The 72089-nt window shown below is 32.8% G+C and overlaps 1 protein-coding gene across 4 annotated transcripts; it reads right to left on the reverse strand.

Moving 5' to 3' along the window:
* Positions 1-17741: 17741 nt before the first annotated feature.
* Positions 17742-44877, reverse strand: LOC118205368 (uncharacterized). 4 transcript variants are annotated; one of them, XM_085826537.1, is made up of 4 exons: positions 41505-44877; positions 26006-26087; positions 21553-25667; positions 17742-21071 (listed from the first exon to the last, which is right to left on the reverse strand). In XM_085826537.1, exons 3-4 carry the CDS (start codon positions 21703-21705, stop codon positions 20106-20108), a joined length of 1119 nt encoding a protein of 372 aa, XP_085682663.1. In that variant the 5' UTR covers positions 21706-25667; positions 26006-26087; positions 41505-44877; the 3' UTR covers positions 17742-20105. The 4 variants fall into 4 exon arrangements, 2 of the variants coding, with proteins under 2 accessions (XP_085682663.1, XP_085682664.1); XM_085826538.1 differs by lacking the exon at positions 17742-21071 and adding an exon at positions 27536-27681 and having other exon boundaries at positions 21705-25667; XR_015043891.1 differs by lacking the exons at positions 17742-21071; positions 21553-25667 and adding an exon at positions 27536-27681 and having other exon boundaries at positions 25906-26087.
* Positions 44878-72089: the final 27212 nt, after the last annotated feature.

Below are 72089 nucleotides of genomic sequence, written 5' to 3' on the forward strand. Positions count from 1 at the left end.
ATGTTAAATGTTGTAAATATCATTCTGGATATATTAAAACTTAAAATAGATGAGCACAAGTAAAATTAGTAAGTTGAAATAACTAAGTATTTTCTGATTATCTCTCCTATCTCAACATTCGGTAGAACTTGCTCTATTTTGGTGTATTTTCCAGTACATTCAATGGAGTATCACAGTTAGTTTCCCTTTTACCTCCACTGCAATTTTACCAACTATATGTATGACAAATCTACGCGTGCGGCAACAGCCTCGTTGGAGTTACTGCGAGCTGGTCGCTTGGTAAAATGTTCCTGGTCGATCGTGCGCCTAAGTAGGTTTTGAGTTTGGTTTTTGATTTTTGCATGTGTTTTCATGATGGACTTGCCTTTCCGTTAGGGACGGCATGTTTTTTGGGCTGTTGCAATGAATCCAAATTTAGCGTACATTCAGACCTTAAACTTAATTAATGATCAAAATGTTATTGAAAATCTTATTGAAAGTGGTTCAGAAGAGGAATTAGATGCTATATATACATATTTGCAAATTGAAAAAAATCTTATTGATAGTGGTCAAAAAATAGTTGATCCAGAAGTTGAAATATTGTTTCAGGTTATGGTAGCCAAACTGTTCAGTAAACGGCGATTAAAAAATATTAAATCTTCAAAGGAAATTGATGAGATTGTAGGAATTGGTCAGATTCTGACCCAACAAAACATGAATAATGTCAATGTGCAAGACAATAACTCTCTTAAGCAGGGCGAAACTTGGATTAAACCCAAAGAAACGCACAAGCGTACTTTAAGAGATAGCAGTAACTCATCTGTTACAACAATAAAAAAACACATATTCTACCCTCAGAATAGATGACGGCATGGAAGTCAATCAAACGCCCAACACAAAACCTCAGGATATGGACCAATCAGAAGAAGGCGAATTCATAGCCCCTAGAAAAACTGCAAACCGTGTACCGCCGATTATACACTGGTGTGCAAAAATTAAGGACGAGACGGTTTTTTCAATATAACTTTGTACAAAAGCTTTCCAAATCAACACATTTAATACACTAAGATCCCCAATACGTAAGGACATAAGTAATGTAAGCAACACTTACTAAAAGAGAAGTCAGAGGGATAAAAAGAAGCTTTATTGAAAAAGTAGCATGGAGCGCAATGCGACTGAAGGCCGAAACATCCCTGTGATGGGTGTCCAGCAAGAAACATCCGGTCTTTAATAGGGCATATGATCTCCCCTGACTGCTAGGCAGGTTTCACAGCGTCTGCCCATGCTGAGAATGAGGGTGTAAATGAGTTGTTGAGGCATTGCTGCCCATTCGTCTTGCAGCGCCAATCGAAGCTCCGGAATCGTTACTGGTGGTAAGGTACGAGCTGCCAAGCGTCTGCCTAGAAAATCCCATACATGCTCGATGGGATTGAGATCCGGAGATCGTGCCGGCCAATCCATACGTTCAATATCCTCACTCTCTAAGAGCTGTTCGGCAGCTACTGTGCGATGACATGGTGCATTGTCGTCCATTAAAGGAACTGCGGACCCATAGCACCTCTAAAAAGACGCACATATGGAAGAATAATCTCGTTACAATAACGGGTCCCGTTGGACGGAACGGAACCTGCGTCGAAGATGTGAAGGTCTGTACGACTACCAAGCATGATGCCTCCCCAAACGAGAACACCGCCACCTCCATACCTGTCCCTTTCAATGATGTTCCAGGGATGATTGCGGCTTCCCCGCTCTCTCCAGATGAGTATGCGATGAGAATCGCTACTCAGACTGAATCTGCTCTCATCTGTAAAGTGTACTCGTCCCCATTCATTGTCTCTCCAATTCCGGTGTTCCCGGCACCACAGAGAACGCCTTCTCCGATGGGCAGGCGTTAGAGGTACACACCGTACAGCGCGTCGTGCAAACAGACCACCACCGTGCAGTCTTCTGGCCACGGTAAAACGCGATACCGGTCGTCCAGTCGCCTGTCTCGTGTGTCTAGCGATTTCTCCCGCTGTCTGCCGCCTGTTTCTTCTGGCCTGTAAGGCAATATACCGGTCATCTGCGGGTGTGGTTTCTCGTGGACGACCACTACTAAACCCCCGGATAGCTGTTCCTATGTTTCCCCGGATAGCTGTTTCCTGTAGTTTGAAATTGTCTCCAAAGTCGTGAAACGATGCTGTGAGTAATTTCGAACTCTGCAGCCACACTTGTCCCACTGCGGCCTTCCTCCAACTTCCCAATGATTCGACCTCGGGTAAAAGCATCCAGATGTCGTCTAACAGATTGATTATTCGCCATTTCTCGCTGAAGCAGCAATTCGGTGTGATTTTAACTGCTATACGGCGTGCAATCTCTTTGCCAGCAGAAATACTGATCTTACACCGACAACATGCTTTATACTACTCAGACACTCCCCCATTACGTCTACCTGCATATCTGCGCATGTGCTACCATACACCACCTTACTTAATCTCCTAATTGGTCTTTCTGTCCGCTCTGTCTCTTCGTTCAGCTGATATGCTAATTTTTCGACTTCGTCCTTAATTTTTGCACACCAGTGTAATATCTGACGTTACGTCTTGGAAGCCTCTTAGAGATGAAATTAAAAAATTTACCACAGCTATGGAGTGCGTACAAAAAGGTGGAGACATCCACATAAAAGTCAAATCTGACGATGACTATCGCTCAGTCACAAAATTTTTGGATAATAAGAGAATACCTTATCACACTTTTCCCTTACCAAGGGATAAGCCCATTAGAGTAGTAATAAAGAAGCTTTCCGTGCATACTTAACCTGAAGAAATATTAGAAGAACTCCAACAATTAAAAATTCCAGTAAAAACGGTTAGACGGATAACCAAAAAGATTGACAATGAAATTGTCAAATTGCCAACTTTCCTTGTAGATGTCCCACTGACTGTTGAAGGAAAAAAGATATTTCAGGTAACACATATCTTGGACCTTGCGGTCAAAATTACCTCTTTTTAACCAACCCCAGGGCACAAACAGTGCCATAACTGTCAGAGATATGGACATAGTCGCTCCCACTGCAAACATAAACCAAGATGCTTAAAGTGCGGATTAAACCATATCACCACTAGCTGTACAACAGATAGAAATCTTCCAGGAAAGTTCCTACAGCGGTTGCGAAATGCACCCTGACAGTATTAAACGTAAGATTGCTGAAAAAGAAAATCAAAGAGATGCCTGGAGAAAGACAAGAACAAATACTCCAGAAAACAACTTGGAGAACTTCCCCCCCTCCATTACCGAGTAGGAGAAACACTAACGAAAATGTTAATGAAGCCAGTCCCTCATCAGCCAACCAGAATGAAGCTCACGAAAGAGAACAATCAGGCTCTGCCCCGGGATTTCCTGAAATGGATCAAAAATCTATTTACCCAAGGCAAAGCGCTATTTGAACGCTTTTTTAAAGCCAAGTCAATAATGGAAAAGCTCCAAATAGGGTTGGAAGCCTTTGAACTTTTAGCAAATTTAAACTATGAATGTTAATATTGTAAATAATTATGCAAGCATCCAACTTACCGCCAACAGCAGTTTAAATTTCGCCTTCTTTAATGCCAGCGGAGTTCGCGGCAAGAACACTGAGATCATAAACTTTCTTAATTGCCATGACATTGATATTTTCCTAATTAATGAAACACATCTTCGAGCTAGTGATAAATTTAACATCCAAGGTTATAGAACCTTTAGAAAAGACAGAGAAAATAACAGTTAAAAAATTGAGTTACAATTTTTTTATACCACAAGAGGATGCGAAGAAAACTGGTGATCAGCAATTGTTTCGATTATTTTTGATTTTAAAATTCTTCATTTCTTCTAATCAGAACTTGTTTCCCAAAATTCTATTTTGCATTCTTCATCCAAATTAAAAACGCATAACTTGACTTAAGAAATAATTTTGCCCAGTTTTTCATTCACCAAACAGTGTAAGTACCAAACAGTAAACAGTGTTGCTTCTCTTTCGTTATGTATATTAATAAATAAATTCTATTTCTTACATCTTATATATTTTTATACATATATATGCACAAAAATGAAAATTTAAAGAATTTTTTGGTTGTAGCCTTCATGAATGAATTCCACTCTCCGTAGAAGGTCGTGAGTTGTTCAGTTATTTTTTCGGAATCCAAACGTTTCATCGATATTGATATTTTGGTTCCAGAAGAAACCGTTCAAGCGTTTAAGCAATATAAATTCATATATCTTTTATAGTGAAAATAGCAGGCTGCGATGTTTGTAATTTTGAGGGTTTGAACGTCACTCGTCAGTTTTGGACAAGGAGGTTAGAACTCAAGGAGATGCCCTCTACGCAGTCCAAGTGAAGCCAAGAAAGGGGGGAAGCATGCCCTTAGTAGTCGTGGATTAGAAAGATTGACGTGCTCTAACCACACCCAATTTTGTTCCTGGTAGTCGTAAAGGATCGTATTTTCGTCATGTCCTCTTTTCCTTACTTTTCTCGCCATTTCATTTTATTTCTACATAATGTAATTGCAATAATTTCTACATTATGTAATTGCATCCTGTAATTAATGAATGCTAGCATTAAAAGTATTGTGAACACAGAAAAGTAACTATGTACTCAAACTATTATTTGATTATAATTTACTTATTCTATGTATATATAATTCTCAACTTTTTTCATGTTATAAATATTACTTATGTTTCGAAAAAACTTAATTTGAATAAACAATGATAGAAATATGTAAACTTTACGTTGTTATTTTAAAACTCACACAACAAATATGACTAAAAATCAAATCCAGTTATTATATATCTACTTGAGCACAAAATAAAATGTAGTTAAACACATAAAAGGTAATACACCTGTAATGTAATCATGATCAGACATTAAAGTAAACTGTTTTCTTTTCCATAGAGAGCTAGCCACTCCCCCTCCCCTCGTTTACTTATCGTTTTGCTATCACATATAAGTTAATTACGAATGTCATTTTTATTATTATTATGAAAAAGTAAATCTGAGAACTATATGTGTGTCTTCGTGTACTTTACACAAAGAAAATACTCAAACTCTTTCTTGAAAGCCATTGAAAGACACGTTTCGATTATTCTACTTTTTTATGCACGTTCTAAAACATTCTTTTACATGTACATGAAGTCGGAAATGTAGACATTATTTCGTTGTAACAATTCAGTGGCTCTTAGGCATTTCACATATACGCATACAAAATCAGAGTGAGAACGTGAAACCAGCTGGCGTTTTACCTCACTTCGCTTAGTAAGGTAATCGTTTTCTTGCCCTCACGTGGCGTGGCTTAATTCCGCCCCCCTGGCTTCACTTTCTTCGTACTGCAATAGTAGAGACGGCATCTCCATGTATTCTAACCTCCTTGGTTTTGGAATAGGCACAATTACTTTAAGTTTTGGGGCTTTCTGGATAATACCAATATAGTATATGACGTATGTATTAGAAGAAAAAATTGTAAATCCAGACTATGTATTGAAACCTCTGTTGCACACTGGCCTTGTTTGCCCATGTATCTCTTTGTTTTAAGACTCAGTAATTGCCGTCTGACCTGCCACCCCACCCCGGTTGTGGTGGAAAGGGCTTCCGGACGCAGAGGCTTTAATCCGTGTAATGCAGTCTGCTAGAAGGCAAGGCAACGGAGCCCCTGTTCTCTGTTGTGTAATAATAATACCAATATAGTAGTTGATTAGCAATTAACATTATTATGGAAATAATAATGCTGATTTCTAATGCGTACATAAAGTTAATTACCAATTCTCTTTTATATGAGAAAAACCAAATTTAGAGGGAACGTTTCTGATCATACTACTGAGTCTAGTCAAGGTGTATTTTTAGGCTTGTATTTAGCAATATAAGTGCTAATCTTAAAAAAAGTTACTTAGCCTTTCCCAAGGAGGTTAAAATTCATGGAGATGCCCTCCACGCAGTCCAAGTGAAGCCAAAAAAGGGGGAAAGCATGCCCTTAGTAGTCGTGGCTTAGAAAGATTGACGTGCTCTAACCACACCAAATTTTGTTCCTGGTAGTCGTAAAGGATCGCAAATTCTTCACGTCCTCTTTCCTTTATTTTTTTCCCCATTTCATTTTATTTCTACATTATGTAATTGCAATAACTTCTACATTACGTAATTGCAATAATTTCGACATTATGTAATTGCATCCTGTAATTAATGAAAGCTAGCATTGTATTCAAACTATTATTTAATTATAATTTACTTATTCTAAGTATATATAATTCTCAAATTTTTCCTGTTATAAATATTACTTATGTTTTGAAAAACATAATTTGAATAAACAATGATATAAATATGTAAACTTTAACAAATGTGACTAAAAATCAAATCCAGTTATTATAGATTTACTTGAGCACAAAATAAAATGTAGTTAAACACATAAAAGGTAATACACCTGTAATGTAATCATGATCAGACATTAAAGTAAACTGTTTTCTTTTCCATAGAGAGCTAGCCACTCCCCCTCCCCTCGTTTACTTATCGTTTTGCTATCACATATAAGTTAATTACGAATGTCATTTTTATTATTATTATGAAAAAGTAAATCTGAGAACTATATGTGTGTCTTCGTGTACTTTACACAAAGAAAATACTCAAACTCTTTCTTGAAAGCCATTGAAAGACACGTTTCGATTATTCTACTTTTTTATGCACGTTCTAAAACATTCTTTTACATGTACATGAAGTCGGAAATGTAGACATTATTTCGTTGTAACAATTCAGTGGCTCTTAGGCATTTCACATATACGCATACAAAATCAGAGTGAGAACGTGAAACCAGCTGGCGTTTTACCTCACTTCGCTTAGTAAGGTAATCGTTTTCTTGCCCTCACGTGGCGTGGCTTAATTCCGCCCCCCTGGCTTCACTTTCTTCGTACTGCAATAGCAGCGACGGCATCTCCATGTATTCTAACCTCCTTGGCCTTTACTAAAAGGAGGGCTTAACAAATTTTCAATATCTTGTGGGGAGGTATCAGCGTTGTTAGCGAAGATATCTTCGCTATGGGGTGTGAATTGGGTTGAGAGACTGTTAGCAATACGCTCAGCTTCCTCCGTATCTGTATGAGCTACCACTACGTCGACAAACAACGGAATGAGTGTTTTCTGTCTGTATAGTCTGGCGGAGGCACACTAAAGACTGGCGTCATTGGTCTTTAAGGACTTTATATGTTCTGATTATTACGTTTTTAAGAACTGCTCGCATAGGTGTTTGAACTCATTCTGGAAAACAAGACGCTAAATTTTAAAATTTTAATTCCTAACTTCTAGCCAAATTTTTCAAACTGTAGTTTTAAGGTACAAGTTAGGTGATCAACTGCGGAATTAATATTATTACTAGATATAATTTCCTGGGTGGAATATTTTTATCGTTACGTTTAAAACGATTGAAATGATTTTTGATTAAAAGCCTTAGATTTATGGGCGATGTGCTCAGGATTGTGATCTGAAGAGAAACAACTTTAATAGTCAAGTGATGACCAAATCTAATGTTCCGAAATATAGCTATATGGAATATTTAAGAATAGAGCCAGATCAATAAATGAGAGAGCTCTTTGTGCTCTATCAGGTGCGTATTCCGGCCCATTAAACTGATTTTGGTCGCTTTGTTCCCATTTTAGGAGGCCATGACGTTTTCGAACGCCTCTGATTTCGCAAAGCTTAGGCATGATGTCATTAGCACACCAGAAACAGTTTGATATAATTCAAGACCTTAAGAGTATTAAATTTTCATGTAGAGGGGGAATCAGAAAATTGGAATATAGCATAGCTCATAGATGAAGGTCCTCGATCATGACGTTAAGTATAGAGCTAATGACTTTATAAATGGAATTTTCCAGCTGCCGGAGAGATGCTAAAAAGTCATAGAACAAAATATTGCTTATGCCATTCAATGAAACTTATTTTTTGTTCTGCTTCCTTTATTACTTACCATCGAAACCCCATAGAGCTTTTCGAATGATAGAATATAAACCAAAAGGCGTTCAGAGCAATCATTCAAACGATTTTTTTTAATGCGTTTGCCGAATGGGAGACAGCTTCTGAATTTCTATTCAGGGGATATTAATGGAATGAAGAAATTAATTTCAGTAGCTAAAAGTAAAGGTTCACATTAAGGAAAATTATGCGTGCAAGTCCTTTCCTTTACAGATTTGTTATTTCGCGCTTTATCGGGTAAAACATATGGACATATATTAGTGTATCTTCGTGGAAACTCTGAGTATATAACTCTGAGTATACGTTTTATAAACTGTGACCATTATACACACTAGATCATTTATAACATTTTATATCCTAATGGAATCCTACACAAAATATTATTGATTGAATAGGTCTTATAAGGAGAATGCTTTGGCTAAGCGAAAGAATCGGTCCTGATTTTGTTTATTCTTTTTGTAGATATTTATGTTTCAAACGTTTATAAATTTGGATTCTCTTGGCTCTGATACATTGAGTCCAAACTTTGGAGACATCTGACAGTGATCATCACTAACTCTAAAATAACAAGGCAAATTTGAGAAGAGTGTAAAAAACCCTTAATTATAACTAAAATAAAACAGAAATGCACTCCTGGTGCTCACACCTCAGCCTTGTCAGTTAAAAATTTAAATAAAGTAGTAGTCCAAAGACTGCAGAGTTTAATTAATGCATGGCTGGCTTGCGATTCTAATTTGCTACAATATTTTAATATTTGTCGGCAGAAATTCAAATCCAAGTTTTCAGTATATCAGAGCTGGGAGAAGCGGAACGTGTACGCACACAGGTAAAAAAATGCTCTGTATGAAACTCCAGCCCTTTTCTAACTCTTTTACATTCTGGTAGGAGAATGGGAAAAGAGGTCACAGTAAAGGTTCCAAAAATAAAATAACTGGTTACCAAAAATAGTAGTAACCATACAAGTTATTCTTAGGCAATTTTGTTTAAAATTTGCTAAATGTTAGGAGCAAATCCGTGCTACTCAAAGCAATGAGCTGCTTGGAGATATCAAGTACATTAAATTAAAAATATATAATGAAACTATGTATTAATAAAGAAGGGCTTAATTATTCCTTGATGACATAATTATGTTTTCCTTATTATGTCGGCTTCCACATAATGCTTGCAGCAAATATTTACTTCCTGTGGTAATATTGAAAGGTAAAACCCATATCCAACTTGAAAAAATGTTCAAAGGAACCCGAAGGAAATCATATCTCACAACAGATGAAACAGATAGCTTAACAGATAAAACAAACTGCAGAAGCGCAGAATAGAAGTAAAACAATAGAAGCAATTTAGTGACGTAATTTCATTCGCTACACCAACATTTCTCAAAATCCGTGAACTTCAAGTAGTCCTCCTAGATTCTCAAAAATGTCCTGTGATTTATAAATGAAATTAATAATATCTTATTTAATTTCTTGCTGATGACATGTGACTGAGTACACGCGCATATCTTCCAGACGTAATCTCAAAACTAAACTAAATCTCTGCCTACGCAGAGATTGTCAACGCTCATGAGAAATTAAAGGTTTTTGAGTGTAAACTCAGTTTTTGGTTTAACGTTTTCTAGTTTAGTTAGTTTGTGAAGTAAAGAAACTTTTTACAATTGGAACTTTGGAATACTTTTAGTAGAAAATTATATTATTATTGGAGAAGGGTTATGGAATGGCGCATTTCAAAACTTTGGGGTCATAATTTGAAACTTCTTTTCCGAACGACAAATATATATAAATTTTTGCGTATTCTTAATTCTTTCCGTTATAATTTTGAAAGTAAACTCTCGTTGATTGAAGGAAAAGGTTTTTATCTCTCCGCTCCTCACTAAAACCCATTAACTGTGATCAAAATCATTTATTTATATATTCGAAAGTCCTTACATTATAAGCATTTTCCGTTACTTTTGATAAAATAAATTTATCAACCTATCATCGGTCCTGCATGCATTCAGTCTATTAAAAACCCGTACTCACCCAACGATGATTTAATGAAACTTATCCTCCCATTCTCAACCACAGTCGCTTCGAAGCTGTAAACATAAATTCGGAGTGTCTTCAAAGATACTAAATTTGAAGGAAATAATGCAACTAAAGCCTTGAGGAATGAACGCAACCTACCCGCATAAAAGCCGTAAATTTCAGATTAATTTCTTTGCAAATGGCTGCAAACATTTCAAAATAATTTATTTCTGTTTTAATTAAATAATGTCTGACAATAAGGTTTCTAAAGGCCGTCTGCATTATGAACCGAAATGTCACCATTGTTTTAGCTTTCCATCAGTTTATCCATGCCGTTTTAAAACTAATTAATAATACTTGGTTTTGTAAGAAATAGACGGGAATATCATCATTTTTCGATTAACCTTTTGAAGACGGGATGGCCATTATAGTGGCCATAGTCCTCTCTTTGAAAAGAAGGGGTAATCCAATTTAGTGGCCATGTCTTTTTCTCCCATTTTCCAGGCTGAAACGTGGGGTGAAATGTCAAATTTGACGTCCTTGGGGTTTTAACCATTTATCTCTTTCAAAGGTCTTCGTTTTGCCACATAGATGCACCCCTCTGAGAATCCATTTAACTACACACAAGAATCTTTGTTGCTAATAGGACGTGATTTCTTAAAGGGGGGAAAGCATTCGATTCAAGATTCCCCGTTCTTTACTGCTACCAAAGCCCTGGGTTCAAAAGGTTAAGGCTTTACGTGTTAGTCGGCAAGTTTTATTAAATAGGGCTGTACTCTGCTCAACTATTCTATTCGGATAGAAAGAAGATATTTAGTATGTATAAGTTTTGTCTTTCAGAGATGTCACAATTTTCTGTTAGGATAAAACTTGTTCTTTTAGTACGTTTCCTTGCAATAAAGCTTAAACTGTCAAACTTTTGCTTTTTTCAGTACAGCAAAACTTAAACAAAGCAAGAGACAGTAATTGAGGTTAAACAGTTAAATATAAACATTTAAATACAGAAAATTACATATTTTTAAAAATGTATTATAGAATTAATTTTTGAGAAAGCATTAGCACAAAATAAGCGACAAGTTATTAAGCGTAGACTAGAGGATGTTAGATTTAGTACCCAAGTCATTTGCAGCCTGCAAAACAGGCAATTCACTTTTAAAAATTTGCGTGACCTTGTGTAGGTTAGTTCCAAATGCTCTTTGAAATTCAGATACAAATTTCATTAGTTCCCATAATTCCGTCAGATTACTGTCGTTTGGCAAACTGCTGGATTACATGCCGTTTCTACCGTTGGTGACATTTGTAGAAAATTTTAAATCCATAGCAGCAGGTTCCGAAGAGGAATTGCATTTTGTTCTTCAGTACCTGATTTTAAAGTCTGAGCATAACTCACACCATTGAGGCCATCAGAAGAGGGCTTTTTAGGTCTCTTAAGGCTAGGAAATTTTTCACAACCCATATACGAGGCTGGGTGACCCTCTTTTCCGCAGTTGCAGCACTTAGGGACGTCTAAGGGTGCTTTACCGCAATCCTGAGTCTTATGATATCCAGCGCATTTCATGCACCGTGGGCAAACATGACAATTCTCCGAGGAGGTGGTGCCATTTCTGGCAGTTAAAGCACTGCGGAACTTGGAATTTCAAAACATAATTTTCCTCCGTCATAGAAAATAGACACAGGTCAGTTAGTTTATGGATTTGATAGATCACTTCATTTTTAAATAACTGTACTTGAAATAAGGGCATGGGGACCCGAGTCCTATTTTTTGTCAGCTGCATTATTTTGTGAACCTTGAATCCTTGCTTAACTAACTCATCTTTGATTTCAGAAACCTCCATATGAGAAAGTAGACCTCTCCATAGCAGCTTAACAGGCTTTTCATGTATAAAATTGACTATGATGATGCCTTTTTCGGCTAAGTCCTTAGCAAGCTAAGCGGCTAAGTCCTGTTTACCTCTGGCCTAAGCATTATGGAGGGAATTACACTTTGAACAAGTGTAGGGGCGTGCTGTTGAGAAGCACTTAGCTGTAGCATTTACATTTATATTACAAATATTATTAGATGAAATTTGCAGATACATTTCAGTTTGAATTAGCTACATCATTATTTTCAGGCTGAGAATTGCTATCACAGCCTGGAGTTATACTGTTCTCAACAATATTTGCATCACTTCAAATTTTTTAGATGTTAGTTGCACAGAATTTAATCTTAGCTTTGGGAGCTCTAGCAGTTTTATTAGGTTTCTTAAACATATCATTTTCGGAAAGATCAGAGTCACTTACATTACGGGTCCTGAACCACGTACAACAGAATTAGGCCTAACACTTACGTTACCATCATTACAAGTTAATTTGGAACGACTTGCTAGGTATAAATTGCACTTATCTTCTAATTCGGAGATTTGTCTGTCGACCAGCTTTATTCCGTAAAGAAATCCCATCATGAAATTGTCCGGCTCAGTACAGACACCTTTCTAACCTATGTCGAACTAGCACCGTTCATCAGTCTTACGCATTATGCCCACTAATGGGTTACGTTGGAAAGAAGCTATTGTTATTCCTTTTTTAAGACCTGTGGGCGACAGTGCGCTGGTTTCCAGTTACATACCAATGTCTTTAACGCAAATTCTAGCTAAAGTCATGGAAAGGATGATTCTCAATAGATTACTCCCGAGGATTCAGCAAAGTAAAAGGCTCTCAAATATGCATTACGGCTTTTTTTCGAATAGAAGTTGCCTGGTCCTGCTTAATAAATTGTTCAGTAGCATTCTGCACCACAGGAAGCAAAGAAAGATTGCTCAGCTGGTGGCCCTTGATCTCAAAGCTGCATTTGATTCAGTTTGGCATGATGGTCTGCTCTATAAAATCATGCAATTCGGTGTTAAAGGGAATAGTATCCTCTGGATTGTTAATTTCTTGAACCAGAGAGGGGTTCTTTTAAGAAGCTATGAGCTTACCAGTGCTGTCCCTCAGGTTGCATTTTGTCTCCAGTTTTCTTCACAATCTTAATGCACGATATCTATGAAATTATCCCGGCTGATGTCGACTGCTACGTGTATGCGGACGACATATTCCTCTACATTGCAGATGTCTCGTTCCCCAGTGTAGTCAATAATTTGCAGCGTGCGCTGTTTAAAGTGCATAGATGGGCTAAAGTGTGGAGCTTATGCATTTGCCCAGAGAAAAGTAAATCGACCATTTTCGGTGGGACAAAGAGTAGTGCAGAGTGAAGCTTGATGGCGTTAGCATCCCTGCGGAAGATCATGTTAAAATTTTGGTAATGTGGTTTGATAGAAAACTGAGTTGGAACGTCCATGTAAAAAAAAATAGTACCGAAACTGGAAAGAATGCTGAATGCATTTAAATTCATCGCGAGCTCCAGGTGGGGTGCCAGAAAAGTGGATCTCATTAATATTGCAAATGCTACAATAAGAGAAAGAATAGAATATGGCAGCTGTCTCTTCATGTCTACCTCTCAACAAAATAAGAAAGAGCTTGAAATTGTTTATAATCACGCCTTAAGACTGGCTATTGGGGCGCCTATCAGCACCCCTCTTCCGATGTTATATGTTGAAGCAGGGATTTTCACCTCAGATACGAGAAGATGCATCGCCGCAATTAAGTTCCTAATAAAGAATATTTCTCTGTCAGCAGCCTCTCCCACTGCGGATAGTTTGAAAAATTGTTTGCAAAGATGCAAATACAGGTGGGGTAAAATACATAACACCAGTTAGCCAGTGAGTTAAAGCAAGCTAAGCAATCTCGATCTAGATTTCAGCAAGTGTATTACTTTTAACAATGAGCAAGATTTTTCTGAAGAAGTAAAGTGTTGGTTCAAAATAAATGAGTATGAATCCAGAACAAAAATCTCTCAGATGTGGAGATACAGCAATTTTCCCGCTGCATTATTAATGATTACGCGAATCAAGGTTTTAAGATCTACGCTACAGACGCTTCCAAGTCTGATACAGGAGTTGGTATTGCGGCTGTAGATCGAAACGCGGTGACTGTCAGCCAATGCATAGAAAGCAGAAGCTCCATCTTTTCAGATGAGGCTTGGTCCCTTTGTAAACTTCTTGAGAAACTAAATCCTAACGAAAAGGTTGCTATCCTCACAGATAGCAAGTCAGTACTTAGCGCCATGAGCTGTGTTCATAGGAGATCCAACTCTGGCATCCTTAAGCTCTTCGAGCGGATTAAGGCTTTCCATCACCTCACTGTCATCTGAGTTTCTGGCCATAAGGGTATAGAGAGTTCAATGAAAGAGCAGACAAAGTTGCGAAAAGAAGAAATGTCAATAACTCTGGGGGGTTTTCTGCAGAGGTTACGTGTAGTTTCATCGAGAATACTATTAAGGAAGATCAAGTCGACTGCTGGCAGACTTCTCACACCGAACACAGACTCAGCTAATGTTTATTGCGAGTGAAGTAAAGGATTAAACATCGATAAGAAAATGGAGGTAGTAAGTAGGAAAATAAGACTGCAATTGTTAAACACGAAACAACTGTTGTACAAGTTTCGTAGAGCGAATTCGCCATTTTGTGACTCATGTTATATTATTGACAGTACAAAACATGCAGTTATTCACTGTAGAAAGTACGATAGTGCCAGAAACATTATGCTCAAGAAGATGAAAATTTGCAATATTGACCTCTTAGATGATCTTTCAAATCATTGTAATAAGAAACCTTGGACATATTATTTCCTAGGCAAATTTGTCATCGAATGCATCCTAAAGGACCTATAAGTATTAGTAGCGTAAGGGTTTGGTTTTCGGACTAACGTTCCCCGCTGAATTGGAGGGAATGCATCCTTGTGGTTTAACATGTAAATAACATTACATTTGAGTTGGAGCATTAGGCACCAAAGGGAAGCGAAGCTTCAAGAAGAAAAAAAAGAAGAATGGTTTATATGCTTTTTTCATTCTATTCAAATTCTCTTAATTTATACTTCCTTTTAATCAGTATTTACCTGATTATTTGTCCCAAACACAGACGCACACAAAATAAGTAAATAAATAAATCTGAAAGTTTCAGATTTTATATTACGCCCAAAGGGGGGTTTTTACGTTTTGAGTGTTACCATTATTTATCAAATATCATGTTTTCTGCACTTAAACGATGAAATTCAGTTCAAAAGCAATATCACAAAATAAACTAAAAATAGCATATCTTTAGAATTTCCGATACAGAATCAAGCATTGGAGATTTTATTTTTCTTTTCGTACATTGTTGCCATTGCTCGCTTTGAAATCGATGAGTTTGTTAAAAAATTCGAAGTTTTACAAAATATGGAATAGATAGATAATAAAGCAAATTCTAAACTCCAAATTTGGGCTTCCCGATGCCTATATTCGAGTGAAGGACTACGTTATTCAAAGTTTCCTGTGTCTAGTTACCGTTGTTTTATCACAATTAATTTCTTTAAATATAACGCTCTAACATTTGGTGGCAACAATTCGAAAAGTGAAACGCCGTTTATAGTGAGCCAACACAAAATGCCAAAACGAAATTAATAGTCCTTCTAGACAATTTGCTCCTTTGGGTTAATAATAAAATAAAATATATTACTTGGCAGTGAAAGAAATTTTTATCTGCGTATTTAACAACTACCCTATTAGATCATTTTAAATAACAATAATTTAAATTCCTAGATGACTAAGAAAATAAAATTCACTGCATTGAAGTTGGTATGCTCTCTACATTATATATATATATATATATATATATATAAAAAAAAAAAAAAAAAAAAAAAAGGCTTAATATTTTTGCTATATTTATTAACTGAAATTCGAAGTTAATGTAAAAAAACAATCACTCAAAATTATTTCACTGTGTTTCCGTCCCTCTTTTGCGCAATATTTAGATAATAAGTAACAAATCTCAAAATTAAATACCCCAACTTATTTTTTTTTTAAATCCTTCTTTTCTTTTAAACATTATGCTTTTAGGTGCTTGGTCCGAAACGAAAGGGATTTTTTTTCTTTAGTGACATTGCTTGATGGCTAGAGGTAAAGTGGGACCGGATAGCATATTTCACAAGTGCACATCAGCGTAGCCACTGAGGGAGGGGTTTCGAAAATGGACTAATGAACTTCTATTGCTCTTGTGACGCTAAATCTTCTTGTGAATGTGAGCGTATGTTGTTTACGTTTTAATTTGCATTTATTTTGCAGTTATAAATGTATGGCGTAAAAGTAGAAAATCTCGTAGTGCTTTCGTTTTACGAGTTTAATTAATCGCTGACATTTCACTTTCGCGATTTTTATCACGCTGTGACATTTGGATTGATGTTCACGGCATATTATCGCTCTTTACACCGAGAAAATGACTCAGGCTACAATTAGCCTCGAATATTTACTAACAAATCTGGATTAAGAGAATTTATGTGCATAGTTTATTATTATTATTATCTATTGAGCTGAGAAGGAGTGGAAGTCTTACAATGAGTCTAGTGTTTTCTTATTTCAGTGCTTGCATTCATTTGATTTTGAAAGTGTAAGATTCAGAATACATATTGTGTATGATCTGATTATATCCATTGTTAGCATTAAAAGTTATATGTGAATAAATTGAATATATTCGTTGTTAATAGATAAATTCATTTTGTTTGATGAATATTTCTTGCGTAGACAGTATATTTAGGAGTGAGCAGTTATTAAATGTGAAATTCAACACACTAAATGCAAATTAGTGAAGTTCACTTTGAATAAAATTCTGCATTGGCTATTACTATAACATCTTATAGACTGAAATAAAAAGTGCTGACTTCTATTTACATATATAACTGGTGTAAATATTTTTCTCATATGCATAGTTTGATGTAAAGATTGCATTTGGGCTCAGATGTGCATCGCAGATTTCTTTCGTCTTATTTATCACTTATTAAGTAATATTTTGCCTGAATTTTACAGAGTATCCGACACGTGTTTGTATTTATTTCCAATTCTTTCAACCAGGTAGTGAAATCTTCATAATTGCTTATATTTGATCTAACTTCGCAATGACAATTTTCAGAAGAAATAGACGATGTACAAAAAATTGCGTGGCAAATTATTTTCAACCATCTTGCTTAAGTCTTAAAGCGTGCAAAAGGTCATGTGACATGACAGAAATATTGCTGGATGCTTAGTGGTCTATCCTAGAAGCCACTCCCTCGGTGGCTACACAGATGTGCACTTGTGAAATATGCGACCGGATACGGAAGGTTATTCAAAGCTGTAATAGAACAAAAGCTTTACGACTTGAAAGTGTCCCCTAACCTTCGAAGTATTTTCCCGCCGCTTATTAGCTGAGGAAAGATTATTTTTCCTGATCTTAATTCTAAATGGAAAATCGTAGACTTTCCATTAATTTTTTGTTAATCGCATGAATATTTTGGGAAGCTGGAAAGTAATATTTTAAAAACTTATTCATTGAAAATTAATTAGCGCTTTTTTAATATAGGTAGTGGTGACGTGGGAGGGTGCTCGGGCTCCCACCCGTAACCATCGAGACTCAAGGCCTCCGCACTACTTTATGACGTCACAGTCGTCGATCCTCTAAAAGCGAACATCGCCCGATAAGAACCGTGCTCCCTCCCGTATTTCCCTAAACTTTGTTTTTATATATACGTTTCATTCCGATGCTAGTCAAAGAATAAATTAGCAGTGATATTTCAATTGCAATAAATATTTTTATATTTTATGATTTCCAAATAAATTTTTGTGGCACTTGATTATTATTTCATAAACAAGAAAATTGAAAAATAACATGAGAATTACCTTAAGCAAACATAGAAGGAAAAGTAAAGGTTTAAACAGAAATAAACAAACAAATTTCATTCAAAAAAGACTTTATTCAAAATTCCCTTTTTATTTTAAATAGATTAAATACAAATCATATACACAGATAATTAATCATAAATAAAATTCACTCATGTTGTTTAGGTTATGCATATTATTTATAAAAATGAACAAAAAAATTACTTGAATAAATATTTGAGGAAAAAAATAGCAAAGGCGAAAATGTACAGAATTTTCCCTAGGTTTAAGAATTTCCTTACTATTAAATTCTCAAAATGAAATAGCAATATTCATATGCATTACAATAGAATCAATATTCAGTTTGTAGAATCAAAATACTCAATATAGTCTTACATTTAAAATAATGTATGTGGATAAATTACATTATAAACAATTTGTAAAAAAATAAAAAAATCCACTGCAATTTTTACATTCAAAATAAATATTAATAATATTGTACTTTAACAAAATTAAATTGTTTTGTTTTGCTTTTTGTCCACTGAATAAAAAATAAAGAATTATATTTCATCTTATTCTATTTTGTAAAGTTAATTGATTTAGAAAATGAGTGGCTCAAATCTAAGTATAACATAAAGGAGATGAATGAGTTGTAAAGAAAAAAAAAAAAAAAAAAAAAAGAAAGAAATACACTAATGCATTTTATTTTTCATAATCTGAAATATGCATCATGTTAATGTGGATAATTTTCTTCTTTTACTGCAATTTCTTTTATCATTTAAATTTTGCAAATGTGTGTCATTTTTCACTTTACAGTAATTATTTAACAATATATTTGTTGAAGACCAAAGGATCATATTTATTATTTTGTTGTTAGAGTGTCCCAATTCACAGTTTGTTTCTTCAAATAGTTCTTCATTTAATATGATATTGCTTGTAATTGAAATAGCAACATTACGCTGATTTGATGAATTTAAGAAAAGGCATTCATATTCACTACACAGTTTTTTAATAACAATATAATTAACTAAGACAATATTTAAAACACTGTCATTGGGACAAGAAAGTCTACCCCTATCTAGATTTTTGAAGTAATCAAAGTATGCATGTTCAATTGTTTTGTCTCTTAACAATTTTTTTTCGCAAAAATTGCATTTTAAATGCTTTAACACAGCAAAAGCACTATATCCTGCAACATAAATTAGTACTGGAACAGATTTCTTACATGATTCAATATCAGAAAGGCTTACAGAGACATTGAAAGTTGAATCTGTAATAGAATTAAGATCTAAACTGTTAAAATCTGTCAAACTATTTAACGCAATGTCATCTGTTATTTTTGGAAATTTTAACAGAGACTGGATTCTTAATTTTGATTCAGCTTCGAACAGCTGTCTAATGCTTATATTATACTGACTTCCTGATAATTGCCTATACAAACCAAATCGAGACTCCAAATTATCAGTCTGAAACTTGCCAGGCAATACGTAATTAAGATTTAGTTCAGAAGTACAATATGATATTACTTCAAGCAATGACTAGGTACTTAATTTTAATGCAGAATGAGTTTCTTTACTGAAGATGCCTGTATCACAATTGAATTTTTCCCAACGCTCTAACCAATCTAAAAAATAATGTAAAAATATTTTTTTTCTCATCATTTTCCGAATTTGTTAGCGGGTTTTGATATACATTGTTTAAACGCATGCCTTTGTTAGGCGATTTAACGTTAACTATATTCCACCATATTACAAATATTTTAATAAAATCAGATGTGTCTTGGAAATGTGCAATATTATTTTGTTTACCTATTTCTAAAAGGCCATTCTTTACATAATCACTGAAAACTTGTAACACAAGTTTAACATTTTGTTTCTCAAGATTGGAGGGATTTAACGCTTTATATGATAAATTAAAACCATATTTTACCAAGGAGTTAAATTCAAGTTTATGCATTTTTTTAAGTGCATTCCATGATGCTGTTTTCAAAGAGGTTTGATTAATATCATTAAATGATGGGAAATACATACATTTTTCACCTTTTTGATTGACCCAGTTGTTACGAACACATTTCAATAAGTGAACAGTATCAACTAAGTAAAAAAGAGGTCTAGAATTGCCACAGGGGTGAGGATATACGATTCGTATTTGGAGAGGTGAAACAAATAATGACATACATTTTCTGTTAATAGAATTATTATCTGTTACGACACATATTACAAAAAAACCAATTTCTTCTAAACCAATAATAATTTTTTTTTACAATTTCATGTATTATTTCAGCATTTATTTTATTGGTTGGCAATATATGAATGACATCTTTGTATTTTGATAGCAAACTGCTAATCATAAATACATGGGCACTGTTTGCCAAATTTTTATTGTCATAAGACAAACCACAAATGTTACCGCCCTTATAATCTAAATGCTATTTTAGATGTATCTCGTCAATCATCAAAATTACTTTTTTATCATTATCTTCCAAAAGATTAAATTTGTGTCTTACATACATTAAAAAATTGGAATTCAATGTTTCGGCATCTGGTTTCACATCATACGACAGGCAAATGCGACAAATTGTAGAGGGATGTGGTAATAAAATATTTTTACTATTACGAACAAAATTATACGCATGTCGAGCCATGTTAAAAAAGAGAGCAGAAAATATCATCAGGTCAGAAGAATACCTGAGACCATTCTTATTTAAAAAACACAATGATAATTGCTCTTCAATAAATTTTAGTTGCAGTTTTAAAATTTCATTACCATCACATTTCATCATTTTTTTTAGTAAATAGATAACAGTTTTCATAATATCTGTTGCATCGCTTTTCTTTACACATACACTTTTAATTAAAGCTTCAAAAATGTTGTTAAGGGTGTCTATGTGGCTTATATTTAAAGGAAAAGAGTACGTACCTAATTTATATACTTGAGTCTCATATATGTATGCACTTGTAGAAAGTTTATCATCTATTACAAGTGAACATTCTATCACTGGAGCTGTATCTGTTATAATTTTTGCAAAAATTATCTGGTCAGTTTTTCTAAAAACAGTCCACACTGAAGTGTCAATATATTCTATTTTTGCATGTAAATCATCCAGCGAGGAAAACATTCTTCTAGAGTCATAGTTCTTTTGTTCTGCAGCACTCTTCTGTAAAGCCAATTTCAAATAATCCTCCTCATGGCGTTTCCTTCTCTCATCTGGACCTTCCCTTGGTGTCTTGGAATTCGATGATAAATATCCTGGCAAATTGGGAAATTTAGATGGCACTCTCCCTTTTATCAGCCTTGGATTTTTATAGGGAACTGTTATTCGACAACCTGTTCGCTGATCGAAGGCGCTATTGTTGTATTCAAAATCACAGCCATTAAAATGTAGTTCACAAACCTATGGGAAAATACAAAAATTATTTATTAATTTAATATTAAAAAACATGTTTAATGTGATATTTTGTTAAATGTAAAATAACATAGATATGCCTGAAGAATTTTCGTTTTTCGCAGATTGGAAGTTTTATTCACATAGTAGCAAAATATAATTAATTGAATTTGTTTTAATACGACTAAAACATATTGTTAAGTAGGAACAGCTTCCGTATAGGTCATTTTTTCCTTGGTAACCAAATATGGTCGCTCACACTACACACAGCGAGAAACATACAAATTATTTTTAGTAGTATATATGTAAATTATATAGTCATTTTTAATTCCATTTAAAGTTAAATTAGCAATTATTACACCAGATGTAAAATTACATCTGGTGTAATTATACACATCATATAAAAATTCATATAAAATGAAAATATACATGAAACCTGATAATATTTAGATTTAGATAAATAATGGAATGTTATAAATAATTAACATACCTTACTATGAGGAGTAACCACAAAATTATCTCTTCGTATGGCGCGTAGCCATTTAGCTGAATCTTGCTTATTCTTCGGAAATCCAAATACTCGAACTTTTGGGCCACTTTTATAATTTCCTTTACACCCGGGAACGCAACAAGGATGAGGCATTCTTCACAACTGTTTGGAAGCTTAGCTTATATACGATTTTTAATTAATTACCAGTCCTGGAACAAAATAACAACTGAACCAAGGCGCCCGAACACAAATGAAGCAAGTTAACGCCGCGCGAAAACATGTTTGGAGTCTCGGCGGTTAGATCGAGCTGTGTGACGTCACAAGCTTTCAGGGGAGGGAGTGCAGAGGCCTTCAGTCTCGATGGTTACGTCCCACCCCTGGCTACGTGCCTGAAATAGTAGATGTTAGAACATTTTTTATTGAGAAATTGTAATCGATTTGCTAATTTCGATAAAAGTATGAAGGATGCTGCTTTAATCGAGACTTTTATAGTATTGCTATATATTTGCATTATTTCCATTCCATTACAATTTCTGTAATAGATGGGCAAGTGACTCAATTGCAATAAATTCCCCTGCAGGAATTAAACAATCCTTTTCCATTGTTTATTAACTAAAATTTTAATTTATAGATGAATTATTTATTGCATATTTAAGTGTCATAGAATAGAATGATAAATTTTAGCATTTCTACTATCAAAATGTTTCAATTTTTTTATTATTAATTTAAATATCACTACTACGTGTAACGCTAATTATACATCATTTGCTCTGATAAAAGCAAAAGAAAGTCCTGCATCGAAGTCTTAAAAATGCAATCCTTATAACATCCAGGTAAAACGTATTTTGAGTCTTCTTAAATAAGATGGTTGCAGTGGATGCGAGACCAGTTTCAGAATTAGCAATAGTGCACGGAAAGTAAAAGTATTTTATTTTTGGCCGTTTCTTATGGAGAATATTAGAAAGGGTTCTAACGCCCTCCGGCGAAGTGTAAAAGAGTTTGGTCAGAACATTTCACCAATAACTAGGGATATAATCGATGAACAGTGTTAAAGTATGTTGTCAGCAATCGCAAGAAGGCATGGAATATCTACTTATCCATGACGGACTGCATATAGAACATGTTATTGTGCAGTAAACATAAATGCACTAAGGGATTTTGATTAAAATGTTTTTAGCCATCTTATATTTCAGTAATACGAATACCAGAAATAAGTATATTCTTATACAGTAAGGAAATACTTTTTATCAGGTGCTCCGACGGCATTTACTTATCAGTTGTAGAATTTCTAATTGTAATTTCGAATAATGTCTATACCTGAAAAATATATTTTGCGGCCACACATGTGCAGGTGCCCTTGTCTATATTCCTTTTAATTTGTTTCAAATGGTCAGTTATATTTTTTTAATATTTTCACATTTTTCAGTCAAGACACTTTTACGAACACACTCAAAAATTAAAATTTTAAACGCTTTTTGAACTAATTTTTAATTTTATTCGCAGGAATTATTATTTTATTTTATGAACTTTCTTGTTCCTGAAGACTGATTCCCTGAAGATGGTTATGCCAAACTCTGGCATAACCAATTTTCAGGGAATCAGTTTTATGAGAAACCTTAAGTGATGCAACTGCGCGATTTTCGTATGGGTTTCACTGTGAATTTTCAGAATCCACTTTTCTTTTACAAAGTGATGATTTGCAAGGAAATGAAACTGTTTTGCTCTAATACCAGTGTATTCTAAAAACGTTCCCCCCCTTTTTTTTTTTTGCATTCCATCAGAGCGCCATACACAAGAAACTGCTAACTGTAACAGCATTGCAAATTAAATGTTCAAGTCCAACCTACTCTTCAAAATCTTCCAGAATGGCTACACAGATGGCACTCTCTCTAACAGCCTTAACAGTGCCTAATAAAAAATTTGTGAGCATAAGAAAAATTGCACAAGCAGCTTAAAAACAGAATATTAATCTTTGTGTATGCAAAAGCTTTTGTGAAAGAAACTGACATTTGTCTCATCGAAAAATACCCTTATGGCTCCTCTACTGCAGAGCTCAAATTTGAAGTCCCTGTAGAATCAAGAAGTTCTAACATGAACTGGTTTTAAAGTTCAGAAATAAAACCAGCAAAATGTATACTTTATTCTCTGGACAAACTTTAATATTTTCTGTCCTAAATTTAATCACAGTATGAAGATCACAGTAATCACATTTTCACAAAAACTTCACAAAACCTGAGTAATTTAATTAGTTTAAGAAATCAAGAAGTCAACAGAGATTAGTGTGATTTCAAATAATTTCTGTAATATTTATATTAATTAATCTATGTGAAGATGCATAGTGTGCTATATCACTTATATTTAATTTATGAAAAATGTTAAAAAGCATGATCTTTATTTAATGAGTTCATATTTAATTCTGTGCATGCATCTGAGTAATAAAATTTACTGTCATTCATACATTCATGCTCAATTTGTAATGCATATAATACATTTATGTTAACATGTAAAAAATAAAACATGAAGTTACTCAATCTTTTGATTATTAATATTATTTTTTATCTGAATTTTTTTAATAATTTATGACTGTTCTCTTTTTTGAATCTACAAAATAGCGATTTACATGCTTTTAAATAATGCCAATTTTTCTCAACTATGCATTAATATTTACATGCTTTTAAACTAAGCATGTGAGGCAAGAAGTAGCTTTATATTTTTTATGTATTAAAAGCATTTATATTAAGAATGTATTTTTAATATAAATGCTTTATTATATTAAAAATACATTTTTAATAAAATGTAAGTTTTCTTCCACAAAACATCAAAATTTGTTTGTATGAAATGGTTCTCATGAAATTTAGCTGCGAAAGGGATAATAAATCATAACTTAGATCCAAAAACCTGTTCATGTAACCTTAAATTATGCACACTTTTAGTTCAAAAGCATTCATGGTCTCTTTTTTCATCTTTTGTAAACTTTTTAGATGATCAATAGAAAAATGTGCTAAATATAATGGTAAAAATCTGTATTTTTTGTTCTCCAAATATTAAAATTTAATCCAAATGAAAATTTTCATACGTTTTATGCTTTTGTGACAATTATATATGAGAAATAACGCGGATAGTTCAACTGTACATGTTACATATTTTAGACTTGTAAAAATAAACACTTAACATATATAGCATTTTTACAAAATTAGACCCATGAATGTATGCAAAGCAAATGATTAAAAAGTAAGGCAAGTTAGAGAAATCAATTGCACAGAGGACATATAAAAATCCTAGAAAGAAAAAATATATATAACAATGACAGAAAGTTCAAAACAACCATTACAAATAATTTTTAAGACATAATTAATCAGGAATTGCATAAAGTAAATATGATTTGTCATATGGATCAGTGCAACCCACTTATGTGGGGTCATGAAATACTAGCAACAGGTAATCAGGTAGTAATAAAAAGTGCAAGTTACAGGTATTGTTTTTCAGAACTAGCTCCAGCATTTTTGGTGCTGTATATTTGGCAACACATTTGGCACTGCTCACAATTTATATACATTTATAATTCAACCTGAAATAACCTGTATACTCACATATTTCCCCCCTTCTCTTACCAATTTTACTACTTGAAAATTCAGAATGGAAAATTATGCAATGTATACTATTCGTAAAGAGAAAAGGAAACTGATACACACAGCACATTAAAAAGCACATCTGAAGACATATTAATATAATACTCCTGCTCAAAATATCAGCATAAAACACAGACTAAAACAAATATTATTTAATTGGATAATATAAATGAAACTGATCCAAGAGGTTGATGTGGCACTACTAACACAACATAGAAAACAATAAAGCAAATACATAGAAAAGCAATGTATTACGACCATCACATCGTGAAAGATCAAATGGCTTGAAAGAATGCATAATATAAATATCATGCTAATTATGGGTATGATATCCTCTAGCTGAAATGCATGCTTAACAACAGAGAGGCAAGCTGGCAATAGTGTCGTTGATTGCTTGTTGTGGCAGTAATGCCCATTCCTGTAGTAATGCATGTCGAACCTCGTAGAGGGTACCTGGTGGCACGCTGGGACCCGCTATCTGTTATACTAAAAAATCACATAAAAACACACATCTTAATCATACTAAACAGACACCACATGAACAAGTTATATATGATGGATCAGTTGCATGCCTGCATCATTTAAATAAACATGTTTACATACACTGGAAACAATCTATATGAATGCAATATTTGTAAATCATCTGCATACACAACTGCATTAAAAATAAAATTCTTACCTATGGCACGAATGTGATACCTGTAACTAGTTATTCACAGTTAAATGAGTGTTTAAAACAAATATTTTTATTTACGCCAATGAGAAATCACAAACAGATACTAAATATAGTAGTTCATTTGAATAAGTTTAATATTTTATGTTACATTGGCATCTGTTCTTGAGAAACTTCAGCTGATTTCCACAACACTTCTTTATACTTATCATCATGATGCCATTTCTTGCAAACTGTAAATAAAAAAAAGAAAATATCCAGAATTACCAAATAACTTTACTTTTTAGAAAATTGATTAAAAATAAGATTTATTAATACTATGTTAAAAATAAGTTAAAAAAAAAAAAAAAACGAATTAGAACATTTAAGATAGACTGATGTATAACATTTTGAATTATGCTCATTTAATTAATTAAACAAAATTTTTGAAGTAATATTTTTTAACATTTTCATTTGAAATCAAATTATACTGAATTATCTAAACTTATATATCCCATTCTATTATTTATTTAAATGTGATTTATAATGTAAAATGAAGTATCTCTTGGCCGCTGAATGCGCATCAGTTATATCAAGGTTAGTTGTCATAGTTACTATGGAATTATCATTCCATCAAACTACTGCAAATGCCATGTTTGTAATCAAATACAGTGTCATATGTTCCACATTCTCTTTTATGATTTTGTTTACAAGTACGATGAAATAATTTTTTAATTTGTTCTCGTGAGTTATTTGCGTAGCATGAAATCCCAGCTCTTTCAATTTTGACAATGCAACAGTGAAAATTACTCATGCAATACTACATAATTGTTGATGTATATGTAATGATTTGAAAAAACTTCCACCACACTTCAAAGATGTGTTACAGCATCTCCACCAAGTCCAAGATCAGTGAGTTTCTTTGCAAATTTTCCTCAGTGCATATTAAAATGACACACATACCCTTCAGAACAACACAAATACCATTTTGTACCTGAACGAACAGGTTTCAATTTGGAAAAACGTTTTACACAAATACCCACAAAATAAGGTATTATTTGCTCGTCGATAGAAAGATGTGTTGAAAAAGAGACCAAATGGTTGAAAAAATCTCATACTGCATGAAATTGACATTCAAAATATATAATTAGACATGAATATTAGAAAAGCTTTTCAGTTTTATCTAATGCATCATTTTTAGCTAAACGCAAATTCTGCTTGATATTAGTATATGTAGAATTTGCCATTGCTATGCATACTAATGGACAACTGATATCTCAGACAAAGACAATGGTTCATTCTTGAGGAAAGCCTTCATAACCATTGTAAAGCAGAAAGCCAGTACAGCACTTTGAAAACAGAAAGACAAAAATTTTGTCGGTTTTTCTGATTAGTATATTTTATATTTTCTTGGGTCATATTTTACAAAAGATTCTGATTATTAATTGTAAAAACACATCTAAGAGCTCTAGATCATGTATTTTTTCTAAAATTACTACCTACTTTTCCATTTTTATTGATTCTCTGTTGACAAGCATCACAAAGTGTATAGGAGAACAATTTTCCCACGCAAATTTTTTAGATGACTCAGAATTTCTTAAAAAAATATTCTGATGAATTCGATACATTTTAATATTTGTTAGATAACAAAATCTTGACACATCTTCTGGCATTGTCAAATTAAAAGTTAAAATGTCATTACCAAAGCATTCCTCATGGGTCACAATGACTAGGTTTCGGAGAATCATTGCTAAATCTGTTTCGCCTTGAGCATTTTACAACCTAATGTTTCTAGAAGATTGGCATGTCTTCATAATATCATTTGAGTAGTTGCAGCCCCTATGAGATCTGAAAATTAAAAAAACGAACTTTGAAAAAAAAAAAAAAAAAAAAAAAAAAAAAAAAAAAAAAAAGGTTGAAGATTTTTCCTTTTAATTATTAAAAACTGTTATGACCTAGAAGAAATCTAATCACATCCTTTCACATTACCCTCCATGCACACCAATCACATAATCATCCAGCTAGTTGGAGAAAAATGGTTTTAGGTAATGAATGTATTTTGCTTTCATTAATCCTCCTGATATGAAACTCAGCCAGATCAGATTCGTGAATTTAATTGTAAAATATGGGTATTCAGAAGAAAGTGTCATTGGCGAAGGGCTTGGGCATATTGTAGATGACAGTAGGAATCTCCCCAGGAGCTGGCCCATAGTTACGGATGGATAGAGGACTAATGTCAATTTCAAAAATATGTCTATTAATTAATTAATCATGTGAGGTTTGTTTGTTGCATTATGAAAAATGAGCACTATTTATGAACATCTTAAGATACTTAACAGTAATTTATCATTACACACATCACAAAAAAGAAATGTATCTCTTTGTGCATATAGTAGCCTTGGATATTAAAAAAAAAAAAAAAAAAAAAAAAAAAAAAGACATAGTATATTTTATTTAGTATTATAATATATTATTCTTTTTCCTATTTTTATGTTAAATGATAATTCTTAAATGGATAAGAAAGAATGCATTTATAAAAACAGTCATCTCAATCTTCATAATAAATGACACCTAAAGGTTTTCTCAAAATTTCATACAGTTATTCCCATGCATGTTGATTTGGCATTCATAGTTGTTATGGCCAAACTATTATAATGCAAATAACAGAAGAAAAAAAATCAAAATACAAAATGCATTTTAAGTGAGAACACGCCACATGCCAAAATAATTTGTACTAATATTCCAATCATAAGCACAAATATACAAGCATAAAATTTAAAAAAAAATTCTGACATCAAATACAATACTGCTTAGTTTGCTTATACATATCTAGACTAAATAAAAATGCTACAAAATAGGCTCTTTATTAAATTACTGCAAAAAAGTCTTTCTCCAATTTTCAGCACTTAATACTGCTAAGATAAATTCCTGAGACACTGCCATATGTTATAAGTAATCATATGTTATGAGTAATGAAATTTACAAGATTAATAAATGGATTTGAAAGCTAGTATATGATACTTTAGTTTCTTAATTTCTGTTATTAAAAGTAAATAAAAAAAATGTTTTATGTTGATATAAATTGAATTAAACTATAATAACAAGTAAATTTTGTACCAGTGTTAGAAATACTTTTTATGAATTAAATTATGTAAATGGCAATAATAATATTAAGAAGTGTGTGTTTTTTAATTGCTCAAGTTATTACGAGTAATTTATGATTATAAGTTAAAAGCTACAATTAAACTATCATACCAAGCAAATTTTTAACCAATGGTAATAATACACAGTAACAATTGTTGTAACTCATCATCCACTAGTGGTGGAGTGATAAGCCACTCAACACTGGTCGTTCAGGCTGGCTGTATGGGGGTTTTTGTGGTTGACCTTACATGTAACGTGAATCTGAGCTATTGTCTCTTGAAAAGTCCTTTTTGAATTCTTCTGCTAGCCTGCATATATATTTATTTTCTATTCATAAAAACTGTTCTCTCTTCTTAAATGAAGATCCTGATATTTTATTTGCTCTTTTACAATAACTATAGGTCAACAAAAATTAGCTAGAATAAAAGAAAAAAAAAAAAAAAAAAAAAAAGAACATTTTTCATTATGAGTTAAATGAAATATATTGAAAAGTAATGTTCGTTTTTATTTTTCTATGCTTCACACTGCTGTAGCAATCCACATCATTTTTATAGGAAAGCTTTACATAGCAATAGTTTAAAACTGTGATAATAATATTTGTAATTACCTCACTTTTTTCATCCTGAAACAATTTTTCCAACAGCAATTGAGTGATGTGTCTTAACATGAAATTAATTGATTTCTTAGAAAATAAATCTTATTTCTGAAGTGAATGTAATGTTCCTTTACTTTGTAGCCAAAGTTATTTTACGGTTGAGATCTTTACTGTTACTTTCCCCATCCCCTTTTTCCACCAAAATGCAATGAGGTTTTCAGTTTGTAAAACGAAGTGTGTTTTGCCTTTCGAGACCATGTAACTAGGTTGCTAGGTAAGATAAGATTTGTAGTCTTCACTCTTGCATTATAATTGCCGACAGTTGAATTCCACAATGCTGAAGTTTTGAGCCAACTTTGCATTAAACTGATTTGTGTAGCCTTTCGCTACTACTTTATTTGAATTTGAATTTTACATTTGAACTTAATTGTTATCATAGGTTATCTTGCCACAAGTGGCTGGCTGAGTCGTAAGCACAAAGTGTGCCTTCTGTTCCTATTTAGTAGTTTTAAAAAAGGATCTTTTACACCATTCTCATGATCCATTTGTTACTTTAGACATAGCGATAATTTGCTTAATGTCTACCTAAATTTTAGTTACACTATATGACTGCAAAGAACATATCTAAACTTTATAGCAATTACATTTAAAGATGTTGGAATCAGTATTTAAGAACTTGCCATGTAGTCAAATTTTCATACATATAAACTGTAGTCTTACTTTTATTACAAAAGATTCAGATTTCTGTTAGATTAAATGTCTAAGTAATGTACAAAATTTGCATAAAATTTAAAATAAAAGGTTGACAGTTATGTCAATATACTACAGTACAAAGTCCGAAATCCAGACGTCCATTATCCAGAACGATCTAAAATCCGGACCTCAAACCACCCACAAAATTTTTTTTGTAGGCTTCATGCATGCACATTTAATTACCTCCTCTGAACATAATAAAGTATCGGGAGTCCCGATTCTTAATTTCACTTGGATACTAAATAAAACATCTTGTTATTGAAGAAATAATGATTTTAGCATAAATTTGTACGATCAGTAATTTGGCTTTGTTGCTGCATATCTGCTTTGGCACACATCTCAAACCGAAAAATTCCACATAGATGCATCATTGATCTCACGCCAACCTGGCAAATTATTATTTATTATACTTTCCTTTCATCACTGCATGTTTATCACAACATAACAACTTCAGTAATAACTCATGTAGCGATGCCTAAACAATTTTTTTATGCTAGTAATTGAAAAATAAATGAGTATGGTAAAATTTTATGTTGACACTACACTTACAGATGATTACAGATTTAAGTTAAATGCGCTAAAAAATGCTGACAAGGGAAAATTTAGCAAAAATCTCTTTCCATATGCTAAAAATAGATTCTGTTAATGATACCCATAGACCCAAAGATTACATTTAGTATATGTGGGAATTTATTTATTCAGAACTCTGAGAAGCCTTAAGCATGTGCAAGAAATAGACATAAGTATAAAAAACAACTAATACAATTCAAGCTTAATAGTTTCAGTGTATGATTGAAGCAATATAAAATTTAACGGAACAACTTGTCGTTAGTCACCAAGCTTGTGATGCATAGCCAAACATGTATACAGTACAAAGTCTTCAATCTAGACGTCCATAATCCGGACCTCAAAGCTACAAACTTTCTGTGCATGCGTGAACGCATGGGCAGAAAGTTGTGCGCTTACACATACGCATAATACGTTTACGCATGCGCGTTTACTATATAACGGACGATATAAGCTAGGCTAAAATTATCTAATTACCTATTTCAGTTAATGCTCCAGATTTGTTGTTCCTTGATCTTCTAATTGGATCCAGCTAATTATTTTTTGCAGACTGTTAGAGCATATTTATAAAAAGTAAGCTTGAACTTTCGATTATGCCAAAAAGAGTTTCCGTTTCTGGAGCTGCCAAAGGATCTACAAAACGAAAGCATGTTTTGATGTCCATTAAACAAAAAGTGGAATTGCTGCAAAAAATGGATAAAAAACGCATATCCTTTGTTTTTCTAACCATTCCGAAATCTGTTTATCAATTTCATGCTGCTCTGTGGGGGGGGAGGGGGGAACGCCGCGACGCGCATTAACTGGAAGTTGATCTGTCAGCACTATCCTCATATTCAAGGCAGATGTTTTTATTTTATTCGGCTTATAATTCTTTACTAAATGTAGTATTTCATCTCGATGCACTCTGTCTTTGATATGATTTAAAGACGGATAAAATTCCTCATCATTATAAATATCACAAATACACATCAAATAGTTTTCTGGTTGCAATTTTCTAATTTCGACTATGCGTAAATGTATGCTTTACACACGAGTGCGTTGAAAGAAATGTTTAATAAAGTAAACAAATAAATATTAAGCTTTTTTTTTGTAAATTTTTATACCCTTTAGATCATAATTGCTCTTTATTTCATAAATTACGGTTTCATATTTTTAATTTTATAACTTCTACATGCCATCTTACCAGATTTAAATTGATGATCTATAATCCAGATAAAACCCTAATCTGGAATCGTCAAAGTCCCGACAAGTCTGGATTAAAGACTTAGTACTGTAGTGATGGATAGCTAAATGACAGCCGCTAATTTCAAAGGTTTTTGGATATGTAAAACAAAGGTGAAGCAGGGTTCGTAGCAGTCCTTATAAGTCCTTATATTTGAAAATAAAATATAAAGGCCCTTATAGGTGCTTACTTTTTCTTTAAAGCCCTTATTTTTTTTGTTTTTAGTGCTTATTTTTTGCTTTTAGTGCTTTCTTTTTTAATGAACGCGCTATTTTTCCCCGTACCAAAGCCGAAACTAAATAAACAACTTTTCTTCCTAATAATGGAATGTCAGATGATGAATCATACTCCCGGAAATAGCATTTCCCCTTTCTCTGCATTAACATAACCTTTGGTGTGCACGAAGAGTACAGACAGGTGCCCATTGTTCTATTGGTCAAAGAATTGCGAAAGCGGTAGAAAATTCCGGTACATTTGGAATTCTTTTCCTCCCACCGAAATACTACACACGTTTGAATTTCTATCAAGATCTTAATAATTTGCATTCTCGTTCCGCTTGGTCAGTTCATATTTGTGTTTATTATGATTGTTATGCTTATATTATGAGCATATGAATGAATGTTTATAATAACACAGTTGCAGTAACTGCTGAAGTATAGTAAACTTTAAAAAATGGTTGTGATTTAACACAGATTAGCTTACGGCGCACGTATTGCGCAATAACGTTTACGATATTTTGCAGAGATAATTAATTTTGCTGTTCGGTCCCAGATTTGTTTATGAACACTTAAAAGAGTTTTACTGTGCTTGCTAAGCAGAATATTTTTCAGTTCCATTGGTTTATTTTTATATGATGCACATATCGAAATGTCAAAAGCGTTTAGCGGAAAAATTTAAAGAGCGGCTACAGTCTACCCCCCTCCACTCCTCTTTTTCAAGTTATGCTCGACTGTCCGAATATTCGCCAATTTCCAAGTATGCGGTTTAGTTAAGCTTTTACTGTTAAAGGATGACTGCATGAAGCAAATTTCTGTCTTCTGATTTCAGATATGTTCCTCTTTTTTACTTAAATTACTTTGCTTGCAATATCTGTTAAGATAAAACTGATATACAATGAAAATTTAGAAAATGTTCAGAATTTAGATTTAAATTATTAAAATATCAATATGAGTGGAAAAATAAATTGTATTTATTATTAGGTTCCAAGCGAATACAATAAATATGCCTTATTATTATTTATTTTCTCTATTTTGAATTGAAATTTCATCATTAAATCTCGTAATATAAAAAAAAGTAATTATTTGCTCTTAATAAATACTGCATTTCTCATATTTTAAATTACAAGTCTAATTTTTGAGGTTATGCAGTTGTGTATAATGTTATTAGACAGGTGCTTATGTGTGCATGGACAAAGATAAGGGAGTATGCAATGCCAAGTTTGTGCAATTCGCTGATGTTTTTTTAAGGAAAAATATGTCGATGTGTACATAGATACCGAGTTTGTGCAATTTTCTGACTTGTTATTTTTAAGTTGGCGATTTTGAGAAACGTGTGAAGATTGCAAACTGGGAACATGATTCTGCACTTTCCCGGTTTGCTGCCAAGGGTGTGGGCTCTCCTAGGATTTTACCTATTTTGTATGGAAATGTGGAGAAGCGGTAATAAATGAAGATGATATAAAAGGAAGTTTTTCATTGTGATGACAATGCTTCACAATTATAAATCATTAATGAATGGCGAAATTTGTAGTATGATTCTAGATCCAGAAAATACTGCTACTGATAGTGAAGAAAGTGACAGAGAAGTTACTGAAAATGAGAAAATTTCAATTGACAAGTTAGTCTGAATTCTCGAAACAGCAGTTACAGGACTTGAAGATTACACGTCTACAGAATTAAGAGAAAATATTAGCGCAAAAAACGAAGCAACTTAAACAACTTACACTGAAAGAAATGCTTAATAAGGTAAACAAATAAGTATTAAGCTTTTTTTTTTTTTTTTGTAAATTTTGATACCCTTTGATTATAAATACTTCATTATTTCATGAATCACGATTTCATATTTTTAATTTTATAATTTCTACAAGCCATCTTACTAGATTTAAACTGATGATCTAATATCTGGAAAAATCCTAAATCACCAAAGTCCTGACGAGTCCGGATTTCGGACTTTGTACTATATTAATAAAAGTAATGATACTCAATGAATGTTATTCATATACTGCTATCAGATTGTAAGATTCACAAATTTCAGAACTGTAAATTATGAGCAGTATATTCCATAATCTAGGCAACATTACATGTTTTATAGTCAAACAAAGAATGTTATAAAAGCCATAATAAAAACCTGATTTTGATATAGGACTTCAGACAAATACACATCTCTATAGTTCTAATAATTTACGAAATGAAGCAAAAAAGTATTTTTAGACCATGGTAATTTTGATCATGGCCCAGTTTAAGAAACAGGTAAAGAAGTCTAAATTTCCATGTCGTTCCTTAGCAAAGAAAACGCCAAGAATTTACCGCATTCTACTAAAAAGCTGTTTTTTTTTTTTTTTTTTTTTTTTTCTGAGGGGGGAATTGGAGTTTATAACATACAGAGTTGACATTTACAAAAGGGTCAAGCATCACTGATGTAATATTAGAAGCATCAGTCTTGACTATCAAATTTTGACTTTTTTAAAAATGATATTAGCTCAGTATTCAGGGTTACCATCAATAATTGGGTTATCATAATTTTTCATGTATCGCTCCCAAAAGTTGCCAAAAGGACTAGTGCTAAAGCTGTGTCCAAACAACACATACTAGGCTTAAAAAAAACCTCAAATTTACAACTCACCTGGACAAAACAACCGAGATTTCAAAAATAGCTGTTTGTAGATCAATGAAGAATTATTATTTTCTTGTCATTTGGAAGAACACACTAAAGGGTAAGGGGAAGCCATATACTGCAAAGTTGAAGAAATGTTAAGGTTTAGAATAGAAAAACTTCTCTAGATTACACACAAAAGTGATGAAGGCTCAAAACACTGGCTTTTAATTACAAGTTAAAGCTGCTGTAAATGAGCATGCAAAGTTTACACATTGCCTGATCTATCACGAGGAAATGTTTATTTTAATAAACAACAAATATAATACTATTCTAATACAGTGCAAAGTCTGCAATCCAGACTCGTTGAAACTTCTGCAATTCTGGATTATAGATCATCAATTTAAATCTGGTAAGATGGCATGCAGAAATCATAAAATTAAAAATATGAAACCGTAATTTATGAAATAAAGAGCAATTATGATATAAAGGGTATCAAAATTTACAAAAAAAAAAAAATCTTAATATTTATTTGTTTACTTTAACATTTCTTTCAATTCTGGATTATAGATCATCAATTTAAATCTGGTAAGATGGCATGCAGAAATCATAAAATTAAAAATATGAAACCGTAATTTATGAAATAAAGAGCAATTATGATCTAAAGGGTATCAAAATTTACAAAAAAAAAAAAAAAATCTTAATATTTATTTGTTTACTTTAACATTTCTTTCAATGTAAGTTCTTTAAGTTGCTTCATTTTATGTGATAAAACTTTCTCTTTAATTCTATAAACAGACATAATTTCTTGTTCAGTTATAAAGTTCCGCTGCTCAAGTCCTGTAATTTCTGTGTCGAGAATACCGACTAATTTGTCAATCGAAATTTTTTCGTTTTTACTAACCTCTCTGTTACTTTCTTCACTATCGGAAGCACACGCACGCTTTACTGGCTTTAGGCACATGCGTAACGTATGCGCACATCAAACGTGCACGCGTAAGTTTTTGGCTTTGAGGTCCGGATTATAGATCATTCTGGATAATGAACGTCCGGATTACGGACTTTGCGCTGTATATGTAAAGACATGGAATCCAAATACAAAACTTGTTATTATATGCAAAAGTAAGATGAATGTCAAGAAGGTGCAGCTTAAGATTATGATTAATAAAAGATATAATTATAGTATTTTTAACTAAACCATAATCTGAACTTGCTGCTTTTTTTTTAAATGACTCTTGAACCTGTGTTTTCTGTCAGATATTTTGAGGGTACTTTTCCATTTCGCCAGTGCAAATCTTGCAAAGCAGACTTTATTAGCAACAATATACAATACTGTCAAAAGTCGTTAATCCGGACTCGTCTGGACTTTGACCATTCCGGATTATCGATTTTTCTGGATTATAGATCATCAGTTTAAATCTCGCAAGATGGCATGCAGAAATTCTAAAATTAAAAATATGAAACCATAATTTATGAAATAAAGAAGAATTATGATCTAAAGGGTGTCAAAATTTACAAAAAAAAAAAAAAAAAAAGCTTAATATTTATTTGTTTACTTTATTAAACATTTCTTTCAATGTAAGTTGTTTAAGTTGCTCCGTTTTATGTGATAATACTTTTTCTTTAATTCTATGAACAGACATAATTTCTTGTTCAGTTACAAAGTTCCACTGTTCAAGTCCTGTAATTGCTGTGCCGAGAATACCAACTAACTTGTCAATCGAAATTTTTTCGTTTTCACTAACCTCTCTGTCACCTTCTTCATGTCTTTATCCATTTTTTTTGCAGCAATTCCACTTTTTGTTTGATGGACATCGAAACATACTTTCGTTTTGTAGATCCTTTGGGAGCTCCAGCCTCAGAAATTCTATTTGATATAATCAAAAGTTCAAGTTTACTTTTATAAAATTGCTCTTACAGTCTGCAAAAAATAATAAGCCTGATCCAATTCGAAGATTAAGGAACAACGCAATCATCAACATTAACTGAAATAGATAATTTTAGCTTATACCGTCCATTATACATTAAATGCGCAGGCGAAAACATATTTTGCACTTGCGTAGTCGTAAAGGTCTTATGCGCACGCGTAAAATGCCTCTGTCCATGTGTCAACACGACGCATACACAGAAAGTTTTTAGCTTTGAAGTCCAGATTATAGATCATTCCGGATTATGGGTGTCCGAATTAACGACTTTTGACTGTATAGACAAATAAAAAATGTTAACAAATGTTAGTTCTAATAATTTTTTATTTTGAAGGCATAAACATTTTAATATTGTTTAAAATTTTGTAAAAAGTCAATAAATTTGTAAAAAGATGTTAATTTAAAAATTTACTATGGTTCAACATCCTGATTTGCTGGTTCATATCACTTGACACCAAGTGATCTCATCTCACGTAAACTACGTTACAAAAATCTAATTCTCTCAGTCAATCTACATTTATTTGAAGTTAAATCTTAATTTGGAATATAAGTTTAAGTGCTAGAATTATTTCAATTCATACGAATAGCTTACTCAGAAATTATGTAAATTCCACAGTGCTTTACTTCCCTAGTGCATTCTCATTAGAATTGATGAAATTAAGCCTTGACTTCACCTTTGGGTGAGTGGTGTGATTGCACTCTAATTGACTTAATTACCGCGAATGACCTTAGGGCATAAAATTAAATTATCTGGTAAAAATTCTGTGTAATTGTATACAGTCAAAAGTCGTTAATCCGGGCTCGTTGGGACTTCGGATTATCGATTTTTCCAGATTATACATCATCAGTTTAAATGTCGTAAGATGGCATGCAGAAATTCTAAAATTAAAAATATGAAACCTTAATTTATGAAATAAAGAACAGTTATAATCTAAAGGGTATCACAATTTACAAAAAGAGCTTAATATTTATTTGTTTACTTTATTAAACATTTCTTTCAATGTAAGTTATTTTAAGTTGCTTCGTTTTATGTGATAATACTTTCTCTTTAATTCTATAAACAGACACAATTTCTTGTTCAGTTACAAAGTACCGCTGTTCAAGTCCCGTTAATTGTTGTGCTGAGAATACCGACTAACTTGTCAATCGAAATTTTTTCGTTTTCACTAACCTCTCTGTCACATTCTTCATGTCTTTATCCATTTTTTGCAGCAATTCCACTTTTTGTTTGATGGACATCGAAACATACTTTCGTTTTATACGATCCTTTGGAGGCTCCAGAATCGGGAAATTCTATTTGACATAATCGAAAGTTCAAGTTTACTTTTATAAAATTACTCTTACAGTCTGCAAAAAATAATAAGCCAGATCCAATTCGAAGATTAAGGAACAACGCAGTCATCAACATTAACTGAAATAGATAATTAGATAATTTTAGATTATACCGTCCGTTATACATAAAACGCGCACGCAAAAACGTATTCTGCGCTTGCGCACACACATATGCGCAGTGGTAAAAAGTCTTGCGCACACGCGTAAACGCCTGTGTGCATGTGTCGACGTGGGGCATGCGCAGAAAGTTTTTAGCTTTGAGGTCTGGATTATGGGTGTCCGAATTAACGACTTTTGACTGTACCAGTATTTAAAGAAACAATCAATCTGATAAGAAATGGCTGTGACTTATTTTGAAAATGACGCGTAAAAGGTTACCAGCAAGGATATTCTGTTTGGCATCAATGTACCATTACTGGCGACTTTATCGTCTGCGCTGGCAAAACAGAAAACTACCTTTCTGAGTTAATAAATAATTTTAACTTCTCCCTTTGAGGAAAAATTAGCAATATAATTACTTCAAATGGTAAAACTGATCGGAAGAGTAAGATGGAAAATGATCCATTCAAAATGTTTTCAAATGTTGAAAATTTTATTATTGAAAAGAAAGTAATTGCAAAAACTATTACAGATAACTTAAAAATCATAGTAACACAGTTTTGCAAATATTTTTTATCAAAATTCAAAAACATACCTTGGATTAAAAAGAATATTTTGATTGACATGAATGAGATTAAACACCTACTATATAAAGATCAAAGGAAAACATTCAGCTCTTGAGCAACTAAAATTTAAATCTTTCATTTCCACAAAAATCCTTGACAGTATTCTGGACTAGAAGTGAATTTTGGACAATTTATGAATGTTCTACCATTTAGCACCACAAACTTACGCAAAATGATTTTTCAGCTTTAATGAATATTAAATGCAAATATTATTAGATGTTGAAAAATGTTGAATGTGCTTTATGTCCAGCAGTGTCAAATATTGCCTTAAGATTTTTTTTTTTTTTTTTCTGCAAAAATTAAGCACATCCATTTTGTTAAAACATGATTTCCTTTCATATATTTTTTTTATATCTGAAGCAAATCCTAAAACTACTTCTTTCTTATATTTCTAGTAATGAAAAAAATGATCATTGAGAATATATTTATATTTATTAGCTCAGAAGGAGTATTAGTCATGAAATGACATTTAAGGTTTAATCACTCAAAGTGTTATTTCAGATTGTTGCCACCAAATATTATCCCCGTGTACTAAAAAAATTAAATAATGAAGAATCTGCATGGAAGTATGCATGTTTCTCGCACTGTGAAAATAAAAGGGACTTGGAGCCATCAAATTCTTAATAACATAGTCCTCCACCTGAATAATATCACTTGGAAGCCCCAATTTTGGATTTGTCTTATTGTCTATTTTATATTTTGTAAAACTCAAGAATTTTTTATTAACAAACTCGATGATTTCAAAGCAAGCAGTTGCAGCACTGTACGGAATAAAACATTTTTATCTCTGCATGAATTTTGGATTAACAAATCGAGCAATGGCAACACCGTACAGAACAAAACATTTTTATCGATACTTATCGATACTGTTTTATCAGAAATTTGAAAGGTATTTTAAATATTTTTAGACCACAGGGGTAGCAGCCCAAATGTTTGCAAGACATGTTGTACATGGAAAACACATCTTTACGTGCAATATAAAATCTGAGTTTTCAGATTTTTTTATCAGTACTTTATATTTAGTCAAGGCTAACCAAAAGGGGTCATAAATGAAAAAGGTTTAAGAAGTGCCACCTGAGAGCACTTCAACAATCACAGAAGTTATTCTAAATTCTTTCAGAAGAATGAGACTTTTAATTGATCTTTTTTCCAATAGCACCCTATTTGCTAAATACGTTTCCTCAAACAGATATACCCATTGCTAGGGTTAAAGTACATGTATTCTCCTTAGCTGCTATAACAGTGTTCACATTTTCAAGAAAATTTTGTCAATAATAGGATTTTAAAGTGCATCATACTGTTTAAATTACATTTGTTTATATTTGAGAAACGAAATATTCCAAAAATGAGAAATAATTACACCCCAAAATAAAAATGGATTACTTTAGTTTTATCTCATGATTACATGAAAAGGAATATACAGTCAAAAGTCGTTAATCCGGACTCGTCGGGACTTCGGCAATTCCGGATTATAGATCATCAGTTTAAATCTCGTAAGATGGCATGCAGAAATTACAAAATTAAAAATATGAAACCGTAATTTATGAAATAAAGAACAATTATGATCTAAAGGGTATCAAAATTTACAAAAAGAAAAAACTTAATATTTATTTGTTTACTTTATTAAACATTTCCTTCAATGTAAGTTGCTTCGTTTCATGTGATAATACTTTCTCTTTAATTCTATTAAACAGACATAATTTCTTGTTTAGTTACAAAGTTCCGCTGTTCAAGTCCTATAATTGCTGTGTTGAGAATACAGACTAATTTGTCAATCGAAATGTTTTCGTTTTCAATAACCTCTGGGTCACTTTCTTCACTATCGGAAGCGAATTATAATGACGAGGAACTTGATTTAAATCATATCAAAGACGGAGTACATCGAGATGAAATACTAAACTTAGTACCGAATTATAATCCAAATAAAATAAAAACATCTGCTCTGAAGATAAGGATAGTGTTGACAGATCAACTTCCAATCCGCCGTGTGAAATTGATAAACAGATTTCGGATTTCAAAACATACTTTCGCTTTGTAGATACAAATTACATATTAGTAAATATATATTGGAAATTCTATTTGACATAATCTTTCTAATCTATCATAATCTAATAATGACGTTTCTTGCCCCCCCCCTCTGCCGCAGAGCAGCGTGAAATTGATAAACAGATTTCTGATTTCAAAACATACTTTCGCTTTGTAGTTAATATATATCGGAAATTCTATTTGACATAATCGAAAGTTCAAGCTTACTTTTATAAAATTGCTTTAACAGTCTGCAAAAAATAATAAGCCGGATCCAATTCGAAGATTAAGGAACAACGCAATCTGCAACATTAACTGAATTAGATAACTTTAGCTTAGCGTATAACTCCGTTACACATTAAACGCGCATGCGCACAAACATATTCGCAGCCGTAAGGGTCTTACGCGCTCTCGTAAACGCATGCGTGAACGCGACGCATGCGCAGAAAGTTTGTAGCTTTGAGGTCCGGATTATGGGTGTCCGAATTAACGACTTTTGACTATATATATATATATATATATACATACATAAAACAATTTTAATAAATATCTAGTATATATAGATTTCTTACCCAAACAGAAATGATGTTTCCCAATTTTTTTTTATATGCATTAAACACATGGGATTGCTCTACTTGGTAGGTTCAAGGTTTGACTGAAAATATTTGATGTATCATATCACCTTTCTAACAATGCTGTCGAATCCTGCACTGGTTTTAGTTATATACTGACACATTTGATACTAGAATCACATAGGATGGTCAACACTGGTTCACCACGAGGAGGAAATACTAATATATTCTTCATGACAGAAACAAGAAAGACATTTCTGTCAATACTGGCAGAGCTGCAATTTGTAACTGCATTAAATTCAGGAACATACAACTTTCACATGCATATAATTTACAGTATATATACAGAAAAAAACATTAGACAACTTTCACAGTTTCAGTTTTTGAAGTTCTTATCTAGATAACACACGCTGTTATGCAGCAGATATAAAAATTGAACACCATTATCAGGTAAAAATATCCTGAAAAATATTTCATCTTGAGGGAAAAAAATTAATGGTTTATAATTCATTTTCATCAAAGAAGAATTTATGTTTCTCCCACAGATCATCTGTCATCTTTATACCATTCGCATTTGCATTTCTAAATTAAGAAATATGCAGTACCTAAATTCTCTAATTCAATGAGAAAAATCCAGACTTGATTTCACATAATGAGGTTTCCTAACTGTACAGACAAATGTTTTTTCTATTTTATGCTTAAACGACAGGAGGTTTCTGTTCTGTGTAGATAAGACATTCTCTTTCGCCCTAAACAACTTGTTACATACTTAACTCATAACATTGGTCTCTTACGTTGATATCCATATTTAAATCCCTTTTATGAAAAAGAATGTTTATGTCCCTCCCACACAAATTTCCTCTCCAATGTAAATAAGCATAAGCTTGTTTAAACTATCCATTTGAGTAAACATCTTCTTACATACTTCACAAACATGAGGTTTCTCTGCTGTATGATTGCACATATGCATGTTTAAATCACTTTTTCAATTAAATGATTTTTTACATACTTAACACAAATGGTGGTTTCTCTCCTGTGTGTATAAGCATATGCATGTTCAAATTACTTGTTAAGACTTTTTTTACTTTTACACTGCTAAGGAGGACTACTGACCAGGAACAAGCTTTTGCAATATGATGTCCGCCCTGCAAACCTTGTTAAGACTACATGATTTCTTCCAAACTTCACACATATGTGTGTTTAAATTTCTTTTTAGATCAAATGATTTCTTACATACTTCACACACGAGGTTTCTCTCCTCTGTGAATGCGCATATGCACATTTAAAGAACTTTTTAGATTAAATGATTTCTTACATACTTCACACATATGAGGTTTCTCTCCTGTGTGAATGTGCATATGCCTGTTTAAACTACTTTTTAAATTAAATGATTTTTTACATACTTCACACACATGAGGTTTCTCTCCTGTATGAATAAGCATATGCGTGTTTAAATTTTGTTTTTGATTAAATGACTTCTTACATACTTCACACATATGAGGTTTCTCTCCTGTGTGAATAAGCATATGCCTGCTTAAATATTCTTTTATATTAAATGATTTCTTACATACTTCACATATATGCGGTTTCACTCCTGTGTGAATAAGCATATGCCTGCTTAAATTTGTTTTTATATTAAATGATTTCTTACATATTTCACACACATGAGGTTTTTCTCCTGTGTAAATAAGCATATGATTTTTTAAACTACACTTTTCATTAAACGTCTTCTTACAAATTTCACACATGTGGGGTTTCTCTCCTGTGTGAACACGCAAATGTACATTTAACGCACTTTTTCGATTAAATGACTTCTTACATACTTCACACATATGAGGTTTCTCTCCTGTATGAATAAGCACATGCATGTTTAAAGCACTTTTTTGATTAAATGACTTCTTACATACTTCACACATATAAGGTTTCTCTCCTGTGTGAATAAGCATATGATTTTTTAAACTATACTTTTCATTAAACGTCTTCTTACAAATTTCACACATGTGGGGTTTCTCTCCTGTGTGAACACGCAAATGTACATTTAAAGAACTTTTTAGATTAAATGATTTCTTACATACTTCACACATATGAGGTTTCACTCCTGTGTGAATAAGCATATGCCTGCTTAAACTTGATTTTATATTAAATGATTTCTTACATACTTCACACATATAAGTTTTCTCTCCTGTGTAAATGCGCATGTGCACATTTAAATCATTTTTTCGATTAAATGATTTCTTACATACTTCACACATATAAGGTTTCACTCCTGTGTGAACGTGCATATGCACATTTAAAGAACTTTTTTGATTAAATGACTTATTACATACTTCACATATATGAGGTTTCTCTCCTGTGTGAACACGCAAATGTACATTTAAAGAACTTTTTAGATTAAATGATTTCTTACATACTTCACACATATGAGGTTTCACTCCTGTGTGAATAAGCATATGCCTGCTTAAACTTGATTTTAAATTAAATGATTTCTTACATACTTCACACATATAAGTTTTCTCTCATGTGTGAATGCGCATGTGCACATTTAAATCATTTTTTCGATTAAATGATTTCTTACATACTTCACACATATAAGGTTTCACTCCTGTGTGAACGTGCATGTGCACATGTAAAGCACTTTTTCGATTAAATGATTTAAATACTTCACACATATGAGGTTTCTGTCCTGTGTGAATGCGCATATGCATATTTAAAGAACTTTTTAATTAAATGATTTCTTACATACTTCACAAATATGAGGTTTCTCTCCTGTGCGCATATGCATGTGTAAAGCACTTTTTTAATTAAATGATTTCTTGCATACTCACATATATGAGGGTGCATTCCGTGTGAATATGCGTATGCCTCTTGAAATTACTTTCTATATTAAATGATTTCTTTCCTGCTTCATATATAAGAGGTTTCTCTCCTCTTTCAATGCTTATGTTCCAAAGAAAAAGAGGAAATAATATAGAACACTCCAATTACAAATATTTTCCTGCCCGGAACTGAGGCTTGTGTCAAACTCTAGAAGATTCTAATCTTAAATTCAGATTTATTAATTTTTACGTCTGAAGCCAAACCAAAAATACATCTTGAAATACAGATAACATTGCCACATAAAAAAACTATATCATATCATTAAAGTCTCTAAAATTACTTCTCATTTAAGAGTGACGTCATATTTCCTGGACTTTGTTTTGACTCGGAAAATCCAACTTCGTTTAAAATATCTAATTTATTTGACTTTACAAACACTTACAGACGACTATTTGCATGTAGAGCTTAGTATAACAATAAACTGTTTTGTACATCTTAATGACGAAAAACATTAAGCACTTCAGCATCAGAAATGTAACACTGCTTCCTCAGAACAGACAGACAGACAAAGTAGACAGATGTCTTGTTTTGCACCCGCTAAGTCTTTTTTCACCGATGGGCGAAAAATCAAGCATAGGTGCGAAGGAAAGGTATATAGAAAGGGGGCAATTTCGTATTTGAGGAGAGTAAAAAGGGAACTTCGTACATCTTGCACGAGTTCAAAAGGCCAGGAAGAAAAGATGGGACAAAATAAAATTTAAAATAAATGGCCCAAAAATAATAGAGAGGAAAAAAAAAAAAAAAAAAAAAAAAAAAAAAAAAAAATAGGGCCTATAGAAAGAAAAGGAAAAGAAGTAGAAAATATCCTAAAATACGATTTTGTCCATGAGTGTAGTTAAAAGGAGGACAATTTGTCTTCATTTACAATAAATAGTGTCTCACAAGTGTGTATGTGTGTGTGTGTGTGTGTGGTGAGTGTGTTTGGTAATGATGAATAGATGTGTTACTGGGGGAGAAAACAATATTGACGGTGTTAAATTGCTTCGTATCAAGGTATTTAGCATGAAATACAAAGTAATATGTATGCTGAGTATATGCAAAGTAATATGTATTGCATCCTGAGATATCAACAAAAGTCATCATACAAAGTATATATTAATTTAACTAAAGTAACTTGTGCTATTTTCGTTCCCAACATTTTCATACATTTTTCAAAAAACAGCAGCAGATAAATAAGATAGAACCATATACAATACAAGACCATAACCGTACACACACACACACAAAAAAAAAAAAAAAAAGATATATATATATATATATATATATATATATATATATGGGTGTGTGTGTATGCAAATTACTGAGTATATGTATTAAAAACACAATTTAAACATAGTATTTATTAATTTATATATCATAATTTATTACGAGATTTATTTTTTTACTATCATAATTTATTAATACTTAATTAATGCTAGAGACACAATGAGGGACACTGTTGTTTATATAAGCTCATAGTTCTAAGAATTTATTTAAGGCAGTGACGAATAATCCATCCGTTACATATGGACATTTAGCAGATAGCAAGGAACAGTATGAGAAAAAATCGGTGAGTTATAATATTATTTAAAGGCAAAAAATATTTAAGCGATCTAAAAAAAAAAAAAAGAAAAAAGAATACAGAGGATGCGAGAGGAAATAGCGCGATGCCGTGAGTCCCCTATTTTCCCTCTCACGAGATTCCTCAAAGCAAGATAAGGGGGCTTTGTAAGTGACGACAGACGTGAACTGATAACGTTGGCGTCTGTTCGGAATTGTTTAACAAAGGAAGCCACAGGCAATGAGCAATTTCAAGTATTTTTTAATGCTAAAAACTGATTAAAAGTTAAAATTTATTGATTTAAAGGCACATATTTATAGAAATTTGATTGAGTTTAGATGGAAGAAGGGTACTTATCTTAAAATTCCAGCCTTTCGTAGTACTTCCTCACATTGTCCGCTGTTTCATTCTCATCAACATCGCAACTGAAAAACTTTTGAAAACGTGTAGATATTGTAGAAAAATCAGTATTTCAAAGTAATTTAATTGATAATCACCAAGGGGATAGGAATTTTTTTCACTTTTTTACGGAGCGCTACGAACGTCCAGCCGCTTGCCCCGGTGATCGCAGCGCCCTCACTCCTCAGAACAGAAATTTTCCCGATCACAACATTCCAAATACAGCTGGAGCAAACCGCATGTATTCGTTACTGAGTAACGGGTACATCGGTTGACTCGAAGTACCGATTCGGTACTCACAAATTCATTTCGTTACTCGCATCTGTCGTACGATGCGGTTTATTCGAGTACCGAATGATGTGGCTGCGAAATTTACAACAGATCACGAAAGCTGGGGGCAGTGTCTAAACATAGCTCCGAAATTTTTAAATAAGTGTTTCAGTAAATGTTTTCAACTCTCTAAAAACGTTTAATGCACCTTTCCTATGCAATGTCTCATTTATCAAATTGAGAAGGAAACTTCGCTTCTTCGAAACTTCAAACATCTTTTTCGCTGGTTACTATCAACACGAGAAATCCAAAAGAACCCTGACACGGAATGTTCAGATAAGTAACATTCTGTTCCTATACAATATCCTATTCTCTGTCACTAAAGTGCCATTAAATTTTTTTATTTATTATTTTCATAAGATTCTAACATTTGAAAATAGTTAGTAATAGTAGCAAGTCATGTGGTTCGTTTCTTCGTAACTATTCCGCAGAGACGCCACATTCTTTATCAGTAGTCCGTCCTTATCAGCAATTCACACCCTTCGGAGGCCCCCCCTAAAGCTCCTATATACCAGGCTGAATCATCAGGCATTCGCTATCCCAAGTGGGAGATTAAATGGCGGCTGTGTAGTTACGGTGCAACAATTTTTTTTTTTTTGTAAAATGGGCGGATGTGCAGCTATTAATTGTCCAAATCATTCACGGAAAGGTCGTACATTGGTAAAATTTCCTAAAAATGAAGAAAGAAGAAAAATATGGGTAAATAATTGCCGAAGAGACAATTGGAAACCTGGTCCAAGCGCTGAACTTTGCTTAGTAAGTATAATGTTAATTACGCCTTGATTTAGAGTTTATATCTTCTCTGATGTTTATAATGTGTAAGTAAAGTGAAATTCTTGTGTACAATAACCTAAGTATCTGCTAATTTCTGTAATAATACCTATAATTAAATTAGTCTAGGGTTAATGTACCCGTCGCCAAACATCGCCAATGTGGATGATTTGAATGAGGAAAAGAAATTTCTCTTCTAATATAAAGCGCAGATTTTGTTTTCCTGTGGTAATTGTGGAAATTATACTAATGTAACATGAAAATCATTAGCATATTGAAATTTATTAAAAAATAAATAATAATTTGGAAAGTCAAGATAAAATCTGAATGTTTGCTAAAGATATATGTAACATTATACTATAGTTGCAATATCGTTGGAATGATATATAATTTTTTTCTTTATTTTATAATCACTATTGTTAAAAAGTTAGATGAGTTGTTTATGCACGGTGCCCACTACTGTTTCTTGGTTAAAATAACTTCCAGAATTTTGACATTGACATCTGAAGTCAATAGAATAAATTGAATAGTATGAGACAAAATATATATAATCTGACTTCAATAATTGCAAGTACCATATATTTATAATCACAGTATTATACAATTTGGCAATGGAGTAAAGATTTAGAAATGAATGCAGAACATTCAAATAAGCACAGAAAACTTGTGAAACTGCATGTGTATTTTTCAAAAATAATTGTAGTGTTTTTAATGCATGTGTAGTGTTTTTAATGCATGTGTAGTGTTTAATGCATGCATAACAATCAAATAAATCTGCCTTTAATGATGAATTTCAAAGGCCAAGCCAAAATCCTTTCATGAATTTGATACTTCTAAAGAATGTGATCTCGTCAAATTAAATCCTCATGACATTGATAAGCAGTTATTACTGATATGTGTTACAAAGCAGATTTTTATACATGATAAATAATATTTTCTGAAGCGTTATTTTGTGTTGTCATCTCTAAATAAGAAATTGCCTACAAATTCAGAAAGCTACTTAACTACGTTCTAGAGTTTTTAATAACTTTAATTGGATATGTCTGTGCCGATGTAATTTAAAAAATTGTCGTTTAAACTGGCCTTGATGCTTTTTAAAATGCATGTTGGCACTGTGCTCCGAAATTAGGCCTATGTTTTGAATGATTAGAGAATTAAAAATTAAATATTTCAATTAGAGCAATAAACATTACTACAATTATAACAAGAATCATAGTCTGCTCTAATTATAAATGTATTTATCGGCCTAGTATCTTAAAAGTTGGGTGAAGTGAACTCATATTTTCTTATCTATTGTAAGAGCACTATAGCAAGAAATATAAAGTTTTATTTTAGTTGTTTTTAATGTTATAGCAAAACACTACCTCATTTAATTTTTGGATAATGTTCTAAAGAACACTTTAAATTATAGGCAAGAAATAAATATTGGATAATTAAATTCTGCCCAAGCTTACAAGATGCTGCTGCTGATATGTTAGACATGGTTTGTTTATTGTTTCAGTTTTTTATAATACTGGGCCTAATTTAATTACCTGCATATTTATTTATTGCCTATACTTACTTACAGTTCATGCTTGCTGCCTTTGGCACAACCTCACTGTGTGAAACACTTTTCTCACATTTCTTTCGTGTGGTTTTTTTTTGTACTTTTATTTATTTTGTATACTTTTTTTATTACTTTATGTATTTACAGGATCATTTTGAGGAATCTCAATTTGAGTCACTATGCAAAGATAGTTAAAAACTAAGAAAAACTGCAGTACCAACACTCTTTAGCATTCCAAATCCACCACCATCTGTAACTGACAAGAGGATAAGAGAAGTAAGATGTCCTAAGCCAAATACTGAAGTGGTAAATTATTTAATATTCTCCAAAAAAATTGTTGAAAAATCATTGTTATTACAAATATATTAATTCATCCAACCATTGTTTAAAAAAATAATCACAGCATAACATGTTTACTATTTCTTTTTGAATTTAGGAAACTCTACCTGCTTCAGATGAAGAGTTGTTAAAAAAAATAGAATTCCTTGAGCAACAGCTTCAAGAAAAAGATGCAAAATTGACATCATTTTTGTCCGATGAGCAAGTAGGAGCCCTTGCTGTGCAGTCAAAAAGGAACTGGTCAGAAAAGTTCATTATAAAAGGACTAAAGATGCGATTTGCTTTGGGCAAACATGGATATAATTACCTCAGAAGTACTGGATATCCAGCACCATCGTACAGTACCTTGAACAGGAGGATTAGGGACATAAAAATAAATTTCGGCATTTTAGAAAATTTGTTTTTTTTTCCTCAAGACAAAAGTTCATTCATTGGATGCTCTTGATAGGAACTGCTGCCTTTTAGTTGACGAAATGGGAATAGCTTCATATCAAGATTTTGATACATCGTCTAAGTCATTCATTGGAAATGTTACGTTAGGAAGCTAAGCATTACACTATTGTAATGCTTAGAGGCCTTAAAACATCATGGAAACAGATTGTTGCCAATGAATTAACAGGGCCTTCAACATCAGGTTCTGACATGAAAGATCTAATTCATAGAACTGTAGTAGCAGCTACAGAAATAGGTTTAACTGTAAGAGCCTCTGTTTCAGATATGGGAAGCAATAACAGAGCGATGTGGTCGTCATTGGATGTGTCTGTCTCTAGGACAGATAGGAAGACAAATTACAACATTGGAGGACCTGATGTTTTCATTCACAGTATTGCAGATGTACCACGTCTCATTAAAAATATGAGAAATACATTTCTTTCAAGTATTATAATATTACCAGAGGAATTTCGCCACCAGCATGCCTTGCCATCGAGGATAGTATCTTCAGTGTATGTGAAACGACTCTGGTCAAGTGAGATAGAAGCAGATGCTGCCCTGAGATCTCTACATCACTTGAACAGAGTTCATCTCTTCCCAACACACTTTTCCTCGATGAATGGGGCATCTGCTGTGCAATTGTTTCCTGTAAAAACAGCTGCTTCTATTGAAAAAGCAGTTATTTTACACCAAGTTGCAAAAGAAGCATTAACTTCTGCATGGTGGCTGAGACTTGTAGCAGAATGGTTTACAATTATGACTACAAGGCATCCAAAAAAAGGCATCACTATCAAAAATCAAGATGAGAAATTTAATATTTTATTGAAATTCCTTCATGTGACTAAAACTGTTCAGTTTGGGAAAGCATGGAAGCCATTTCGAACTGGCATTATTATGAGCACATTGAGTGTTGTGAAACTCTCAAAAGAATTATTTTCCGAGGGGTTTACATTTTTCTTACCAGGCAGGTTGACACAAGATGCGCATGAAAATGCCTTTTCACAGATTAGACGAAAGTCGGGTGCAAAGCCTACTGCTTTGCAAGCCAAGAGAGCACTGAAATTAGTGTGCCTATCACAGTTCATTTCAAATATCAATAATCCAAATTATTGTTCTGAAAGTGACCACAGCCTTTTTGATGCTTCTGAATTAGAGGTTGCTATCAGAAAGGAGGTCTTGCATCCTATCTCCAATTCTGTAGTACCATCTACCTCTTCTGCAGTGGCAGTGAAACGTCGCTTGCCCCCAGCTGTGGAAGAAAATGATATACATTACATCGCAGGAGCCATATATAATAAGTTGTTGAAAAAAAAAAAGCATATGTGAAAATTGTAAAACAGCTATGACCATTTCAGAGGACATGCTGGAACCTGACATACCCGAGCATCGCAAAATTCTTACAAAACATAGCAATAAAGGTGGACTGAAGGTCATCTCTTCAGGAATGTATCGAATATGTAGGGAAGCTGAACGAGAATTTCAAAAATGTAAAGATGTACTCCTTCGTTTACAATCAGCCATCACAAAAGAATTAGTTGAAAGAATAATTGATAAATGTACGCATGTGGCCATGCCAGAATGCTGTAATCTTAAGAAAGTAATTATTGATAATTTTTTTATTACTAGATGCAAAGGCCTTACACAGCATCTTATCAACAAAAGAGCCCATAACGTTTCATATTCATCAGCATCGGCCAATAAGAAACAAAAAGTAAAATAATTTTAGAAGGTATGTATGTTTTATATTAAATAATTTATGTGTTTTATGTAATATGTATTACTTTTTCCTAGGCTACGAGTATATAAATTTCTGTGTTTGATGTTATATATGTTACTTTCTTGTTTCTAATATATAGAAATGTAGCATATTTTCCAGTATAAAATTTCAGTTAAGTTTTACTTAAAAGTATGGGAAAGCAGATTTGTTTCATGCATGATCTTTATAATACTGGTATGAAATGAATGAATTTTAATCTGTAAACAATTTTTTGTTAATATTGAAATGTGTTTCTTTGGGTACATTTTTAGGCACTTGTGGATCATGTCAGACAACATGCAATAGAAAAAAGATGTCCGTGTGCATAAATTTTCCCATTGTGTTACTTCATTTTATCTAAATTTCAAAGATAATTCTTTTCATTTTTATATGGCATGTTATCAGTATAAAGGCTAATGAAAATAAATTGGTATGTGTATCTGTTTTTGAAGTGTAATGCTTAAATAAAAAGATGGTGTGTGTTTCTTCATTTAAACAAAATTTCAAAGATAGTATTTTTCAGCGTTGTACTGTTTGTTATTTCTCAATGTAAAGGGTAACAAGGGGGAAAAAACTGGTATGGTACATCTGTTTTTTAAGCATGATAATTTTATTTATTTCTTTAGTGATGCATATATATAGAGAGAAGGTATTTGGTCCAACTGAAGTTATAATAAATCTAATTTTTCTAGATCTCTCCCTAGTTAATAAGTTATAATAAATCTAATTTTTCTAGATCCCTCAGGTGTAGAAAATTTTCAAATGCAGAAAGTTTATTTGCAGAATTAATTCATTTCTGATAAACTTATTATCATTAATTTTTTATATACCATGTTATTAAGTTACACGTTTGACTACTGTGTAATAAACTTGTATTTAGGGCAAAAAATTAACTGTTTTGCAGCTGGTGACTAATATCATATGCTTCTAAGAATATTACTTTAACTTTTTTCATAACTTTTGTATTTCAGGAACATGAAACTTATTTTGATATACTTAAATAATAAAAGTGTGTATCTGAATCAATTAATGGATACAAATATTTTACAGTTATTTTTAGAAGATATTTGCCATATCGCTTCTAATAATTCATAAAGTATGTTAAAATATAGGTAAATAATTTGGTGCAGAATTCAGATTTAGGGTTTGAAATATAGTGAATCATGAGACTAAATGATCTTTATTGTCATGATTTGCCTGGGCTTAAGAATGTACTTTTCGCCCGGTGGAAATTGTCATCAAACTGTCCTGAACAGGCTTTTTGTTGATAATAACTTCCAGGCTTATCAGTACCTCCTTTTGAGTGGAGGGTATACAAATATAGTACCCAATTTAAATTACATTGTGATTGTAATAATATTGTGGTATTAAATAAGTGATTATAATTACAATTTAGATAATTGCTTTGTAATTATATTACATTGTATCTGTGAACTCTTAATTTCATTACTTTATGCAATTATGTTGTAAGTGCATAATCTAATTGCAATAATATAATCTATTCACAATTACGAAATAATTATAAATGCAGTTACATCTTAAATAGAGGCTATTTTAATACTTTTAAATTTTCGCAAGATAACTTCCCATTAAGGTTCATGTTCGCGCCTGCGCATCTGTAATGTAATCCACGCATGCGCATCTGTAATGTGATGATCAGGAGTTTGAGAATCGCCATCGACGGTATAAGAGGGCTGGTCACAGCTATGAGTTAATTGTAATTAATTATGAGAATTAATAAAGAATCGAACCAGCGAATTTATTTAGTGTGTGTTATTTGGGACGAGACCCAAACATATCTGGTCCGTCGAGCCGGAGTGTGAGTTTGTGCATGAATAAGTAGTGTTTCGTTTTTGAGAACACAGGAGTGTTTGTGTTTGCCAGTATTCCAAGCTTGTTCTTTTCAACGAATATCGCTGATTTTGGATACGGATATTCATCAAAAGTGAATCACTGCAGAGGTAAGTGATTCCTCTCTTGTTAATTCTGTACTTTCTGTGCTTGTTCTGTTATAAATAACAATGTTATTTAAGGGTGCTAAAAAAGAAGATTTAAGGCTTATTGCCTTAGAAATAAATCTAAATGTTGACGAAAAAATGACTATAGCAGATTTGACTGATATTATTGATAATAGTGAAATTTTCAAAACTAAACAAGATTTAGTAAAAGAGATAGCAAACTCTATTATCGAAAATAGAAAACAGGAAGAGCAAAAACTTGTCGAGTTAGAAAAAATAAAACTTGAGAGATCAAAGAATGAGTTAGAGTTGACTAAGCTTAAAGCAGAAACTAAACTTGATGGTGTAAGCGAAACCGAAACAAAATCAGAGTCACTAGATCAATTAATAAAAAGTATCAGAACCTTAACTGTAAAAATTCCTATACGGCCAAAGAGTTGGGGATTTTTCTTTTCGTCATTAGAACGAGCGTTTATTACAAAAAATGTTTCGGAGGACTATAAAGCAGAAATTCTGTTAAATCTGTTAGGAGACAAAGCTTCGAATATAATAACCTATTTACATGATAAGGATATCGCGAATTATGAAAAAGTAAAAGAAGTAGTTCTGAAAGAGTTTCAACCAACACCATATTCGTGTTTAGAAAACTTTAGAAAAACTGTTAAACAACCACATGAAACTCATGTGCAGTTTGCTTCTCGCTTAGTAACTACTTGGGATTATTATTTAAAATTAAGGAAGGTAACTGACTTCGAGACCCTCAAACAACTAATAGTTTCAGATAGGTTATACCAATCTTTAGATACGAGAACAGCTTCTCACATTGCAGTGAGGCAAGGTGATTCATGGTTTTCACCTAGTGAGTTAGGTAAAGAAATAGATTTATATTTCACGTCACGAGGAAAACCTCTACTGAGAATTCTCATGTTAATCGTAAGTATAATAGCTCAAAAAGTGTAGCTAAAGTGTTTTTATCAGATGTTAAAACTGAGAACTGTATTTTATGCCACGAGAATCACAGATTGGCAAAATGCCCATCGTATTTAAAATTACCGGTACAAGAAAGAGTACAGGTTGTGAAAACTAATAAATTATGTTTTAACTGTCTACATATGCATTCAGTATCAAATTGCCCATCGAAATATTCTTGTTTTTGTCAAAAACGGCACCACAAAACTATTCACTTTCCGAAAGTAAATAATATCGTAAAGGAGAAAGAATGTTCTTCATTGGAACAAAATAAAAACAAAACAAATGTATCTGCCTGCAACATTCCCAAACGAGATGACTCATCGACCTTGAATGTTAATGCGCAGGAGTTCGTTCAAAAGGCATTTATTAGCAATTATTCGAATAAACAGAGTACAGTTCTGCTTTCAACAGTCGTATGTTTTCTAATTGATAACGAGGGGAAAAAACACAGAGTGAAGTGTTTGCTGGACGGGGGCAGTATGTCGAACTTTTTGACACGGAATCTTATTGAGCATTTGCAGTTAGAGAAAGAAAAAACAAACATTTCCGTTTCGGGAATAAATGATGCTACTTTAACAATAAAGCATAAAATTAATGCTTCGATATGCAATAAAGAAGGAACTTTTATAAAGAATTTGGACTTTTTAGTAATTCCAAAAATAACTGCTGATTTAATACCTTCGCGCAAAATTAAAATTTCAGTGCAAGATCTTCCTAATTTAAAATTAGCAGATGAAGGATTTAAGGTTCCAGAAAGGGTAGATATGTTGTTGGGAGCGGGAGTTTTTTATGAACTTTTGAAACCGAGTCAAATTCGAATGAATAATCCTGATCTTATTTTTCAAGATACAGTTTTTGGTTTTATCGTGTCTGGAAGTATTCCAACAGAGACTGAAAACATGGTTCATTGTGGGTTTATAAAGGAAGAAGACAACTTAGATAAAAATCTTAGAAAATTTTGGGAATTAGAAAATATTGAAACTGATAAACCCAAAAACAAAGAATTTTTTAATTTGTGAGAAACATTTCGTAGAAAATGATACACGAGATAAAACCGGTAGGTACGTTGTTAAAATGCCATTAAAGGAGGACCCGGACACTTTAGGAAGTTCTAAACAAATTGCAACGAGTAAATTAAATTCCTTATGGAAACGCTTAGTAAAGAATCCCGAATATTTAAAATTATATTCAGATTTTTTAAAAGAATATCAACAGTTAGAACATATGGTTGAGGTGAGTGAAAGCGAGGAGGAACGAGGTTCATATTACATTCCTCATATTGGAGTATATAGGGGAGAAGAGAAAAGTAAGTCGACTTCCTTGAGGGTAGTATTTAACGCTTCTTCTTTGACAAGCAAAGGAAACTCTCTAAATTCTATACAGTATAATGGAGGTGTGATACAAGATGATTTATTCTCAATTATGCTGAGATTCAGGAAATATATTTTTGCTTTCACTGCTGATATACAAAAGATGTATCGAGCTATTTCTATCCATCCAGATCAATGGAAGTTGCAAATGATTTTATGGAAAGAAGGCATTGATAAGCCAGTTAAAAACTTTGAGCTAACCACCGTTACCTATGGAACTGTGAGTGCACCATTTTTAGCAATGAGAACACTCGTACAGCTGTCAAAGGATGAAGGAGATAAATTTCCTTTAGCAGCGCCTGTACTGAGAGAAGACATGTACATGGACGATATTCTATCTGGAGCTGAGTCGTTAAGTTCTGCGTTAGAACTTCAAAATCAATTAATAGGCATTTTGAAGAGTGGAGGCATGTTACTCCATAAGTGGTGTAGTAATGCTACTGAACTGTGTCAAACAAACGACAAAACATATCCCTTTGGTAAATCAGAAGAATCTAAAGCATTAGGTATTTTATGGAAGTCAAAAGGAGATTGTTTGAGCTTCAACGTTAAAATCGAAGACAACGTAAAGGTTACGAAACGGCAAGTGTTATCCGTCATATCTCGCATCTTTGACCCATTGGGTATAATTTCTCCAGTTATAATTGTAGCAAAAATATTTATGCAGAAATTATTGCTGTTAAAATTGAACTGGAATGATGTTTTGCCAGAAAAAGAAGCTAAAGAATGGAAAGAATTCTCCACTACCTTGCAGCTAATTAACAACATTGAAGTCCCTAGATGTATTTTATTACCGGATAGAATCAAGATTGAATTACATGGTTTCTGTGATGCCTCAGAGGCCGCCTATGGAGCAGTTATCTACTGTAAAGCAACATCAGCAACAAACCATACATCAATGAGGTTGGTGTGCAGTAAATCGCGTCTCTCCCCCCTAAAGAAGACTACAATCCCAAGACTTGAGCTTTGCGCAGCAGTGCTATTAGCTAAACTGATGCATCGAGTGAAATCATCATTAAAATTGGAGCTTACTGCTATCCACCTTTGGACCGATTCTATGATTGTGCTGTCATGGATCAACAAAGAGCCACACCTGCTCAAGATATTTGTTGCAAACCGGATTTCAAAGATACAAGATCTGAATGAAATAGCACAGTGGCATCATATCGCTTCTGAAGAAAACCCATCAGATCTCATATCTAGAGGTATGTCTGCCAAAAAACTGCAACTAAGTCAACTGTGGTGGAACGGGCCTGACTTCTTAATGAAGGATGAGTACCCTATAAGAGTTATACCTGCAGCAATTACTGAAAAGGACAGTAATGAACTTAAAAACTTTGCTGATTCTGAACTATCTACATGTTTAAATCTGAATGTGAATAATTTTGTTAATGATTTATTGAATTGCAGTAATAAGTATTTAAAATTAATTCGTATTATAAGTTTTTGTTTTAGGTTTTACAAGAATTGTAAGCAAGAACAAAGGCAGGTAGGTAATTTACAAGTGGGAGAATTGAGAGCAGCTGAAGAAACTTTAATAAAATTAGTACAGGGTGAGTATTTTATAAATGAGATAAATGATCTTAAAAAATCAGGTATTGTTCCAAGAAATAGTTCTATTAAAAGTCTTAACCCTTTCATTGACAGTAATGGACTGTTGAGAGTTGGAGGTAGATTAAAAAATAGCAATTTAACTTATGAGAAAAAATTTCCTATTATTCTGCCTTCTAAACATAAATTAACAGAGTTAATAGTTAATTACTATCATTTAAAATATTTGCATGTGGGTCCTCAATCTTTGTTATATCATATAAGACAAAAATTTTGGATTGTAAGTGGTAGAAATGTTTGTAGAAAAATTGTAAAAAATTGTATAATATGTTTTAAAGCAAATCCCATTGTAGCTCAGCAAATCATGGGTGATTTACCCAAGGAAAGAATCACAGCTAATCTTACATTCAATTGTACTGGAGTTGACCTCTGTGGCCCATTCTTAATTAAGTACAAAAACCAGAGAAAAGGTATGTATCAAAAAGTTTATGTGTGTATATTCATTTGTATGGTTACTAAGGCCATTCATTTAGAGCTGATAACAGACCTAACATCTGAAGCATTAATAGCTACCTTGAAACGTTTCTTTGCACGAAGAGGTAAAAGTTTAACACTATTTAGTGATAACGCTACGAATTTTGTAGGTGCAAATGCAGAATTAAAGAGGTTAAACAAACTAGTGAACGAACAAGATGAGATTTTAGCTGGTTATTTGAGTTCTGAGAATATCGAATGGAAATTTCTCCCTCCCAGAGCACCTAATTTTGGAGGCCTTTGGGAGGCTGGAGTTAAATCTTTTAAGTACCATTTCAAACGTGTCGTAGGTAATGCAAAATTGACATTTGAACAATTTTTAACAATTATGATTCAGATTGAAGGAATTTTAAATTCCCGACCATTGACACCCGTGTCTTCGGACATTGATGATTTAGAGGTTCTAACACCTGGGCATTTTTTAATTGGTAGAGCAATTAATTCGATCCCTGAGCCAGATATCACGGAAGTTAACATTAACAGGTTAAAATTGTGGCAACAGATCACAAGATTAGTACAAATTATCTGGAAAAAATGGAACTCCAATTATTTAAGTCATTTACAAAATCGATCTAAATGGCAAAGTTCTAAAAACAATATACAAGTTGGAGACATGGTCTTAATTAAAGATAATTTCCCTTGTTGTAATTGGGCGGTTGGTCGTATAATAGAAGTATTTTATGGTAAAGATGGAAAGATCTAAATGGCAAAGTTCTAAAAACAATATACAAGTTGGAGACATGGTCTTAATTAAAGATAATTTCCCTTGTTGTAATTGGGCGGTTGGTCGTATAATAGAAGTATTTTATGGTAAAGATGGAAAGGTTCGCGTGTGTAATGTAAAAACTCAAACTGGAACTTTCAAACGACCAATTTCCAAATTATGTGTCTTACCAATACAAAAATGAGTATTGTCTTTATAGTTATTGTACAGTATTGAATGTGCTTCACATAAAATGTCATTATGTAACTGAAATGTTATATTGTATTGCTTTGAGTTGTACGCTAATGTATATGGTAAATGTCTAATTATAATAATGATTTTATGTAATAGTACTTATTCAAAATTGTTTATGATATACTTGTTTATTTTTTTATGCTATATCTTAATTACAATAGTTGAATGCTAAGCATTGCAACGCGGGGCGGCATGTTCGCGCCTGCGCAGCTGTAATGTAATCCACGCATGCGCATCTGTAATGTGATGATCAGGAGTTTGAGAATCGCCATCGACGGTATAAGAGGGCTGGTCACAGCTATGAGTTAATTGTAATTAATTATGAGAATTAATAAAGAATCGAACCAGCGAATTTATTTAGTGTGTGTTATTTGGGACGACACCCAAACAGTTCATTTGGAGGAAACTATGCAAATACTAAAAAAGAAGTTATGCTAAATTTACATATTTTGTAAGTACAGTAGTTTCTTGTTATAATGCTGTTCAATATATCTTCAATACTTTTGTAAATTTAACGACATTCTTTGCAATCACTGTGGTGCTTTAAAAAGAAGTTTCTTAGTTATGCTTTCTAATAAGAATGTGTTAAAAATTAAGTATTATGTATAATAACTAGCAATTAAAAAACCTTGACTGCATGAAAATGCTGTTGCTGTGTAAAATAAAAAATAAGCTTTCTTTTATGCTTTGAAATGAATTACATGTGGTTAAGTCGTCCTTTTACAATTTAAGAATGTGGTTAACACACATTCTTAAATTGGACAGGTTTTATCTAAATTATTAGTATAAAATATATAAACTATGAATTATTTTGTAACATAACTCAAATTACAAAATTCATTCTATATACGTTCAAATTTATTATCTTTTATGGAATAACTGTTTTTTAATTTAGGTAAAAATTGGATTTTTAGAAGTATTACAAATACAATGCAACACAAAGATGATCTGATTGGAGAGGAAGGACTTTTTATTACGGTTTCTAGTTCGTATTTATATTACATTTGGTGAAAATCATCTAAAACACAGAATGCTGTACTTTCTTCTTCCATATATGTTATGAAATATTTCACACATTTAAAAGAAAGTGTTTCTTCAGAGTCTTGCACAATTATTTCCATATACCTCAGACTAAAATGACAACATATTCTTAAGTTATTTTTTTAGTATGAATTTACAGTGTTTTTATGGAAATTTTTGTTAAAATGTCATTAAGATAAATTTATTCTTTAAACTCTACGCTTTAACTATTTCCCCATTTGACACTATTGAAAGTTTTTATTCATATCTTATTTATTTTAGTCTGCTAACGAAACTGAAACATCTAAAGAATAAGTTATTTTGAATATGTTTACAAAATATACGCGAAATTTTTATTTAAGTGAAAACGTCTATATACTATTCGAGAATTAATTATCCGAAAAGTTTATGTGCGCTGAATGCCGCGCGTCTATAAAATAAATCTTTAAAAAAAAAACAGCGGACATTCAGCCAGCGTGTGCGATAAACGCGCCAAAATTGGTAGCGCTTTCCCTCCCTCGCCAAGAGAGAAACGTTGGTGATTCAACCTGGTTTAGAGGAGCCTTAGCCCCCCACCCTCTTCGTGCTTAGGAATTTCTTGAGAGGGAAAAAATGGGGATCTCTTGACCATCGACGAGTATAGATTGTGATTTTTGTAACTAAGATCCCCGACTTTTTTTTTCCAGGTATCAAACTTAGAATTATGAGCAAATATAAATACAGTGTGACGGAATTTGTTAAACTTGTACTATAATAAATTACAACGGTTAAATTAATAAATTAATTTTATATTTAACTAATATTTAAGAAAAATAAATTGTATAATTTATTTTTGCTGATATGCTCTCACACTATGCATGGATTTATGATTTTGGCAATTACTTTTTTTCTGAAATATACATGAATTTTTTGGGAACGGTAATAGTTAATATTACTTTTGTTAAAATATTATGTACACTGCTCAAAAAAAAAAAAAAAAAAAAAAAAAAAAGGGACAGTGCTATATCTCCCGTTCTACTGGGCCGATTGACAAAATTCAAACTGCGTTTTTCATGTCTCGAAAGCGCGACTTAGGATATATATTAGATTTATATATAGCACTATTCAAACGTAGGTATTTTGACACAAAATCGGACTTTTTCTGAAATAACATACCAATTTTTTTCCATATTTCGATTCTACTACTCAAATTATGCCAGAATACCAAGTTTTGTAAAAAATCGTACGACTAGTTTTTAAAATATTAGCTCTCAAAATTTTAGCTCCTCAATGTTAATTGAATTTGGCAAATATTTATTAATATCTCTTTTTTTATTAAACCTTTTTTAATTTTTTCTCTCACATTTCGAAATTTAGGTTTATTCCAAATAAAATTTACCCATTTTTTGTGTTTTATTTTTTAAATTTCTATTTTTAAATAATTTTTATAAATTTTTCGAAAAAAAATTTGAATTATAACCTATAAAATTTTTACCATCATCATAAAGTAGGTGTATTTTTAACCATATCTGCAAAAAATTAGACGTTTTTATTCAAAATTTTCTAAGATATACACGAATTTACATATTTTCGCATTTTGAAATTTGGCATCTTTTTTTGAGCGATAATAACACCGAATGTGGTCTATGGATTTTTGTTACACTGAATTGCCACAGCTATTTTTAACCTTAAATTTCAAGTAAAATTTTACGGAGAATTAATTATATGAATTTTTTTCCCTCAATAAGGCGTAATAAATATTTATTAATACTATGTGAAAATCTATTTTTTTAAATTATAGATGATATTATTCAAATTTTTAACAATTTTTTTTTTTAAAATTTCTCTCTTTCTTCCTTTTTTTTTAAAAAACTAAGAGTACATTTTTCTAAGAGTAAATTTTTACCTTCGGCGTTTTATCGTCTGCTACTTTACTTCGTTTAAATCGAATTGTCTAAAACTGAGAACTTTCGTTTAATGTTTATTTGAATTTTATAAAAATATTTTATGACATTAACTGCATAATTTATTTCTAAACAAACTGTTGCTTTTGAAGTGGCTGAAAGAGCGGCAGATACTATAATCCATATTTTTAAAGCACAGTATATTTTTATAGAAACATAAGATTTAGAATAATCATTTATATAAGTCAAATTATGACATAAACATACAACCCTCTAGAGACTGAATTAGTGGAAGTTCAATGGTTATCTAGAAATGATCTGCAGCTACTTAATGGCTGGATAAGTCAGCAGCTTCTGTGGACAAGTAAGAATAATTATATAAACGACACACAACATTCTGGATTCAATTAACAACAAGGATACAATATTTATTAAATGAATTTAAGAAGTTTTAACACATAAAAAATCAAATCATTTTTTATCCTAAAATGTATTTTTGTGCGCAGCGTATTTTCATTATATCCTTACAATTCTAATTTAGAATGTAATTGTCAAGAACTGAATCCTAATCATCAGTAATATAATAAGCAATTATTACGGTTATTAATAAATCCTTCTTATAAAGTATTTGCAAATATTTCAAAAAGCTTTCTGTCTGAATGCAAATATTTTCCTATGCAAAATTTTAAATTTTATATTAATCAAGATTGCACACGATATTATTTATTTGCACTTCAATTTTTACCGTCAGTTCTAGTAGAAGTTACAAATCAATTATATTTAATTAAGGATTGGATTGGATTATTTAATTGTGGCAAAGCAGACGAGGGCTATCTGCCTAAAGGGAGGGATGACTTCGTGGAGGACTTTCTAAGGTAAACTAGCTCGTATACACGTTACACATGGGGAAAACCACGAAAACGCCCATGCAGCCAGCCCGTTCGCGGGATTCGAACTTCAGACCGAACTACCAGTGCTCAGCGTCTTTACCGTTCGGCCGCTGATGGGCTATTTAATTAAGGAATGACCATCTAAGTTTAGAAACAGCGTACCGTAACAGCAATACAATTATTGACGCCGAATCTTTCATGTTACTCCCGATTGGCAAGCTATATGATTTTCAATGAGTATTCGGGTTTTGCTAGTAACTTTATTTGGAAATCGCGCTTAAACTAGGCTAGTTGGTTATTTGAAAATAAAAAGAACATGGGAGCTATTTTGTTAAGATGCTTTCATAGAGAACCTTTGTAAAGAGAACCTAGAAAACTACGAAAACCAACTATGCAGCCTGGGTTAGACTTCGCAACAAACAATTAGTATTTAACAATCTTCAAACGCTAGGCAACTGGTGAGGCTCCAATTAAATCTCCAATTTAATATTTTATTTGTAAGTATATAAAATATTGTTGTATACTTAGGCACTAAAAGCAGAATTTAAGTTTTGTTAACTCGTTAGTAAACTACCAAGCCATAGTGCAAATGAATATTCAATTTCTTTTGCAATAATTGTATTCACTTAATATTATTGGAAGATGAACTAAAGAAGGAACGTTCTCGGAAGATTAAAGAAGTGTTTAAATCCAGTGATATATAGTTTGTCTTAGAAGCTCAGGATCAAAACGATTCTGCAATTGCCCCAGCAGTTGACTTGTAAATGGCTGTGAATTAAGCAGATGACTTTTAATCTTACGTTTTCAGTCAGACAACGTATTCCAAATGTTTTGTATTGCATGACAATGCATCTTTTCATTATTCAATAACCAGTCGTAGAACCGCTTGTGTTCCGAAAATAAGTATGTGTACTCAATCGTCCTTCATGTTCTTCAAATTTGTCTATGATTTTTTACTTTCCCAAAAACTACAGTTGACTCTCAAAGCAAAGTGTTTTGACATTGAAGTGAAAAAAGGAGTATGACATCTACATTTAGAGGCATGTCGAAAACATATCTCTACAAGCCTTCTCTTCCTTTACAATTTGTGCATTCAGACAAAAAGTTGCATCAGCCTAAATTCTAATAATCTATTTTTATTACACTCTGATTACTTTATTAACATACAGTGAATATATACTAAGGCTTTTACTTCAGCTTCAGTAATTCGGAATATTTGACGGAATTGTTGTCGGAACTAGGACTTAGAAGATAAGTCAAATTGCAATTTTTTTCAGTTTTGGTCCATTATCCTAAGTATATTTGCTTCGATGCTTTATTTTTCCATAAAAGCGAAAAAATTACGTATGGTATACATATAACGCATAGCTTCAAATGAAAATTTAATAATATACGGAGTGGTTATAATTAAAGTTCCACATTGAAACGGTCGTAAACGTATTTTTTCTCGATAAAATTTCTGTCTTTTCTATTATAATTATCCTATAGTTCAACATATATTATAGATAGCTTTAGAATGAGACGAAGTAAGAGATTTAAATAAAGCAAACTCCATTGGGAAAACGCCACAGATTCGTTCAAAAATAGACTTATAATCAACCTTGTATTAAATTATATTTAATTTCGCAGTCCTTTTTCTCCGTTTAAAGGCAGATGATTAGAAAATTGTTAATACTGAAAATATTTCCATCTAATTTTGTTTTTCCCCTTTTTGTTTCTTTTTTTTTTTTTTTTACTTTTCTTTTAAAATCTTCCTGCATCTGAAGTGAAATGAAATGGATGAGACAACGACTAAAATAATTGCTTAAGTTTGTAAATTTGTACTGCAATAAAGTAGCTGTTCTAATAATTACCTTAAGATTATTTACTGTATCTTGAACAATATTTCGGTGCTTCTAGTGTATTTGTTAGCAGTAGATTCCACGTGAAACAGTTTCTGCACTGGACTGTGTTTTTCTCTTTTTCCAAATTACAAAGGATTCTTACATCAGCAACCAGGCACCTTGCTACGTTAGCATTTGAAAAATATCATGTAACCTACTGATCTTTTAGCAGTCTCATCACCGAGAACATTGTCGAAGGAGCACCATAAATGAGAGAGTTTTAGACTGCATTTCGCCTTTACGATTCGAAAATAGTATTGTTGACATTGAAGGTAGCATTGTTGTTTCTTGTAGTTAAATTTTAAATATTTATAAACAGAAAGTTTAATTCGAAGTTAAACATCTGATACGCTTACAATATAGATAAGCTTTCACGTAAGTTAAACTCTTGGCACTCAAATGGATTTAGTAGGCACTCCCTTTTAATGAGGCAATGGCCGAACACTAAACTAGCCCAGCTAAACTCGCACTTTTAAAACTTTCTGATCTGATCAGAAATTTTGGAAGGATCAAAGGACCCTCAGAATACCCCAAAATGTAGGTGTTAGCGGATGGAAAGTAGACTCAAACGTTCGTTACTGCGTTTATTAGACTGTGTGAAGAACAAGTTCGTACAATAGATATACAAGTAGTTCGGCGCTCGCAGGTGCCCTCTTGCAGGGAACAAATCAAAATTTACATAAGGCGCGAACATGCCGCCCACCTTGAAATACTATTTCAACATTTAGTGGTTAAAATTCAGTAAATTTAAAACACAATACAATATTAAAATTATGATGTAATACTTAATTTATAATACATGAATTAAAACTCAAATTGGTAATGGACACAATTTTGTAATATTTCTTTTAACCATGCCATCTGAAGTCTTAATAGTCACAACCCTAACAACACTATCAAGACCAGGATGTAACTGAGTAATTCTACCCATTTTCCATTTAGTTGGAGGTAAGTTATCCTCCTTTATGAGACACAGATCATTAACTTGAAGATTTTTAGTTGGCAAAAGCCATTTTGGTCTTTGTTGTAATCGACACAGATATTCTTTGTGCCAACGTTTCCAAAATTGTTGAACCATTTTTTGAATATGTTGCCATCTAGTGAGATGGGAAACTTCAATGTAATTTGGCTCAGGAATGCTTGTTAATGATCTACCAATAAGAAAATGACCAGGCGTTAATGCTGACAAGTCATTTGAATCATTAGACAAACTTGTTAAAGGTCGCGAATTAAGACAAGCTTCTATTTGTGTGAGAAATGTTTCAAATTCTTCATATGTCAATCTCGCCTCACCAACTACTCGTTTTAAATGGTATTTTGTTGATTTTATGCCAGCTTCCCAGAGTCCACCCATATGTGGCGCACCTGGAACGTTTAGATGCCATTTAATGCCATTATCAACCAAATATCTACTAACATTTTGGTTATAAGTTGCAGACCTAGCAAGCCTTTCAAATTCCATCAGTTTGCGTTTTGCTCCAACAAAATTGGAACCACAATCGCTATATATATCACTGCTTTTGCCTCTGCGGAAAATGAACCTCTTAAGAGCTGCAATAAAAGCATCTGCTGAAAGATCAGTCACCAATTCTAGGTGAATAGCTCTTGTCGTAAAACAAACAAATAGAGCTATATATGCCTTGAATGACTTAGAGCCCCGACCCTTATTTGCTTTAATTTGAAAAGGACCTGCGTAATCCACTCCACAGCGCAAAAACGCAGGAGCAGGCGAAACGCGACTAGACGGCAAATCGCTCATCAATTGATTAGTGACAGATGCTCTAATTTTGCAACACTTTATACATTTCCTAACTAAATCTCTGATAACAGCTCTACCATTTATGATCCAATATTGTTCTTGAATGCAAGATTGCATAAGTTGTGGACCTGCATGCAAAAGTCTTTCATGGTAATGTCTAACAATGAGATGAGTCAAAATGTGCTTCTTTGGAAGCAAAATTGGATGCCTAAAACCATATGCAAGGTTTGCATGTCGCAAGCGACCGCCCACCCTGAGAATACCTAAATTATCTAAAAAAGGATTCAAAGATAAAATTTTGCTTGTACCGGATAATGATTGATTTCTGCCTAAAGTGTTAATTTCATTCTTAAATTCAACATATTGCATTAATTTAATTAACACATGCATAGCTTTAGTTAATTCACTTGTTTTTAGAAATCCACTTACCTGATCTTCTGAATTTTTACAGTTATTTACAAACCTCAGTCATAATGCTACAACACGTTTAAGTTTAGTGAGAGAGGAATATTTATAAAATAAATCATGAGCGTCTGTCAAGTGACTGGCAGCAGTTGTAGACTGTAAAGCACATCTTTGCTCTGGCACAGAATCATTCAGTAGTGGTGCAGATAATGCTTTCTGAAAAGGAAATAAATTATACAATAAATCTGGACCACGTAACCACAATGAAGTAACCAGTGCAGATGATGACACACCACGGGTTGCAAGATCAGCAGGATTAGCATTTCCACTCACATGATGCCACTGGACAGGAGAGGATAAAGTCTGGATTTTTGCTACTCTGTTGGCGACGAAGGTCTTCCATCGGCTTGCATGAGATCTTATCCAGGCTAATACAATAGTGGAATCAGTATGAAAATAAATTTGCGATATAGGAGTATTTAAAGCCCTACAGGTGAAATCCATTAATTTAGTCAACAGTAATGCTCCACAAAGTTCCAATCGGGGAAGTGATATGGTTTTTAGTGGTGCAACTCTTGTTTTGGCTATCACTAACTGAACATTAATTTGTCCAGCATCTAACACAGAACGATAATAAATTGCAGCGGCGTAGGCCTTCTCTGAGGCGTCACAAAACCCGTGCAGTTGAAACTGGTTATCTGATTCAACCAACAAGAATCGTGAAATTTTGATACTTTTAATGAATAACAAATCTTCTGTAAGTTGTTTCCACTCACATTCAATATCTGGAGGAACCTTTTCATCCCACTGAAACTGATGTTTCCACAATCTTTGCATAATCAATTTATACCGAACCGTGATCGGTGCCAACCATCCAAGAGGGTCAAAGGTCTTTGCGATTATTGAAAGTAATGTTCGTTTGGTTAAGACTTCAGGATATGATGAATTGACTTTGAATAAAAACATATCTGAAGCTGGATGCCACAGGATACCTAACGTTTTTACATTATCATCATTGTCTATGTTCAAAGAAATATTTGATAAGCACAAATCTGGATTAATTGAATTCAAGACTTCTTTGCTGTTAGAAGCCCGTTTTCTTAGAATAAATCCTGCACGTGACAACATCTGATTCAATTGCATTTGTAATTTTATAGCTTCAGTAACTGAATTGGCACCGGACATCAATTCATCAACGTAGAAGTCCCTAAGACATGTCTTGGAAGCCAAAGGAAAATTAGTTGCTTCATCTATGGCTAACTGCTGTAAACATCTTACCGCAAGGTACGAAGCTGATGCAGTACCGTAAGCAATCCTAGTTAATCGAAAATCCTGAATTGGTTTATAAAGTGAATCGCGCCAGACTATTCTCTGAAAGTCTGCATCTTTTAGTATAATTTGTCTGTACATTTTCTCTATATCTGCAGTTATAGCCATTCTGTGAATTCTGAAACGAATAATTAATGTTGTCAGATCAGTCTGCAACTGTGGACCAACCATCAATTTCTCATTAAGAGAAATACCGCTAGAAGATTTTGCAGAACCATCAAATACAACTCGAAATTTATCACCATTTTTATCTGGAACTGAATGGTGCGGAAGGTAAAAACTAGAATTAGCTGGAACATCAATTTCATTTTCTGGAATCAATTCCATATGACCAAGTTGCTGATAGTCCTCCATAAATTTGTGATATTGACTGGAAAGAGATTTATTCTTAATAAATTGACGTTCAATGCTTTGTAAACGATGTACAGCAACATCCCTTGATGACCCAAGTTCATTTCCCGATCTACGAAATGGAAACTTAACAACAAATCTACCTGTTGAATCACGAGAAAAATTCCGCTTAAAATGATTTTCACATTCAATTTCCTCTTCTGTGTAATGCTTTATCTCCGAAATTTCTTCCAATTTCCAAAATTTTTCAAGCTGGAGCTGAACATTGGTACAACTAGCATGATTCGATACAATTGTCTGCGATACACTTTTAGTCTTTCCGATAATGACCCAGCCGAATATTGATTCCAAGGCTGTTAACGAATGACCCGGAACAGTTAAACGTCCATGAAGCATTATCTCGCCAAGTACATCTGCGCCCAAAAGAATATCTATTGGGCCAGGCTGGAAACAATTTGTATCTGCCAACCACAAATGTTTGAAAGATGTCAAAACAGATCTATCAACTTGATATTGAGGAAGGTCACACGTGATCTTGGGTATAATTAATGCATTAACTGAAATGCTTGCGTTTTTATAAAATGGAGATGTTACTTGTAATTAAACTGAACCTGATACCTTTCCAATTTTTTGCGAGCTCAGGCCATTTACACTTACGTTTGCACTAGTGCGCTTTAGCTGCAGTAAATTTACACAGTGCTCTCGAATAAATGAGCCCTGGCTACCTGAATCAATTAGCATCCTGCATTTTTGTAAATCGCCATTAATATCTTTAACATAAACAACCGCAGTAGGCAATAAAACTGCTTGCGCAACAGGCACCGTGGCGTTATTGCTACTAATAGCAGAAGTTCCGTGTTCCATGGGTATATGACATTTTTCATCATTTGAATTTTTCGAACATAACGCTGTATTATGTGGCTTTGAACAATATTTACACATTCCTGCACGACATTTAAAAATGGGATGCGTTTTACTATCTTTCAAGCAATTAGCACATAACTTATTCCTTTTAATAATATCCCATTTTTCTTTGATAGGGAGTTCTAAAAAACTATCACATTTAAATAACTGAGAATGAGAATTACTCTTACAATGAACGCACACATTAGCCACAAGTTGGGACGAAAAAGCGTATCTGCTACCTGAACCGCGAGTTTTAATTTCAGAAGGCAAAATTGACTTCTCCCTCTGGCACTTCGCCAAAGAGGCAATAGCATTCGCTCTGTTTAAAATAAAACGCTTGAATTCAGCGAAAGCAGAAATTTTCTTGTTCGAATGCTCTATCGTCCACTCTTTTAGTGTTTCATGATCAAGTTTCCCTTTTAACAGAAAAATAATCATAGTATCCCAATGCTCTACCGGCTGTTTAAGGATTTTTAATGTATCAATACACTGTTGTGTTGTATCAATTAATCTCCGCAAACCTGAAGCTGATTCATGTTTTAGAACAGGTTGTGAAGTTAATTTATTTAATGCTGCGTTTATTATTTCTATTTCGTTTTCATAACGTTCAGTAAGCGCTTCCCATGCCTTTTCATAATTCGCGTTTGAAATTTGAACTGACTGTAGTAAAACAGCAGCTTCACCTTTCACAGAAAGCTTAAGATATTGCAATTTTTGACTGTCACTTAATGTACTATTATTTCCAACACTGGCAAGAAATAAATCCCTAAATGATATCCAGTCAACATAATTAGAAGTAAACACTGGCAATTCCACGCGAGGAAGTTTCAAGCCGTTTGCATTAGCATTTATTATATCTTTGCCTGAATTTCTAAGTTTTCTTGATTCTTCCTTTGAAGTAATTTTTAATACATCTAATTTGGAAAATAATTTATGCATTTCTATTTCATATTTACTAAACTCTGCGTCAGAACAAGTACCAAGAATGTTATCGTTTAAACAGTTCACTTCAACACTTAATGCACCAACATCATTTTCGTACACTTCAATGGCAGAAAAAGAATTTTCTTGATTTTGTAAACTATTTATTTGTGAAATTAAACGAGTCAACTTACCCTTAATGATACGCTTTTGCTTTAAAATTGACTCCATATTCCTGCCGCTGTTTTCACAATCCAGACAAAATATAAATCCGTTTTCCTGCACGAAATGTCCTTCTATACCAGAACGTTAAAAATTGTCTTGACACATCATCCAAAGAAATGCGCTGGCTCACGACGGACCATGTTAGCGGATGGAAAGTAGACTCAAACGTTCGTTACTGCGTTTATTAGACTGTGTGAAGAACAAGTTCGTACAATAGATATACAAGTAGTTCGGCGCTCGCAGGTGCCCTCTTGCAGGGAACAAATCAAAATTTACATAAGGCGCGAACAGTAGGTGTTAGTTAAACTTGTCAATAGTTATCACATATTTTCGAAATGTGGATTTCTTTTATGCTCGTCCGAAAACCAGAATTTGTTGGCCTCTATTTATTAATCCAATGCTGAACCTGGAAACAAATGAAGGACTTTTTCTTATTTAAAAGCATCAAGTACAAAAATTAATCACGATATACCTCGAAGAAATTAGTATCTGCATGAGAAAAAGTACGTCTTTGACTTTCAAAATGTAACCTCAACTTTTATCCGTCAACAAATGAAAGGTGGATTACCTTCTAAAAGTCTTCACTCGCAAACAATAGTATTAATAATAGTTCTACTCAAATTCCAGGTCTTCGAGAAACTAATGGCTCCCACAATGTATACTTATAGAAATGCCTACATATGTATAAAGTTATGGGGTTCACTTAAAAATTGACGTTAATTTTGTGATAAAAATTAATGCAAAAATTGGTCAGAATTAAGGTTCAAACTTTGAAGAAGAAAATCTTTTAAATAGGCTATCTCAGAAAATTTAATGAATCTCTAAGTTTTAAATATGTATTTAAACATAATGTATAAGTCATCCTAAACGAAGAAAATTTAAAAAATAGTTTTGAATATATCTAAAATTTGTGAATCTGCTTCCTAACCTCGAAGAAAACTGAATTCGAGCAAACACAGACGTTCTCCTTAAATTTGCGAAATACTCCGAAGTAATTTCTTCATAAAATTGCCTCGGAGACAATTCTCGAGATTTTTTCTTTACAAAATTGCTGTCTTATGCCTTACAATTATTCTATGGTTTAACATATTTTAAAGAATGTACAGCTAGACCTTTACCTCAACCAACGCGATTTCAAAAATGCTACTGGTATAATTCTTTCTTGTATTTGTTATTACACAGCAGAAACTCTTTCATGTATTTCCCCAACGTCATCTTATACCGTGTCTATACAATATAAAAGGCATTCAAAGAGGAAAGCACATGGAGTTTTCTGAGTAATCAAAAGTCGGCTGTGAATTAATAACTACTAATACTAACATTCAATTAACCTGAGTTATCGCATGATACGCGATGTTACCAGTTCCTGCCGGTGATCGGCTCATGATTTTAAAACTTTCATAACATAGAAAATTCAAAAATTGATGCTCTCTGCAGGCTTATATATTTATACACCGGCGGCCGAGAAATCTCTCCAGTACCTTCCATTTCTCGAAATTACTGTAAGTTTTGGTTTGGTTTAGTTTATTTGATTACGGTTAAGGAGACGAGGCGTATCTGTCCTAATGGGAGGCATGCCTTCGCGGAGGATACTTTAAGTGAAACTGGATCATATACATATTGCACACGGAGAAAGCCACGAAAAGGCCCAGTGTTCAGCGATTTTAGCGCTCATATTAT

This window comes from Stegodyphus dumicola, chromosome 11 (assembly GCF_044657685.1).
Source record: "Stegodyphus dumicola isolate Sdum_Otavi_A_Nest chromosome 11, ASM4465768v1".
Lineage (NCBI taxonomy): Eukaryota > Metazoa > Arthropoda > Arachnida > Araneae > Eresidae > Stegodyphus > Stegodyphus dumicola.

Excerpts from the sequence above, each read along its gene's own strand:
- LOC118205368 (XM_085826537.1), bottom strand. The coding sequence starts at position 21,705 with ATGCCTCATCCTTGTTGCGTTCCCGGGTGTAAAGGAAATTATAAAAGT. Across the intron at positions 21,072-21,552 it reads TGGTTACTCCTCATAGTAAG|GTTTGTGAACTACATTTTAA; the intron begins GTATGTTAATTA and ends ATTTTCCCATAG.